This window comes from Oreochromis niloticus, linkage group LG11 (genome assembly GCF_001858045.2).
Source record: "Oreochromis niloticus isolate F11D_XX linkage group LG11, O_niloticus_UMD_NMBU, whole genome shotgun sequence".
Taxonomy (NCBI): domain Eukaryota; kingdom Metazoa; phylum Chordata; class Actinopteri; order Cichliformes; family Cichlidae; genus Oreochromis; species Oreochromis niloticus.
Window position 1 is genome coordinate 11,670,358 of NC_031976.2, and position 72,089 is coordinate 11,742,446.

Here is a 72,089-nt window from a genome sequence, read left to right on the forward strand (position 1 = left end):
ATTTATTACTTTTTAGATTAACCATTTTTATATTTTGCTTGTTGCACGTTATTGTATTTTGCACAACTCTGTTGCTTGTGAAGCTTGCACACAAGAATTTCACTCGCATGTACTGTACCAGTGTACCTGCACATGTGACGTGACAATAAAGGTGATTTGATTTGATTTGATTTGATTTGATTTAATACTGTTGTCTTAAAAAAAAGCAAACAGTGATTCACATCAGTGTGCTGTAACCTCATGGGTGATACCTGACTGCTTTACTTTATAGTGCTATTAAAAGCACACAAACTATAGATTTTAAAAAAAAGTCTATTTAACGTGAATTATTATGCTAATTTCTACCTCTGTGAATCATTCAAAGAATAAAAATACTGTTTAAAATAATCCTTAATCTTATTTAATTCATTTAGTGTCTGAAACATATAGCTTTAGCTCCCTTCTATCTCTTTAGGCTAACTTTTTCTGATTGGCTAGCCCCGGCAAGCAAAAGTTATGCACAGCGATTGGGTGTGGCTGTGTTTTTCCTCAGAGCCCAAGCTCTCTGTCTGAGATGGTCATAATGAGGATATCGGCTCACTTTGACACTGCACAGAACCTAAAGTAGAAAAAAAAACTGTCTGGAACTGAGTGTGTGAAGCCTGAGTATGAATATGATCGCAGAAAACCTTAAGCATAATAGGGTACCCTTTAATGGCAAACAGGAAGAGAGTTATTTTTAGTGTGTTACAGTTCGCTGAGCTGTCTCTGCAAAGCATGTGTGCTCGTGGTTATTGTAAATCGAGCTGAAGTGTGTATCAGACTCCAACCCAAAAAACGAATAGTTTGTTTTTATTGGACATAGAAGATAAAGGCTTGCTGGATTAGATACTCCCCACAGTGCTCTTTGTGCTAAGAAGTTCTTCTTGTTTTACAAATACTACCAAGTGTGCAAATACCAGGTCTTGTGTACTCTGCTCTGGTTTGCTTTCACAGTTTGCAGTATCACTTCAGACTGTCATATTGGTTGTGGGAGGGATTTACAGTACATTGCAATCAGTACAAACGGTCAAAGTGACGACACGGATGGCTTTCTTTTCTGTTTTTTCTTTTTTGAAAGATCTGTTTTCCATTCCAACTGTGGGCTATCCCAATGTGAGTCACCTACTGTAAACAGCTTAACTGTATGCATGCCATTCTTGGCCGTGGTTTTGTTGCAATAACACTGTCTTTCTCTTGTCTATAGAATAATAACAATGATAAATCAATTTTTGGAATAAGAAGAACTAATCCTTCTTCCACCATGTTCTCCTCATCATTCTTTCCCTGGATGTGGTCTCGTCTTTCCTGCTGATGGCTGTGATGGAAGAGCTTCTCTCCATTGATGCTTATTTTTAAATGTGGCTGCATCGTCATCTTTATGAGAATCTGTCAACTCCTTTTTCTTGTTTGCTCTTGCAAAGCAGCATCCCTTCCCCTCCTGTCAGCACTACACCCAGGAGATATTCAACCCTGATAAGTGAAGGGAAAGGTTTTTCAAAAAGCTGTCTTAACCCTCTTCAGCCAGTCATGTGACATTTTTCCTCAACTTCTCTCTTTGTCTTCCTCTTCCTCTTTCCTCCCTGTGAAGACGGTTGAATTGAGACTGTGTGTGTCCAACTGAGTAATGGTATCAGATCTCTGTTATCTGACAACATGATTTGAGTCTGTATGAACACAAAGGACTGGTTGCTATGTGTCACTGAAAGGCGCTCGTATTGTAGGAAGTACGTCAGAGAAGGATACAGTGAAGAGAGATGAAAGGCCAGAAGAGATTCTCTCCTTTATTCGCGTTCGTTTTATGCAAGTCCTGATCTGTTCATCGTCAACAAATCGTGCCACTGAAAGCACGAGGACTTAAAAATGCTGTAGCGATACAACCACCTCTGTAGGACAGGGTTCTGTAAATTCAGTACTCGTAATAATATAAAACTGAACCGAGCAGGCAGAATGCTAAATCAAAGTCCCTGCATCTACAAAGGTGGTTTCATTTGTTAGTCAAATGAGATCCTGCTTGGAGCTGCTGTGTTTCAAAAAACACCAACCGTAACAGTGTGTGTGGATACTAAAGATACTGCATTTAGAGCACAGAAAAGGCAGTTTTGAGTACTCTCTGGCGGGCATTTATGTCTTTCACACCATGGAGTGTGAGTGATTGCAACAAAGTTACAGCCATGAAACTTTACAGGTGTGTCCTTGAGATCAGGCAGAGTTTGAAGATGGGTGTGGTCTGAAATGCCACCCGGGTGTAAGATTCTCTAGTTCTCCTTTTTCATACATTTGTAAGATATAAGCAGTCATATTTTACCATCAAACTACTAAATCTCTACAAAAGCAGTGTCTTTACAGGGTTAGTCCTTTAAATTTCATTCCTCAACACTCTTTTGCAGATGCAGTGTCAGACTTGCAAAAAAGGTGCACACTACTACCTGAGACTAGAAAACTGTGGTGAGGTTCCCTGGGTGTTATTCACGCTTTCCTCATTGGTTACTGCATAAATATTAAAAACTATCATTTAAATCTTGAAAGTTTTGTGAATCACTTTAAGTTGTTATTGAATAGATGTTCTTTTTCTTTTTATCTAGTCTGTATTTAGGAGGAATCACACCTTTTGATTGCATCTCTAGTCAAGCACAGGATTACAGGGTATTGATTGATCCCATGATCAAACAGTGGCTGACAGGAAGTCCTGAATCCTGGACTGACCTTCATTTACAGCGCCACACAAACATTTTGTTCATAGTGACATTTCCACTGAGACACGCATACACACACGAAATCCTGCTTTAATCCCAAAAAGCAGTTTTTGACTTATGAGGTAATGTTTTGGTTAGCCTACACTGGCACCATGTGCTTCATATGTAAATATAGCAACATACGCTTAAGGACATTTTTGTTTGCGCCTAATATTTGACATTGGTGATATCTGAAACCTAGGGAAGATGATGCTGGGGAAAAATGAAAGGTTTCACATAATCTCATTTGCAGGAAAAAGAGTTAGGGGTACGCAAGAGGGAATTAAAGACGCATCTGAGACTTGACTGAACCTGTTAGGTAAGCTTCTGACCAGTTAAACACAGCTTAAGAATTAGCATTACCCTTTGTATTCAACAGTGCTTGATCCCTTTGTGCGTTTATGTTGTTGTGTAATAACACGATTATGTGGGCTTTTTGGTTTTTAGTCAAAACCAATGGCTGCCTGATTTCTGTCACCATCACGTCATTATTATTTATTCAGGGATTTTACATGTTGGCCTGCAGTCCTGAGAGATGTTATGGGACCAGCTTTTGCACATTTATGTCTGGTTCAGGACACCTCACCCATTCGCCACTGAGACTCTGACATGTTCGTCAGCATAGCCAAAAAAGGGGTTTTGAAATATGTCTTAGAGCTGATTTAAGTTCAGCTCAATTCGTCCCTTGAGTCAAAAAACACTGACAGGAAGTAGTTTATGGTGGATACAGCATTTCCTGCGTTTACGCTCTAATTCATGATCACAGCTTGTTTTGTACTCTCTCCTGCTACTAGACTGATGACCGCCAAATGTCTGTCAGGATATCTTTGTATATTCCATTATCCAGGACACACACATGCTGCACATAGCAAAACACTGAAAACTGCACAGCTCCAAGTCTAAGTGCTTTACGTGGTCTGCTGCTAAAAGTAAGGAAATCCCCTCTAGCTAGGACAAAAGTGAGCACTCAGCTGCTAAAAAGTACTGCAACAGCATGTATTGTGAATCGATGTATTGACTGTGGTGTGCTTAACAGCAGACATGCTAATGGTATTGCTAATAGGTTGCGTTGTGTATCCCAATTCTAACTCTGACAGTACTTGCAAACTGCAGTATTAAATCTCAGTCAGTTAGCTGATATTTAACAAATAGTGGTAGGTTGTTAGCACTGCTTTTTTTTCCCAAGTAGTCGAACATTAAAGGAGGCTTGTTCTCAGTTGGATGTCAGGAAAGAGCTTACTCACCTTGGACCACTGTGAGGTTACACCACATGTGCCAGAAAACAATAAACATATTGTGGTGTCTCCTGTGAGAGTTCCCATGCATTAGAAGTCACATGTGTGAAGTGTAATGTTATCGGGATTCACTCGAATCGACACATTTCTGTTGTTCTCATGGCGCGTGGTATGCGTGGTTTTGCTGTTGTTGCCTATTATCTAAGAGTTGTTAAGGTCAAGTTGGAACAAAGAAAGGGTTGGGCCACTGAGCTGGCCTTGACTCAGTCTTCAAGGAAGACGTTTTTAACATTACTAAAAGGTTTGGGTGGTGCAGCTCTGGTTTCTTAAAGCAGCTGTTGAATATTTGTGGTCTGTGTTGTAATGTCCATGTTGTTGCGTTTTCAAGCCCCGTCAGTGGTAACTGATTAACAGACTGCACTGACAAATCAGCTGTTTGTCTTTTTCCAGACCGTCAGGACTAAGATCGAATAGTTCTTATCTCTGCGTAAATTGACAAAATCTTTTTGGGGTGTCACAAGTTTTATCTAAACAGTTAAGTGCTAACTCAAGTCCTAGGGATCCACACATAAAGCCTTCCAGACAGCTGATGTAAATGATTTAAAATTTCCACTTAACACATCTGTAATCAAAGTAAACCCATCTTTACACTTGCTGTTATTAACCAAATACAATCAGCGATGAAGATGTGTGTTTGGATGTATTTATCACAGTCATCTTATATGTGATACAGTGGAACAATTCTTGTACTTTTGCCTCTTAAAAGCAATGAATGCACTGACCAGCTCAGTCACACTAAAACACAGTGGAAGATAAGGATAGGAGGAAGAAAAGTCAATGCAGCGTGAAGTCATGTTATTTTGCAATGTGATATTGCATCCATACAGGGACACCAAATATCAGTATTTTATTAAAGAAATTAAAATACCAGCAATAAAAGGGCTTATCTAATGCACTACCATCCTGAGATAATGTTAGTTGAGCAAACTTATTAAATGACCTCAACTGAAAAACAATCCAAAACTGGACACTTAGCTTGACAAAGCTACCTGCTAATTCGGAGTAAGCTAATGGTTTAGTCACATGAGTAAAGGTAGGACAGCAACCACCTTGGATATACTAAAATAAATAAATAAATTCATCCATCCATCCATTCGCTTCCGCTTATCCTTTTCAGGGTCGCGGGGGGCGCTGGAGCCTATCCCAGCTGTCATAGGGCGAGAGGCGGGGTACACCCTGGACAGGTCGCCAGTCTGTCGCAGGGCCAACACACAGGGACAGACAACCATTCACACGCACATTCACACCTAGTGACAATTTCGATTACAATTTCCAATTACTCTCAGAGATTCTCAAAGGTTTGCACATAATTTAATCTAATTTAGAACGTTCCCATTTATAATGCTGCCATAAACATGTTTGCAGCAGTCTGAATCGGTCTCAACACTTTGAGTGGACTCGACTCAACTGACTGCCAGCTGGTTATTTTCCTATAGAACAGGAATTGCTGAGCACAAACTTAAATATTAAATGTGAATTTCTGTCTATGTAGTCCTGACTATTTATCACAACTAACTGGTGTGTTATGAGAAACCGATTGCATGTAACTCCCAACTTGATCCCATTCAATTGCCGAAGATGGCAGACTGACTCGCACTTATGACAGGTTTTAATGACAGCATTGTTATGGATATTATATGGATATTATATATAATATTATGCATTATGAATCCTGTCCAGGTATTTGTAGTTTTTTGTACCTCCTTAAACTACTGTCTACTACAACTAGAGAACATGCTTAAAGCATTAAAACATGTCAACGCCCTTGTTATCCACCCATATTAGTGTGTCCATTTACTTTTAAGCATCTGAAAATGGGGACTACATATAAAAATGACTGTTACTCTGAAACAGTTAATGCAATCATTTCTTAAACCCCGTGAATTAAAGCTGAAAGTCTGCCTTTCAATTTCATGTTTGTTTGATTGATTTAAGGTCCTATGCAGGGATGTAAAGACACAAAGCTACAAAAGCGATGTCGTCCAAAAACTTTTTGACCTTAATGTATCATTGCTGCAAAACCTGTGACATAAAGAAAACAATGAAGTTGGTGGAAACCACACCTTGTCCTTGAGCCCTGGCTCCACAGCACGATGTTATGTTGTTCCCACCATGGGGATTTTTGTGGCCATAACATAGTTGATCCTTTTATTGCTGACCCAGTTATTACTGAAACTTGACTTCAAAGTACAGTACTGCTTGGTCAGCATTACACTTGTATAGCAATGACACATCCTTCATTCAGGTTGCTAAACGTGACACGGTTCAATTACCCCAAAGGAAAACACTTGAATGAAACTGTTTAATAACAGCGTTGCTTTGTTTTTCTGCTTTTGTTGACTGATATCTGCAAATAGAATGACATTTATAGAATGACAGGTGTTTATTTTTTTGTGCTGCATCAGTGTTGATCTGGTTAGTGGTTCTAGGACAGTGTGACGAGGCATTAAAAGGGAAAAAAAAATGTTTTGAGTGCTTAGTAAGAACAGAAAAGTGCCATTTAAGTATTAGTCCAGCACATAAAACCGAAACAAGAGGAATAAATAGCATCAAAAGCAAAACAAAGATGATAAAAATATTAATATTGGCATCTCCTAGTATTGGTATTAGAATCAGCTGCTAATAATAAACATGCATGATATATTCTGCAGTGTTTGTATAGATTTATAACAATTTTAATTTCTTTAGAAGTTGTGATAACTAAATTAAGACTTTTTTAATTCAAACATTAATTAAAAACATTTAGGTTTTGACTTTCAGGACAAACTGTGGCTTGGCGTATGTTTTGCAGAGACTGTTGTCATTAGCAACAATATTTAGGCCTTTTATGATGTCCGTTTGCTCTTAAATAATGGAAACTCTGTGACCTAAATTCTGCTTCCCACAATGAGATCTTACTCAGTACGTCTTAGAGGAGGCCCTGGTGGAAAAAAAAGACAGATGGTGAGAAGGAGAAGGAGGAGTGTGGGTAAATACAGGGGAGGGAAAGGGAGTTTTAATGTTGTAGAAGGCAGAAAGTGGAGAAGCAGAAGATGTGGTGCAATAAAACCACACCTACATGTTTTTTCTTAATTAATGATGATCAGGAGTGAGTGTGTTTGAATGGCTCGCCATAAAGAGAAACGTAGATGAGTTCCTGTTGATTTGGCAGCCTGGAGAATGATGTGATTTGTGTCCGCCTTTTAGCTCGTTTCCCAGGTTTCCTTTTATCATAGATGCTGTGGCTGAGTTGTTGTAGTTTAATTAAACAGTGACTTAATTGTAGTTATCCACTGTGTCACATTGGCTCCAGTTTTCCAATACTGCATTGTTTTGAGGTGATGCTCTGGATGGCGCTGACAGTATATTGAGAGGGTTTTCTATATTTCATCTAATCCATGCATTTATTTATCTACCCACGAGTCACAACCTGCCTGTTAAAGTAAAAATAAAAACCTAATTATAACCTCCTCGGACATAATATTAGTTACATGCCAGTTTAACTGGTTTACATTAGGTCATAGCGGTATACCTGACCGACTGATAAGACAGGTTAAAGTCATGTCTATGGCACTGTCTACACTCGAGTATGTGCACTGCTTCTTAGCCAATCATCCATCGTGCAGAGAAGTGTGATACTACTGCTTGCCCTTATGTGAGTGAGAAAAAGAGAGAATCTAAATGTGTTTTCACACGGCAAAGTAAATAATATTTATAAACGCACAGTTTTAACTTGAGCCTGTGAGATGTTGTGCTTTGTTTTACATCATTTTGCTTTTTACACACTGCGATTTTAACATAAGCGTTGCTTAATGTAATTCTTCGTCTTGTCTTTCAGACATTGTCTCTCCACGCCTACAGGAGTCTGGTTTGGCAGCTGCCCCCTCTGTGCCTTGCTGGTGAGACAACCTGACCATTTCCATCCTCCCCTGTCAAATAAATGCGCTCAGGACAACTCTAATTCAGTTTCTGCTTTGGCGGGTCCAAGTTTGGTCCATGGCCGGTCCTGTTTTTAATCGGTAATCACTCAGCGCCAAGCTGGACCCGAGGGCTCAGACTCCCCCCACCTGTTCCTGCTCCTCCGCCCCGCCCCCTAAACAGCCTTCCGAACACATACACGCATCCCAGCTCCGTAGCCAAGCGCTCCGATTGGCCTGTGAGGAGGAGGAAGAGGAGGAATATGTCAGTGAGGCTGCACTTCAGAAGTTCACGGCCACCTACACAGATGCTGAGACCATTACTGGTAATTGCTGCATGCATATGTTATAACTGTCGGCAGACAAAACTTACTGGAACCCATTTGGCGCTGTTGTATCAGCACTGTGTGCAGACATGCGTATAATTCATCTGTCAAAAATGATCTCCTTTGGTCCTTTACAAGTCCATTTGGCTGCATTAATGTATTATAGAACTTACACAGTACAGCACAGTTTAACCCAATTAAAAGTTTACAGTAATGCCAGCCCCCAGTCTCTAATGGTTTTGGAGTAAAGTGTTAGGAACACTGCAGGCTGATGGAGGTGGTTTGGATGAGAGTGAGGCCTTTGGAGCTGTGAGAAACTGTCCCTTTTCTGTGACCCTTCTCTAATGTAACATCCTGTCAGTGAAGCAGCTCCAGGGGACTTCAGCTGTGTGTGAGCCAGCACGTGAAAGAGAGAAGACCTCTCAGTGGACTGTTTCTGTCAGTTCTTTCACGCGTTTCCCCTCCTCTTTTTTTCCCCATCACCCCGTTAACCCTCCTCCTCAATGCAGGATGACACTAGTGTCCAATATGTAGCTGTGCGCTGGCCCTTCTCCTTTCTCTTTACAGTCTGGGCAGAATACCCACCAGACACTTTTAATTGAGTTGGTATTACATACAAAATTAATGAGTATTGATTTTTTTTCTTTCCTTCTTTTTGCTATGCTAATCATGCAGCAGTCTAGATTAGAGGAGGTTGGGATTCTGAGGATCATTAAGGGAGGGAGAGGGAGCTGAGTAGATCCTGGCTAAAAAGCTACTTCAGCACTTCATAAATGTTGCCAAGCACTTATACAGCACCATACTGTGTAACGTTCATACTCACCGGAGCAACAGGAAAAGACCCTCCCAAAGACATTCTTTTTCCACCCTTGGGCATGATCTCAGTTCCTTGTATTATTTTGAACAGCAAGGTCTCTCTTTTTTTTTATGTTACCAAAAGAGTCATGTAGGAAAGTCATACTCAGTCATCTATCATATGTAGATTTAGTTACACTTTTAGAGTTAAATCAACTGCAGAGTAAGCCAGAGCACCTCTGCTCGTTCAGCATGACCAAATCGAAGGTTTGCGCTTATGGCTTATTGGTGACCAGGTACACACATCTACTGTAGCTGGTGCAGTGCAGGGTTTCCCCATATATAGAGTTTACTTGGCCAGGCCACCAAAGTAATTTAACACCCACTAAATATAAGTGGAGATTCATATTATCCATCCTAGAGAACAGGGCCATTCTTGGTCTACAGCAGGGATGATAGTTTTTGTTCCTTTAGAGATCCACTACAAACTGAATGAACCGAATGGAAAGTTATGAATTTGATGATATTGGTGTTTAGTGTACTCTGCCCAACAATCATGTTTTTAAGAGAGCTGAGCAAATCCCATGAAAATCATTCAATCATTTTGAAAGTGAAACATAAATGTTGCGAAATCTAAACTTTCATGAAAAACAGGCCAAAGTGCTTAAAGTAGAATTAAAGGAAAGAACTGCATGTCTGAAAAGTTATATTTACTGTTAGAGCCTGACCGATATCAATGGGGGCCGATATCAGCCATTTATTGATATATCAGTATCAGCATTTACAATGACCTGTAAATTAAAATGGTAAATGGCCTGTATTTGTATAGCACTTTATTAGTCCCTAAGGACCCCAAAGCGCTTTACACATCCAGTCATCCACCCATTCACACACACATTCACACACTGGTGATGGCAAGCTACATTGTAGCCTGACAGAGGCGAGGCTGCCGGACACTGGCGCCATCGGGCCCTCTGACCACCACCAGTAGCCAACGGGTGAAGTGTCTTGCCCAAGGACACAACGACCGAGACTGTCCAAACCGGGACTCGAACCGGCAACCTTCCGATTACAAGGCGAACTCCCAACTCTTGAGCCACGAAAAAAAAAGAGACAGGAGAAACACCCTTTAACCATGTTATGAGTGTTATGTAGGGCATGAAAGCACAAACGAGTAATCCCCGACTTGTTGTAAAATTAAAGAAAGATTAATTTTAAACTGCACTGTAATGCGATCTTAATGAGGACTAATAAATTACTTTACATAATAAAAGTGAGGGATTATTTTTATGCTTTGTGTGTCTAAAATATCTGCCGATATATCAGATGTTTAAATCACCAATTCCCCTATCGGTGGTTCTCTGAAATAGATTTTTAGAAGACTGAAACCCTATAGTGCTGTGTACATTCATATGACAGCTTATTCCCTAAAAATCAGTTGCCGACTCTTATAGGTAGTCTGTTAAAGCCCTAAAAAAATCTATAAATCTATATTATTATTGCTCTTTATTATCTTAACTTTATTTTCCTTTAGCTGTTGGCTTTAATGCATATTAATGCATTTTTTTCTTTTTTCTTTGGGTTTTTACGTATATGTAAAAAAAAAGAAAAAGTTCTTGATTTCAGGCTGACAGGCTCATTCTTTAACAGGTCACTTGTATTTACAAAGTCAAATGTGGAAATCAAAGCTGTGGTAGGATCTACAGCAGCCCAGTTTTAACTGTTCAAGGTCAGCTGAGGTATTCAGGTCAGTGCTGCCATCTGCTGGTTTGTGTTCAAATTTGCAGTTGTTTTGTTTGTGTCCTCATGTTTCCCTCTCTCAGCCTTCACTGTCTGTCATTCTGCTTCTCCAACTCTCTTTTTGAATCTCTCACAGAGAGAGGGAGAGCTGGTGTGGGAGTGGGTACGGGCGAACAAATGAACACAATGAGCTGAATAGAGCAGCTCATTGCCATGCGGCAGTTTCTGGGTGTGAGATTAATTCTCCGTGGTTACCAGTCTCCGATGATGTAAAGAGTTGAGTAACAGTGAAATTATGGGATGTCTGGTGTGGAGAGGACGATTGGGAGCAAACAGACGCATAGAAAAGAGGCAGAGGACGGATAACTTTGGTAAGCGGCTGGCAAAGTTATGGCAAGTGGACAAACAGAGTTGAATCTCATCTGATGGGTGTGCTCCTCTGGCTCTCATCCAATCACGGCATGCAGAAACATCCACTGTGCTGCTATTTTTCTTTTTCTTTTTTTAAAGGAGTGTTGGGTTCTGCTTGCATTATCACAAAGACAAGTTTGAACCTGTGCTGACCCACGAGAGTCTCAGTAAAGCGCTCAAAACACTCTGTGTGTTGAGATTAGCCTCTGTGAGCTAGTCAGTCTGACCAGTGCAGTCACTGTTTGAGGAAGTGTAGTCACTGAGTGGAAAATTTTGGCGGCGGGGGGGGGACTGTTGCACACATAAACTGAGGGTTGCTATGGCTACAATGTTTTTGTACATAAAAAAAGTATGAATAATCCAACAAGAACAACTGGGAGTAAGAACAGTGGCTGACTGCACACTTTACAGAACAAACTGAAGTACATTAGTTTGGATTTTATCAATTCTGTGGACCTGAAAAATATTTAACAGTGGGTTGAATCTAAATTTAACATTCATAAAATATGCACTGTGAGTTTGTGCCAGATGTAGACAGATGATCTCATCTGTCTACATCTGGCACATGGAACACAAACACAAAGAAGTGATTTCAGATGTTTACATACTGTATCTGATGTTCTGTTAAGTTGATGCCTCCTTACTATTCTGGCTGATTCCAGCTCTTGCGTCAGTGTCATGCTACACAGCAGGGCTTTAAAAAAAGGACTTAATCAGCTGCTCTGGCAGCTCTAATATTTAACTAGAGATGATTTTAAGGGTTAGGGTTAAGCGTTTACATATTTGATGTCTTTTAATGTCTAAAGAAAAGTATTCCTTCGCCCTTCATTTCTGGTCTGTTAAAGCTGTCCTTTAAGCTGCGTCCACACTGGAAATGATTGGCTCGTCGTGAATTGCTTTGCAGCTGACGGCTGGACGCTTGTGAATGTTCCAGACTCCTGTTGCCTGCATCTGTATTTGTATAGATATACAAGTTGAGAAAAAATCTCCAGCTACTCACAGCTACTTTGTCTCATCAGCGGATATTTTGCCCATAGTCGCTTTAAGTCACTGAATGTGATTGACTCTCTCTGGTCTGTGGTTGCCATGTCGCTTGCGGTGTGATGCAGCGTTGCCGTGTTATTCCACAGGATGTCCAACTAATCAAAATCGCCAGCTCACATTTGTATCCAAGTAAACTGATTTTTATTATGTGAATTCTTACTTTTAAGCGCACTATTACTAAGAACAGATTGGTGTAACTTCAACATTCATGGATGTTACTTAGACACACGTCACCGGCACTCCCCGACAGCTGCTTCCTCCAAAAGCTGGAGAGTTCACAAACGGCTTCAGAAACCAAGAGACTAAAACGCTGATCCCAATCTAATGCACCACCTTCAGCATGCCCCGGAACAAGCCCCTTTGATAGAGACCACCATCTTTCATCCCACAGGACCCAAATGATCCAGTGCCAGACACCACAGCAGAACCACAGATCTCCTGCAAACACGAGTGGGCTCTACACAGTGTTAGGAAGTTGGTTTTGCTCTGTGATATGAGTTATCAGAAGTGTATTAGGCAACCACAGAAACTATATACACATGGAAAAATATCTCTTTGTACTAACTGCACAAACCAAAAGAGAAGCATTGTTGTGTGGAAGTTTGCATGGTTTTTGTCCTGGAAGAGTGGGAATCACTTAACCAAATATTTGTGATTTATAATCTGATAATTCCGCAGTTAAATCCTTCTTTGATGGAAATTGTAATGATTTATTGGGAAATCCAACAACCAATCCCATGTTACGTTTGTCATTCAAGATGTTTACTGTCAACCTGTCATGTAGGACTTGAGGGATTTTATTTTATTGGTAATAAGCTTTTTATTTACAAAAAAATAACACCTCGGCAAACACAGTAGACTCAGATTCACAGTGACATTTGAAAACCCTGGTTCGCCACCCACGTGTAGATGTGTGAGCTGCCGGTGACATTTGATAACACTGACGTACCACTGCGCTTTATTTCACGAGTGCCCCCTCTGTGACCGGCAGCTGCTTGTGCTGCAATCTAAATCTGGATAACCCTCTGCTGCAACTCCACGGAGCAGCACTACAACTTAAATGGAGGCAATTTTCTAAGTGTTGGTGGATTATAGTTTGCATCAAACCAGCCACCAACTTCTGTACTTCCTTTTACTTGAAATTACCTCATTTCTAAAATGAAACATCTCAATGATCGGTTACTTTGTGCACCACCCTAATCGCTCACATTACCGTGAAGTTTGGTAACTAGTGATTCTAAACTGATTAACGCAGCTATTAGTCTGCTTCTAAGACTATTACACATCAGCTTAGGATCACATGTAATCATATCGAGCTTCGTTTGGGGCCAAAAGCTGGGATCTGTGGGATTACAGGGAAAAATCTTGAGTGGTGTTTTGGCAGGTTTTCTGCTGGAGCTTTGCTCCTGTCGCACAGACTGTGATTACTGCTGTAACGAGGAGAAACCTTTTCCGCTGATCTGTTTCTCTGGTAGTTTAACACTTGCTCTCTAATATAGCAAAATCTCCTTTACGTTGAGTTTTTTATCTTTTGGCTCAAGCTGTGTTTTCACCCACACCTCGAAGCACACACACACTCACACTTTTAAAATCTTTGATCCATCTGTCTCTCGCACATTTGAAAGGCCCGATCTCTCGATATTAGTGTTTTAGTAATGGAGCTTGAGCAGTAAGCAGTAAGCAGTAAAGACAGTAAAGTGCACTGAACAGCATCAGACCTGGTGTGGCCACAGTTGGTTTATACAGGATTAGGGGAAAATAGTGTGTGTGTGTCTTTCAGCTTGTATGCAGGGCCCAGCTGGTTTGTTGGCTGCCACAGTGTGGAAAAGTGAGAGAGTGGGGCGGTCCATGTGGTCTCTCGTCATTGGCATGTCAAGCATGATGGGACCAGTTTGGTTGGCTCCGGCCGCTCCTCCCTCCCTCTTTTTTTTTTTCCCTCCCTCTCTTTCGGTCTCCTGCACTCTGTACTGTCCTCTAAAACTTTTAGTACTCTGCTCTTCCCATTTCCCACCCTCCCGGCACACTCTCTCTCTTTCTGTGTTATTTCCCGCGACCTTGCCCTCTCCCGGATCGCTGGAAAATGTAATTGGAGGGCAAGAAGGGGGGCAGTGGTTGTCGTGCTCAGGCACCATGAGTGAGTATGCTGTGTGGAGAATGGTTTTCTAGCAGTTTCAGCTCATCTCTAGTGACAGTTATGAGCAGTCTGACTAACATCTGGACAGAGCGCTCGCTGTATCTTCCGGCTGTCCCTTTTGTTATCTGTTTGTCGGGGACTGTTGCTTTCTTGTCTTTTTAACCTTGTATATTGAAAGGGGCGTTAAAGAGCTGGCTTTGCAAAGGAAATGTTTTTTATGTTTGAATTGTTTCAATCTGTGAAAAATCAAAAGTGTCACATGTCATAATGTGGGTTCAGTTTTATAGTAAAAGATAAGATTTTCAGGTTTAAACAGCTAAAAGCCTGTTAGTGCGTTTTAGAAAGTTAGTAGGTTTTAGAAAGAAGAAAAAAACCCTGGCTTTTCAAGTATTGACCTCAGGGGGCATAAGTGCATTGTTTTGGTCAACAGGAGGCAGCCATGTTGCATTTCAGATCTATGCTTTCTAGTTAAAGATTTGAAAAGTCATGTGTGGGAGGTTGAACGGTCTGACACAAACACTTTGTGACTGCTAACATTTCAGCTGATCCTAGTCAGTCAGTAGCTTTTCTTTAATGTGATAAAACCCTCTCTGTGTCTTCGTAGCCCGCTCGCTGTGTTAGGCGGTGTGTTTATTGCTCAGATGGACTGTGTGACAGGCCTATTTTTACACTTGAACTTGAACTTTCTTGTTGTGGTGTCCTCGCAGCTTGTGTGCTCTGTGCCTCCTCTGTATTTACTTTAAAAGGTTTTACTATCCACTCTCTTATGACGAGATAGTGGGATACAAAAAAATACATATTTTAAAAAATGGTCCATAGTAAATGTAAAGTTCTGTTGTGTGATATTCTTTCTGTCACATGAAAAAATAAAATATTTTTATATGTATAATTGTTGCATTTCCCAAGAGGTTCAGGGGATCTGCTTTCAGTGGCTCACTTATTCTAAGAGGGAGCTCCACTTGTTTCAGTTTTTACACTGGACGCCCTTTCTGATGCAACCGAAAGGGATTTTGTCTCCTCCCAGGATCAAACCTGGATCTTTCTCTTGTTAGGCGAATGTGTAAACCACCACACCGTGGAGACACAAAGCAGTCTGAGCCTAAATGCTCAGTAGTATCAAATCACAGACAGGTGGTACCTACAGCTGCAGAGAGAGCAGGAGCACTGAGGCAAAATCACAACAAGCCCAGATAGGGCTGTGACATTTATACATTTTCTGATATGTTAATACGTATCAATGCCCCCCCTCCACACACACTTATTTCATCCTGCTTTTCTTTTTGCCTTTAAATTAGGCTAAAAGCCTTGTTGGGTGACATTTGCAGTGTTACCATCCTTAAACATCTCCCATTTAAAGAGTTCACTGTTCATATTTCATATCAGAATCCAAATATTGCAGTACATTTAGGTATATTGAAGTATTATTCATGCTCATATGTTGTCAGATTGTGCTCCGCAGGAAAGCTTTTAATATATAGATTGTTACAAAACTTCAGTGTCAATATAATGGCACAGTTTATTTGCTGCTATACTTTGGCTACTTTGGTTTTACACAGAGATGTGCTAATCAATCATAATCTTACACAAACCAGAGGCGGCACAAAGTGGCAAAATCCAGAAAATTGTGAAACGTCACTTGTTCTGATGGAATTGGATATTCAGCACTTACATCTGTGTTGAAATTTCTCTGGCTGTGCTTGCTAAATGTTTGCCCAGCCTCTGCTGTGAGTGTGCGTTCCCCTTTTCAGCACAGTCAGTCATTCAGTCTGCATTAGAAAAACTGTAAGACCGCATTGTTGGGGAGACAGACAGACAGACGGGCAGATAGAGCGACAGAACAAAGAAACAAAGAACTTTATTTTTACTGTATGTTAATTCCCATGTTTTGTCTCATTCTGTCGGTCCAAGAGCTTCTCTGTTCTATATTTGTGGAGGAGGGAAAAAGAAAAAAGACCAAACCTGATTTGAGTGTGTAAGCAGAGAGAATGTGTTCTCTAATAGAGCCAAAAATGGATGACGCTTTTAATAGCACACTAAAGCGATGTGTGAACAGAGAGGCGCATAGCTGAAAGCTTAGGTAAGGTTATTTAAGTTTGCACAGCAGAGTACAATTGTGAATCAGTGGTTCACAGAGGAAGGCTGCTGTTGATTTTGTGAAGGAAAAAAAAGAGTGCACAACTGAGTGGCTCGGTGGTTAGGGCGCATGTGCCTCGAGCATTCAGTCCCCTCTTAAATCCCAGCTGACCGGAACTTTTCTGGCGTGTAATGTCATCCATCCATCTCCCTTTACTATCTCTTATCACTGCAGCTGTCATACAAGGGCTGAAAACACCCAGTAATCATTATTTAAATGATAAAGAAAGAGACCATACAGAGAGCAAACCTAATTTGGGCTATAACAATGTAAAAGATATATACATTTCACATCTTTTGTTCTTCTTTTTCACAGCAAATAACAGGAAACAATTAAGACGTTTGATGTCAGGTTACTAGGGAAGCCCTGCAGCTAGTCGACACCTACTTACATCTGTTTATTTATTATGTCTGAGCAGGTTAATCAAGTATCAGCTGGCTGCACAGAGACTGGAGGCCTGATTTTGTTTTATCTTGTTTGGTATGCATGCCATCATTATCTCTGTCGGGGTAATAATGGGCTTTATTATGGCCAAGGAATTTATTTATTGTCATAGATAAGGATGTGGCACAACACTGGATTCAAACTTACTTTAAACTGTTTGGCAAGCCCGTATTTTATAAAAATGATTAGAAATGTTTGACATCTAGCTCATTTCAAGCCATTACAATCGCAAAGCTACGGTTAATTAGGGATACCAACTCAACTTTTAGCTGGTCTCCTTTTTGTTTGTTTTTTTCAAATCCTGCAATTAAAACCTAACCAGTTCCTCAGTGGGCCACTAGAGGGCCTCATACACCCTCCAGTTCAGTAGACTGCATGAGTGTACTAAATGAAATATGTTGTCCTGATTACTAAATTGAATAACCCAGAAGTTCTGGTGTTTCCTGTGTCCACTAACTTTATGAAGAATGTGAAAATAAATGTTTCCAAAGAAAGCAGCAGTTATTCTTCACTTTGTCTTCTCTCCATGTGCAGATGTGTGTAACAATACTGATTTGCCGGAGCTCGAGATTATCAGCTTATTGGAAGAACAACTGCCGGTGTACAAGCTGAGGGCTGACACCATCTTCGGTTATGACCAAGATGATTGGCTGCACACTCCCCTCTTGGGCCCTGACGCTGCCGTTGACCTGACTACTGAACAGATTGAGGAGACCCTCAAATACTTCTGTAAGTTCGTTATGCTGCGTTTTCAAAATATAATAACACGTGTGTCCTGTTGTTGGAGAGTGACAGTGAGAGAGCTGAGTGTTATGGCAACGTTAATGTTGTGGAAATGAGAGAGGGCGTTGACTCCATTGATGTCTCCGTTAGTGTGGGCGAACCAAGTGACCGTGGTTGCCAAAACAAATTTAATAACTGTTATCTATCTCACTCTGGTTAATGTTTTGCTTTTTCGTGCACTCAGTGCGCATGTTGTGTTTTTTTTTTATGCCGACGTCAGCACTTGTCTTTATCAAACTGTGGCTTTTGATTGCCATCTGTGCCAGCTAGAGCACATACAGACCCACATGCACACAATTTGAATTAAACAAACACGCACAGGCTCGTGATAACATGTGCAAACACTGCACATAGCAAACCAAGGGAGTGTAGAGTGTTTTGTTTTTTTTCAAAATTAATTATTAATATCTAACTCATGTCTACTTGGAATAGTGACTCAGGGTAAAAACATGTTCTAAAAATAAACCAAGCATCTTATAAATAGGCTTAATCAAGAGCTGCAAATACACCCCGGTGCCCCATTGCCTGCACCTTCAATTTGGTATTGACATTCCTTACAGAGAACCAGGCTATCAGGTGATAACGAGGGGGCAGAAGAGCCATTATTAGAAATCATGAAAATTGTTTTTTGCTGTGCAGTCAATACCATCACTGTGCTTTGTCATCATCTGTATCTCCACTTAGATTTTTACTAGCTATCCCCATCTGCTTCAAGCAGATGGCTCGGTATCGGCACCCTAAGGAGGAGTGATACATGAGCCAAGATGTTTAATGGTAAAACTCAACTGATCTTGAGTGTCTGATTGTACAGACCGTCACAAAGTGCCAACTTGTTACCATTTTTAAGCATTTATATAATGAAAAGTCCAACCCAACTTGCATCTTGATCAGGAGCGCTGTGGGGGAGGGGGATATCCTACATGCTGTTGCATCATCCGAGTAAGCGTTGATTTGATCTGCTGCCTGAGAAGGATGAGTGTGAGGAGGTTGTGACATGAGGCAGCTGACTGATCGAAGGCAAATCCATGGTGTGATGACATAAAATGCACATGTAACAAAGACTGTGGACTGTCTGATTGGTAGATTTGTCTCACAGCCTCAGCTGGTGATAGATATTTGTCAACAGAGTAACAGATAACATGTAGGAGATGTCATTTTTAAAAAGACTGAGTTTTTCATTAGAATAGCTGTGTGTTCGGGATTGCGTTGTTTCTTATTATTTTATCTTTTGGTTCAACTGCATACCTGAAATCAAATAGCAGCACACAGACACGTATAAATGCAATGATAATACATGCATTAATGTGCAGGCTCACTTGGCAAGCAGCTCTAAATGATCCTGTAATGGGGTCTTATGCAACCTTACTGCATTACATGAGTAAGCAGTTATATGACTCTACTGGCACATTAGCATAAAACCATGCATGCCACTTAGTTAGCAGCAGTTGCTTTTTTTCACACTGTGTAAGAAACACTGACTGTTTTTAGCAAGCAGCAGGTTAACACTATGTTGTTAGCCTTGTCTTAGCACATCCTGTGAGCATGTAGCTACTTTACGCTGTAGTTTCATAATGTGCTTCTCCCTGGTTCCTCTCACGTGCTTTCTGCCTCCCATGCGTTCGCTTCATCACTCCCTATATGACAAATCCCAGAATCCCCATTTTGGTTCATTCATTGCGAGTTAGCCACGTCACCCCTGCCAACGCTACACTGCCTTCTCTGCATCTACATGCTGCTCAGCCGTAGGCCTTGGAGTCTGAGGCTGTTTCCATAACAACCACGCAGAAGGACAAAGTAGAGGAGAGGAGGGAGGGTGAAATGCTGACATGTGAATGGTGGGCGGGAAGAAGCTGGTGATATTCCCCCCCTCATTGGCTACAGACACCTTCTTAGCCCACCCATCCCACTGTGTCGTCATTCTCATCATTTCTGCTGCAAAACCCGTGACTGCTGCTGCTGCTGCCTCGCTCTCTGTATCTCTGTGTTTATTGAGTCATTGCTGGAGATGCGGTTGTCCATGTGTTGAGCTAAAGAATGTTACAAAAGGGAAGGAAAAGGTCATTTTGCGACCTTAAGAAGAGAACGTGGCCAGAGTAACAGCTGACAGCAGCCGAAGGTGGCCTGACATGAAGCTATAAGTGGATGGACCTGATTATTTGCTCTGATTTGTTTCGGAGTGACTTCGGAAATCTGACGACAGAAAATAAGGAAGACGAGGGACTGATTTGGCAGAAGATGGAAAATTTGCTGAAAATGGTAAAGACTACCTGACGGACTAAAATACAAATAAGTGACTCTGTATTTTTTCCAGCTGACAGCTGGTGACGCAAATAATGGTTCTGACTGATGACATCCAAAAATGGCACCAGCAGTGCATTAAATTAAGCATAACACAGCAACGGGCTGGTGTTACTGAGTGTGGAACAGAAAAGAAATCTGATCATGAGCACCAGATTCTTACCTAAAGTAACCGTGTCCATTCTGGTATCTGCTAAGCATGCTGAGAAAGAAGAATTGAGATGCTGACCTATTGACCGCCAGACTGTACTGGAAACCAGTTAAAGTGACAGATGCTTGTTTCTGACCATGCTGGGATGCTACAGTTAAGTATGCTGGGACATTGGCACATCTGTCTGTCAGAGCAGTGAGGATGAAGAGACGAGGCCAGACCAGAGGCCAGAGGTTTGTTAAGGCAGACTACTACGAGCTGGACTGGTACTATGAAGAGTGCACTGATGGTAAGAGAGCACTAAAGTGTGGATTAACATGTACAACCTGAAAAGCCAGACACTTTCCTGGAGTTGGAAAGAGGCTCATTTACTGTATGTAGCAAGTAAGTAGTTTCTATTGGATTTCAAGTGGAAGACTGCTACTTAGATGGCTGTTGTGGGGATTGTATCCTAGTAAGACATTATTAGTACAGAACAGTTGAGACTGAAAATGGGATAAGAGCAACTACAATGGCACAGAAAGAGAGCTGTTTCCTGCACTTTACATACATCAACATGTCAAATTCTTTGCAATCTATCTAAAAAGAAACCAGTTCAAAGCAGGGGCATGGAGGACTTCCTGGAAAGTTAGCTGGGAATTTTTTGGCTTCAAATTCACACATATTTGAAGTGCTTTGAGGAAGTCGTGCACACTGAATATACATTTACTGTCTTTTAAGTAACTCACTATTGGGATTTGTTTGAATGTATGCTAGTTTCTTTCCTAATTAAATCATGTGAATGTCACCTTGTGGCTTGGCATTCTCAGCAAAACCATGAAGGTAGGTGTTGTGGAAAGGACAGAGAGGAGCAGCATTATAAACAGTAGGTGCTGTAATGGGTGGTGTTTGGCAGCTGAGTCAGTGGCTTCTAATATAGAGCCAAGTAGTAGTTGTGGGTGTTAAGTGTTGGAGGTGTGACTGGACTTTATGGTGGCTCCTGTGTTTCTGGACAACAACTAGAGTTCTTGTTGTGCTAATGCCAGCTCCCTGCTGCTGCTGCAGCGGGTAGCTGCGTTAGCACATAGAGACAAAATGAATAAAGGTTATGTTGTGGAGATGGTGACAAAGTAACAAAATACAATCATCTAAACTCTCAATGACATAACTGCAGTAAATGATCTCCATAACACAGAGCAGGATTTTTTAGAAGCAACCTATAATTGCTTAGAAATAAGGTTTCGAGTTTAGATCTTTGCTGTTATTATCTGTGACCTGTCTTAGCTAAGTTTGCATCCACGTATGTGTTTCTGCTCATATGCACAAAAATGAAAGCTTTTATCTGTAGCTTGTCCAGCAGAGCGGCTCCAACTCAGTCTTTATTGTACATTGAGGTCTCACTGTAGCACATGCAGCAGTGCACTGTGCAGATGGTGCTGTGGAGTCAAGCGGTGTCCTCACTGTAGGTTGCTAACTTGTTTTATTAGAAAATGCTGCTGGAGCGTTAATGAAGAGCTGATATTAGCTGATATCAGCCCCTGTTGGAGACCTAAAAAACAAAACAAGCTTAAACTAATGCAACGTTATAAAACGATCCTTTATTTATTGAATTCCAGTGTGTTTATGGTGTTTATGGTGGCTGAGACAGAGTAGCTTTAGCGTGTGACTTGAAATGATTAAATACCAGATTGAATCTGCAGATTGATCCACACGGTCATGTGACAGGTGTCACTATCAGCAGGGTGCAGTAGTGGCTCGCTTGTTACCTTTTTTTTTTTATGGTTTTAAAAAAATTTTTTTAGCTCCTACTCTTTCTTCACAATCATGTCCGTCTTTCTACTCTCTTGCCTTAGTCTTTTTTGCTCCCTAATTATGATGCACCTGCTTATGGTCCCTTTATTTAAAGTGATTTCATGCTATACATATAGTTCTCACTATAGTAATTGCTTTGCTTTTGGTTGTACACATGCACATTGTGCACTTGTTGTATTTTGACATCATTAAACTGCACACTTAATATGGATGTTGGAGGAGAAATGAGTTCATTGTCCTATATTATCCATTCTTACATAACAGTTTGAGACAGATTCCCAGTTCGAGCTGCACAACGTAAATGTTATTCACATGTGGCCGCCTGGTATAGCTTTTGTTTCCAGTCTTTTTTAAGAACTGATATTGCCTGCTAGACACTGATGGTAGGTTTACTGTGTTAAAATGTTTAAATGCTGGATGAGAAGGGACACACGGCTTCTTTGATAAAGCTTTTCATGGAGTGTCGAGGCAGAAATAGATATGCAGCTGGTTTTATGTTGGGGAGGGATGAGGAAGTAGGTTGGCTTATATTTAGCCCAATGATTTGCATGCTCCTCCAAGCCAGTCTTGTTGATAGCAACCTGCCAAATACTTTTTGGCACTTCCAGAGGCCTTCAAACAAATGGTTTAATGGACAGAGGACAACCAGGACAGCTGGGCTCAGACTGGGGCTGGGGCTAAATAAAAGGGCTCTGTTTTTCCATTGGGAATCTAAGAAATGGTTCTCACAATATTTGAATTTCAAGCTCTATTGAATACCGTTTTAGATTTTTGTTTTGGGCGGGGTGACAAAAAGAAGCAATGCAAACTATAATGTTAATGTTTGTTTAATACCTCAGTGTCATTCAAATTGGAACTTTGAGAAATTGCAGGTCCATAAAGTGATATTACTACTTCAGAGGGCCTGTGTGCCTGCTACAGATGACAGAAAAAGATGAAGTCAATCCTATCTTGAAGTGATAACGTGATAAACCCTGCTTACGGTCCAAACTACTGCGTTTATTAAGGCTGTTGAGTTTTCAGCGTGTTTTAATGTTCTGTATCTTGTTCTATTTCATCTGAACAAGCCCTTAAAAAAAAAAAAAAACAGTCAGTGATCACTGTCGGCCTCTTTCAATTTTTATTACCACTATTCATTTTAAAGCTCAGTTTTTAAAACCTTACGATGTAACTACAGCCCAGCCCATGCAGCAGTATATTAATGACTAACCTCGTATTGTGGATGGATTATCTCAGTTGTTCTCCTGACTGAAGTTTGGTCCGTTTACAGCATCCTGCCTTGCAGACACCTTCATCCCTAACCATCGAGAACCCTCCATTAACTTTTATCGAGTGGAAAAAAGTTAGCGCTCATCCTCAGTATGTTTATATTATGCTAACATGCTAACATAGCTGTGTAGCTAGCCACCACCTAGCAGATCATTATATACCAGCTAGCCCAACTTCAGTAACCCTACAAAAGTCACTACTGTTTAGTTTTCTGTCTTCATTTATGTTGGAAGTGATAGCAGAGCTGTACGTTTTAATTTTTTCAGAAATCCCTCAGTCAGAACATGCTATATCATCTTTAGATGGAAATCTGTTACGACTGGTAGAGCAGCCACACAGATCATTTTATTAAAGATGAAAGAATTTAGACAGTTTTTAACTCTCAGTGATGCCACAGTGTTTGTTTGACTTTGGGACCTGAAGCGGGGGTTTGGACCCGGAAACGTCTAATGACATCAGACTTAAAGACCGGATATGTAAGTACCTTAAACCTGCATTATGTCTCAAGGCCACCAGGTGGCGATAGCTGTGGTTGCAAAAAGACTTCTTGTCCTATAGAAGTCTATGTGAAAACAGTGCTCAGTTTTGACCTGTACACACTTTTCTGCTGAGTTCATGAGCTCAGTCAGTCGTTTTTGGTCATATTGAATAAAAAATGAAGTCTAATTTGTAAATGTTGGTGATACAAAGTTTCAAACTGGAGGATTATCCGTGGTACGAAATGGTCAAGCCCACCCATTGTCATATCACAGTAGCTACATCCATGTACCTTGTCTACGGTCCCTAGCTGACGTTTGCTTATTGATGATTATCAACTTCTCGGGAAGCTTTTTCTTAACTTAATTTGATATAAAATGTACATTTGATGCACCATTTAAGTGGATTAACAACAAAAGTCAACATTTAACAAAAAAAAAAAGTTTTTTGGTTTTTGAATAAAAGACTCAGAGCTTATTGCAAAACAATATGTTATGTTTCCATGAGAGCTAAAGTGTGAGAACTATTGGAGCATTAAGCGTCATCATGACCATAAAACAATGGGGGAGGTAAACGCTGCCTGGAAACACTGAGTGGTGTTTGTCCAGAGCTCTTTTGTTGCCTGCTGTGAAGCATCCATAGGAACATTGAGCGGAGTTACTCAGGCATGCGGGATGGTATTGAGCTGTCATCAGTATTCTAGACCAATTACTATAATTATAACAGTTGAATGCCAACTAATGAGCAGAAGCCGGAGCTTCTTTGATGTGTCATTTTTGAAGATTGGCCCCTCATAACAGCTCAGCTCAGACAGTCATGTGGCACTGACATAGATCATATATATTAGTCTTTTTTTAACATGCAATGAATATTATGGTATGTTATGGTAATATCTTCTTTCAAATGTTTAAAAATTCCTCTCTGTTCATGTTTTTTACCTCACCTCTTCCACCTGAACTATTTAAATGCTGCGATAAAGCTTGTAAGTTTACCTTTAAGATGAAGTCACTAATTGACTGGTTAATTTATGGTGTAATATAGAACGATTATTAGTCTTTATTAAACTCTTGAAATGTTGTGAAACTTTGCTGGAATTTTTTTGTTTTGATTTTTAACAGCTTGTTTCATGTCAGTGGTTGGCTTGTTGCTCAGGAACGTGAGGCATGAGATTTGATGCCAAACTGAAACTCTGTCTGTCCACTCTTTGCAAACTCTTTTGTCGTTGTGTCTTAGTCATCCACTTCCTGTATGTCCCCATTCAATGAAAAGAAATATTTTTGCTTTTGCATCACACACTGGGCTAACAAACCAGGAGGAGACACAGATGCCTTTGGGGTTGCATCAGGAAGGGCATCTGGTGTATAAAATCTGCCAAATCAAACATGAGAAGCTACCCGCTGTAGCGACCCCTGGGGAACAACCCAAAGTAGCTTTGTTATGTCTCACCTTGTAAATGCAGTTTATGCAAGATTAGGGTTCTGTAGGGTCAGTTTGTATGGCTGTACAAGTATGTCTCATGTACTGTCTCAGAAACAAGTTTATTCTTCAGTCTTTCTTCTGATTGACTTAATGGAAAATCTCTAAGCAGCTCAGCTCAAAGTGCCCTTGCTTATCTCTTGACTCTCTTGATAACACTGTCTGCACGTTAACTATAGTATGCAAAAACATTCACCTGTGAAGGTGTGTGTTTGTGTGTCTGGCCCAGCCCTGGAAACGGGTTGTGTGTTATTTTATGCCCTGCCCTATTGTCACCATAGAGCTGAGCAGGACTGTACCAAGTTACTTTCAGGGTAGGGGGGGGCGATTGTAAAGTGACTGGTGTTTGTTGAGAATTGTTCAAGGAGAATTCTCTTTTGGTTGCTTCTGTTGTTGTTGGTCTGAACCACAGCAACCACACATTAGTAAACCACTGGATGGATAACACAGATGAGAATTAAAGGCATAAATATTATGCATTTTCAATGCCCTCATCTGCTTGATTAAATCTGTTTTAACTTATTTTTTGTTAAATTGTTTGTTACATTGTTGACCTGAGTGAGTGTGCCAGTTTACCCCATGTTTGTGGTAGAGTGGAGAAGGCCATTCACTGACTGGCCACAGAGAAAAAGGGGAGGAGTTTAGTTGTCTCACTGAGCTGCCATAGAAATGACACACACACTTAGAAATTCAATTACAAGCAGGTCCACGCACACAGGCTTTACCAGACATGTACCATGGAGTGCACAGAGAGGCACATGACATTTAGGGAGAAACTCAAAGTCAGTTGGCTTTGGAACACACACAGCATTGTTTGCACACTTTCACACATACACACACATAGACTAGGAGACTGATTCACAGATTCAAACACACACAGGTAGAAACCATGGCGTTGTATCTGGTTAGCTGAAGCATCAGGGGAGAGGATGGCACTCTTCTTGTATGGCGATGAGGAGAATCTGGATTTGCCGAACGAGGATAAAGAATATGTTTGTTTGCCGAAACATGACAGCACAGAGCAGGAAGAAGAAGAGGAGGAGGAGGAATATACCAGTTTTCCCAGTCATGAAAGATCCAAAGTGGAGGAAGGGGATGAAGAAATGGATGAAGAGCAGCAAGTTCTGTGTGAAGGTAGCAGTGAGATGTGTCTGGGACTAAATCTCTTGATGTTACTTTTGTTAATCCTTATCACTCAGTGCAGTAAGACACCTGTTTATACAATTTGGAACTATATAAAAATAACAGACGACATTTAACCTTTCTGTAGGCTATCATATCTCCTGTGGCTGTGGTTTCATCCAGCGGGTACTCTCCCTGATGTTGATGATTTGTGTGTTTGGTTTCAACACAGCACGGATCACCTACCTGCTGGGCTGACAAGTACAAATATGGGCTTGGCTTTTCATCTCAGCTGTGACTTTTGTTTTTGATATGAAGGGCCAGCAGGCTGCATTTTGAACTGCAAACGCACTTGGTCTGTGTTTAATCCTTTTAGGGTTTGTTTCAGGGATCCTTAAAAAGAGATGAGGGAGAATGATGTGCATCATGAGGGATGTGCACATGCACTCTAATGGCAATTTGTTAGGCAAGGAAAAAAGTCTCTTTGCATTAATGTTTGATAATGTGTGAAGTGTTTGGTGAGCGCGTGTAAGTCAGCTGCTGTTGCATGGATATGTTTTGCAGTGGCTGTTAAGATAAATACGTGCTGCTCCAGCTAAAGACGTGGTATTTCATGGTCTACACAGGCTGTGCTTGGGGTATTAATGTGAATAACAGGGCTTCCTTTCTGTTTTCTTTTCTTTTCTATGAACCTGTGTGCTACAATTAAGGTTATTATAATGTCTGTAACTCCAGACTTCAAGTGCACCCACTACTTCTGCTGCAACACACACAAAACAGAAGGCCACGAGGGTGTGCTCACGTGGAGGTTTGATTACATTATGGCTCTAAATCCAGAGTCGGCAAATCAGATATCTGTGTTTAAGGTGATTGTCTTTAGTCCTACCTATCTCCGAAACCCACATAGTTTTCACAGCTGCTGAATAGGACCACTTGTCTGATGTCCCCTTTCCTTTGTCATTGTCTTGGAGCAAAATAAATAGAAAGAGATGGTGTGTGCATGTCTTAAGTTACCCAGACTTTGGATAATATATCAAGAAAACATCCTGCTCACCTTGCAGAATTAGGTTACACTTCCTCTTTGATAATCCAGGTTGCAGTCACCTTCTCTAACCTGTGTTGTTTGTCTTTAATGCCTGTTTCTCACCAGAATGGCTTAATAAAGTCAGTCTGTAATAGACAGACTTTCTGTAGTCAGATCAGCTTTTGTTAGTCAAACTATCCTCACTTTTTTCAGCTTAGCCGTTTGACCTGGGTGGAGTGTTACCATGGAACCAAGTCAGCATGGAGAGTTTAATAGATGGCAGGTAACAGGCTGCACTCTCACTATCAGCAGCAGAGTCCTCTAATAGGCCAGATATCAAGTAAATAAATGTGTGTCTGTGTCTGTGCAGGCATGCACGTACACAAGTTTCCTCATACCAAATCATTCCAGTAAGTTTGTGGTTCAGCGTGGATGTTTCTCTTTGTGTGTGTGTGTGTGTGTGTGTGTGTGTGTGTGTGTGTGTGTGTGTGTGTGTGTGTGTGTGTGTGTGAGAGAGACACTTGTGTCTGACAGATAGTTAGCCTTTTGTGATCAAACTCTTTGAAGTGGGATTTTTTTTTTTTTTTAGTATTACTATCAAGGTAGCTTGAATATTGGCATGCCAGTACACTAGTGCCATCCATCCATCCTCCACTTATCCAAGTAAGCTCACAGCAGGCAAAGCAGGATATTCCACGTCCTTCTCCCTTCACTTTCCAGTTCCTCTAGGGATCCCAAGACCCCTCTCAATAGAGATGAGATGCATAATCTCTCCAGCAGGTTCTGAGTCTACACCGATTTTGCATTATTCCACTTGTGCATGCCTGGAAAACCTCCAAAATGAGGCATCCAGAAGGAAGCATAACCACATTCCTGAACCTTCTCAACCAGCTCGTTTTCACACAAAAAAAGCCAGTTGAGGTTTCAGACCATATCTGTGGCAAATACTAAAATAACTATAAAACTAGTTGTTGTATTATGCTGAAACGTGGCCCAAGCATTTAGGATCATGAGAGAATGACACTTGACTAACTTTAGAGATCCCTTGTCGAATTAACTTCTAATAAACTTGTAGTGCTAGCAGACAAATGTGGGTTTGGTAATAGTCCTAACGTTATATGTGCTGAACTTGAGCATCTTATCATTATCTCTGTAAAAATGAAACAAAAGGACACAAACAACAAAAACAGTCAAAATAAATAAATAAAAAATAATAAAAATAAGATGCAGGGTTTAGGTGAAGACCTGATTTGAAATCGCCCTTGAAACTTTTGGCAAAAAGTAAACGGCAAACAAGCCAAGGTGCCTTTAATTAATCAGATAAAATACCTTTATAGTGCTTCAATGTTTCCTGCCTTTGTTAGCTTACTTAGTTAAGGATTTAATCCATTATTAACTTTTATTCCCATCAATGATCATCTTCCCTGTTTCCAGAGGTCTGCACCACACAAGGACATGAAAATCTGTTGTTTACATTGGCCAGCTCTCTTTTGCATTCTGCCAGAACTTCACACAGTTTAGCATGTTGATGAAATTACTTTCCTCCTTCTATACCAAAAGTAAATACCTTTTTTTTTCTTTTTTTAAAAACATATTAACGATTTATTGTTGGTGACAAATAACATAATTTATCTTAGTGAGCTTACCGCAAATCTATCAGTTACAATTTATGGGATTACAACTAAAATAAGCTGGATCTATTACAAAGGAGATGATCTTAAAATGGAGTTGGTACCTTTTTAGAAATGTGTGTAACTTGTGGAGCTTGATGGCTGCATACTACTATGATTTGCATTTGTATAGCTCACAACATTTACATTTTAAAGGCTCCCCTGGGCCTGAGCTGGGGTGCGGGGGTGAACTGCCAGTCCTTTCAGGCTGAAACTTGGTGTGAAAGCAGTCTTCCCTGCCTCTGAGTTTCTGCCGTTAATGTGCATTTCCACAGGAATTTATAGCAATGCTCACTTATGAAAGTCTCACTTTTCATGCAGTGGAAACTGTTTAAAAAATATCTGCACTCACAAGTGAAGATATTTTAAAAAAAAGGTTGCTTTAATTTTTTTTTTTTTTTTATAAATTTGAATGAAACAAGGTAGTATCAAGGAACAGCCCTAGCTAGTTTTGTTGTTTTATGTACGTTATCGGTCTATGAATCATGTTTCCAAATTAAACTATGAAGTCATACATATGTAAACTCCTCTGTTTGAGGACTAAGGGAGTTAATAATAAGCAGCAGGGCTGAGGCGTGGCCCTTCACTCTGACCTCTGTGTCAGTATTCAATAACTTATCTTTTCTGAGTCATTTGCTAGGAACAAAAACCCTGAGCTATGCGGGCGGTCATTGTTGGCGTATTTATGCTTTCATGACTTTAGTGCCGTCAAGTCCAGTCTGCACTTTGTGCTGCACGGGGCTGTAAAACCTGGCACATGCATGTAGATAAATAAAGCTAATGCACTCCACACCCACAGCCCACACCTGTTAGAACTATGAGCTGTATATGGGGGAGCAAAAAAAAAAGCCTTTTCTTCCAACACATTATTATACAAATGTCTTAATGCATGCTCAATCATCCAGGTAAGTAAATCCCAAAACTGGACATGTTTATAAGTATTTACTTGGTACCTGATATAAAACAAACGGGTCATGTTTGTCAGGTACAAAAATAGAAACTAACTCCTTAAAGCATCTGACCTCACATTTTATCAAAAATGGTAATAATATATTATTTATTTGTATTATATTAAATGGCGGTAACTGTATGTATGACAGAAAATGGGAAATCTTTAAAGAGGCAATAAATTGCCCCAAAAATTGCCCATAGTGCAGTTTTGTTTTGTTTTTTGGCTTGAGTGATATGAAAGCATACATGAAATCAACCTAGATTATGATTTAATAACATGATTTATATTATCGAGTCCCAAAAAAAAACCTGTTAAAGCTTCTTCTGGAAATGTTGTGGTGAGCCTTCAACACTCAGTTTCTTTCCCTGTTTCTGTGTCTGCAGTGTTGTGTGCTGACAGAGTGGGCCAGATGACGAAGACCTACAGCGACATTGACGCTGTCACTCGACTGCTGGAAGAGGTAAAATTCGATAAAGTAGAATAACCAGAAGCCCAGGACACTGTCAGAGGGTCTGTAAGGCCATTCGGTCACACGGTGTTATGTCATAGTCAAAACGCGGGCGGATTTATCAGGGTTGCGACAAAGAAAGCAGCTTCATAAAAGTTGTTTCCATCAGCTGATATTCAAATGTAACTTTATCCTCCTCAGCTGACTGCGCTGACCAACACAATGTAAAGCAGGGAGGAAAACAGGGTGACGTCACTGTTAAAGTATGAACCTGAGCAACCGGACAGCATTGTGAAAACATGGCTTAGACAAACAGCACCATCACCAAACACATGACTTCCATTACTGCGAACACAGTTAATGTCAGATCTGTATATTTCTGATCGTGTCAGTTATTTTTATTTCTTATAGCACACGAAACTATTGCAGTATTTGCTTTGCTAGTGGCGTTTAATAGTACAATAAATAGTCCGGTTGATGTAGTAATAAAAACAGGAGTGGCTAGTTAACAATAAGCTTTTAACTATTGCCTCATGTTGACTGACGGGAGTTTTCCACTGCGCACTGTGGCTGGTGTACAAAGGTTTCCTTTTGAGGCTCATATTTAGTGATTAGTGGATATTGTGTTGCTTTTGCCGCACTCTTTTGTTTTGTCCTTTTCTTCACTGATGTATTTGAATTTACCCAACATTTAAAGCTGATTTGAGCAATTCTGATACACGCTAAGAAAGGTTGTCTGGTGTAAAAACTCTGTGTTAAATCAAATATACAGATACTTCAAACCCATTTTTCTAATAAAGGAGCAGCTGAAGGAAGCATCTATATATTAAACTAGGCTAATGGTTGAGGGGTTTAGTTTACGTAGACCTGAAGCAGGGGAAAATTACTAACATTGGTCTTTGCAAATGTTTAAACTATTGAAATTCATTTTGCTAAACGCAGCTTTGTCTCTGCAGAAAGAGCGTGACTTGGAGTTAGCGGCTCGCATTGGACAGTCACTGCTGAAGAAAAACAAAGCCCTCAGTGAGAGGAATGAACTGCTGGAGGAGCAAGTGGAGCACATACGAGAGGAGGTAAACAACGAATATGTGTGCTCATAGGTGTTACAGTATTTGGTGGTGGGAACTGTGTAATAATGCATGTCTGTGATGAGCTGAACGTCTTGCATGCCCCCCCTATCTTCTTCTGACGTTAATCGTCTCCTTATAGGTGTCTCAGCTGCGCCATGACCTGTCCATGAAAGATGAGCTGTTACAGTTCTACACCAATGCAGCCGAAGAAAGCGAAGGCGAGTCGATTACCTCTACACCGTAAGTCTCCTTTTATTACCTCCTTTCCTTGCTGCTCAGTATATTTCCTCATTGTTCCTTCTTGGTCAAATGAATATCACATTTTATCTTAAAAGTTCTGTGGGTTTTAACAGCTTTTCTTAATAAAAATATATAAAGTCTGTTGAATGACTTAAACTAACAAGCGTAACTCTTTCCTGTATGTTCACAGTGTCCGTCCCAGTGAACCAAGTGTGTCATCGCCAAACTTTTTCCCCCTGGAGTCGTTGCAGAAGAAACTCAAGGATTTGGAGGAAGAAAACAAATCATTGCGATCTGAGGTATTTTTATTTTATTTTGCCTGATAGTCTAACATGCATGCACTTTTCTTCTTCTTTTGACTGCTCTGTATGTCCTCCTTCACTATATCCATGAATTTCCACTGTCGTCTTCCTCTTTTCCTCCTGCCTGACGGCTCCGTCTTCAGCATCCTTTGTCCAGTATATCCACTGTCCCTCCTCTGCTCATGTCCAGCCTTGCCTCTTTAACTTTGTCTCCAAAATATTCAACTTGAGCTGAGCTGTCACTCTGAAGTACTCTGTGAATGACTCAGACCCACACGGCATTCGGTAACTGTTTAGTCACTTTTATTTATATGTCACACACCCAATGTGTTTAGTTCGGCACTGCTAGTTCAGCCATGGTCAGCTTTCCAGCTGGCTCCACGCTCCCACTGCCGATCCCCGGCATCACTAAAAGGGAAAAAGAGTTCATCAGCCTAATTCCCTTCACCTGGACCTCAGCCTCCCTGACACTGCCCCTCGAGCCCGCTGAGCCAAAAACCACACCCCTGCCGCATACTCATTTCTGACTTTGTCCATTCTGGTCACTTCCATTGAAAATCTTCAAAGTGGCCTCCAGTCTTTTTGTCAGTGTCTCCAAACCATACATCATAGCAGGTCTCACTGCCATCTTATAGATTCCCTTTCAAAAACATTCATATAAGAAAGTCTTATATGAATTATAAGCATGGTCTTATCTTTGCTGGGATGTGAAGTTATTTATTAGGATAATAATGTTGTTTCCTGTTGTTATTTTCATTTTTCCTCCAGGCGAGTCATTTGGAGACAGAAACGATCTCCTATGAGGAAAAAGAGCAGCAACTTGTCAATGACTGTGTCAAAGAACTACGTGAGTGGCTTTTTTTGTTTGTTTGTTTCCCCTCACACACAATCACAGTCACTCTTTAGAAGCAGTGTGGCCATAAGCTGTATTTTGCTGAACACCTGTTCTCATTCCCAGGCGGTGCCAACCTGCAGATTTCCTCTCTGGCTGAAGAGCTGGCCAGGAAGACTGAGGACGCCTCCAGACAGCAGGAGGAGATCACACACCTCCTCTCCCAGATAGTCGACCTCCAGAAGAAGGCCAAGCTTGTACGGAAGTCCCGATCTCTGTCTTAGATTACGTTAAACGCTAAAAATACTTTGAATGCAGTCCGTTTCACACCTGTTGTCCTCTTTTGTCTGCCGTGTTGTCAGTATGCTTTGGAAAATGAGGAGCTGACTCAGCACTTGGGTGCAGCCAAAGACGCCCAGCGACAACTTACTGCTGAGGTAGGGCAATCCAGGGCCTGGTCACCATGGCAACAGCACTGTGTTTTCTGCATTGCCAGCTGCTGCCAGATGAGGAAAATTTGTACAGATATATATATATATTCCTGCCATCATTTTTGTATTTTTTGTTAGATTTTATGATAATAAAGTAATCCTCTTACACATGCTTCCATCAACACATGTTATTGGTCCAGGAGAGATCCTGCTTAATGCTTCTCCTGTCTTCACATATTATTATATCACCAAATTTAGCACCTACAGTATATTGTCCTTTTTAAAAACATATTTTATACCATAATAAAACAGTATGCAAAGCTCGGTCTCTCCGAGAAGCAAATTTGATCAAAATGAGTCCTTTCACTGTATATATATATTTAACTGAGAGATAAACAGGAAACAAATGACCTCCAGGCTGGAGGTGAAACATTCTGCTCGCATGCGTTTCATTTTCTTCTCTGTAAAACTCTTCTTCCTTTCTTCATTTTTAGTTGCAGGAGTTGCAAGACAAGTATGCAGAGTGTATGGAGATGCTCCATGAAGCTCAGGAGGAACTGAAGAACCTGAGAAATAAAACTCTCCCGCTCAGCACGCCGAGGCGTTTCCATTCCCTGGGCCTGTTCCCGATGGTGAGTGATGAAGTTACATTTTTAAGGGTTGTTACAATGCAAATGAAATGTACATAGTTAGATGAGAGACTCTGTCTGCATCACAACATCTTCATTTCCCAAGTAGCAATTTGTTTCTTCTCCAGGACTCACTGGCAGCAGAAATAGAGGGCACCATGAGGAAGGAACTCCAAATGGATGATCCAGACGTAGAAGAGCAGAGGTACATATCCTTTTTTTTTTTCTTCCACAGTATGATCTGATTCAGATGTTAATCATTTGTAATAATCTAAAAGTCATCCATCAACTCCATGTTTGTGTGTCTGCAGACTGCATCCGAAGCGAGTTTTCCAAACGGTGAAAAACCTCAATCTGATGCGTCAGCAGCGTTCTTCTCTAGCCCCCTCTCCTCTCAACATCCCAGGCTCCAATCAGACTTCATGCTTCACCTCAGGGCGTTCCAGCAGGGTGGGCACGCCACGCTCCAACTCCATTTATGGTAGCGAAACAGGAAGTGGGATCATCCTAGACAACAGGACTAGCAGTATCCTGGAGACGCCTGATGACGGGTATGGACATCGCTCCCGCTACGGACCGTAGATTTTAATGATGAAGCATAATGACCTGATGAAATGTATTTAATTTAGAAGCACCCCAGTTAGGTCATTAACACAGTGTTCATTTGCAGCTGTTTTGAAATTTGATTAAGGTTCTCATTTCAAAGTTTGGCAAACAGCTTCTAGTTCCAGTTTCACAAATAATTTCCTGTGTTTCTTTGTCATATCTGAAAGTAAGTTGAAAATCTTAAAGTTTCTTCTGTGATTCAAACGTTTGGATTCTTTTTCTAAATGACTTGTAAGCATTTTATACACTTAAGAGTGAAATAACACAATTATTTAAGGTTTCTTCTTATTTTTTTCTCTTTTGTTAGTGAATGAAATTAAACTATCTTTTTATTCTATCTAAAAATAGAGATTAACTTTGCAAAATAACTGTACCGCTGTCTGTCTCCCTCTTCAGGTCAGAGGACTCCAACAAGCGCCCCCCTGGTACCCCTGGGACTCCGGGCAGCAGGGACTTGGAGGCAGCATTGCGCCGCCTGTCGCTCCGCCGGGACAACTACCTCTCAGAAAAACGATTCTTCGAGGAGGAGAGGGAGCGAAAGCTGGCTTACCTGGCCAAAGAGGAGGAAAAAGGAGGCCCAGGAACCCCAACGGAAAGCTTGTTCTCGCTTTCCTCGCATACCTCAGTTGGAAGCATCTGGTCGGGGTACTCATTCACACCCAGGTCCTACCTGCCGGAGAAGCTGCAGATTGTAAAGCCACTAGAAGGTGATTATTCCTCTCAGAGTCACAAGTCCTCTAATCTTCCACATGACGAAAAAGAAAATCAGAATTTCGGCAGTGAAAAAACCTTTCGCAATGAAAATGAGATTTTGAAGGAAAAACACAATGAAAATCAGAACCAGGTGCAAAATTCCAGCCTCACTCCTCCCAGGATACACAGCCAGGGCTGTGAAAGTCAAGCAACTCAGAATGAGAATCAATACCTGATTTTTCACAAATGCAATCAGTCCAAGATCTTTCTGAGCGCCTCACCAGATCCTAACAAGCTGCGAAGGAGCTCCAGTTTGATGGAGCTGAGCAGTCTCTCAAGCTCACAGCCGCACCTGGCTGTAGCCACAGGTCTGCTGGAGAGGTTGGTGCAACAGGATGGTAGTTTAAATCTCCAGCACTCCTTTTATTTTAGACATACGCAGTTGCGCTGCTGCTTTGAAATATAGGTTAGCCTGCTGTGTGTGGAGCAGTGCGGCTGGTTTGAAGGCTGCAGTTTAAAGATGAGAATATTTCAGTGAACACGTTCTGCACACAGTACCTTATACAAAGTAGATTTAATGATTTCTTTTCCTAATATTTAACACAAGTGTTGTACTCGGACATCGGAGCGTGTATCAAACTATAAAGTTGTGCACAGCCATAATGCGTTAAAAAGCCTACCTAGCACATAACAACATATGCTCACTGACACATTTGCAGTGCGTGATTTCCTGTATGGTATTTGAAATGCACTTTCTGTATTTTTGAACACATGCTGAACATGTTTCTGATGCCTTGTTCTAATAGAGGAGCTTTATTTATTATTTATTATTTATTGAATTCTTAGTGTTGGAATGTCGATACAGAGCAGTTATCGCTATATTTATAATAACAGCAAATATTTCTAATGTGGAGGAACTCAGAAACCTGTTTCTGTTGACGTGTACTTCAATCATCCATCCACTCTCAGTATTGTCCAGTGGAACTGAAGGCTTCCTTACATCTTGTACGGTGGCACCACCTAGTGTCCAAACTTGAAGTTGCAACCATTTACGTCATAGGACTAAAATGTGTTCTCAAAGCACATGAACTTATGAAAATGTAAAAAACAAAAAGACATGGAAATGTTTCATTTCAAGTCTAACAGTGGTGCAGAAATAAGAAGTAATGTAGAAACAATCTCAGGTGATTATTTCTTAAATGTTCATCTGTCTTCATGGGTTCTTCATACATTTCTGAGCCTTTCATCACTGTCATGATGCTGTATGTACTGTCCACCTCTTCCACTCTTCATTTGTTGGCCTTTCAGTTCACTTTGGTCTTTGCACTTTACTCTTGTTCTATTCTCCTTGTTTGCTTTCTTTGATGATTTCTTAAATAAAGTCTTCATCATTTTCCACTTTCCTTTTCTCTCATTTCTTCTGCGTTTGTTCTTTTGCACTGGCATCTCTCAAAATGCATCTCTAGTAGAAAACCATTTTTCTAGACTTGAAATTCAAGCAGTTCGGTGTGCGAAGACACTTTGGTGTGACAGTGTTATAATCTAAGAATGTGCATTTGCCTGCTTGTCCTGTCTGTGTGAGGTGTGAGTATATGTTGACATGCATTGTCTGTGTCCACGTCTCTACTTTGGAGCTTAGCCTAGTGTATACGTGTGTATATATAATGTACTAACAATAATTTTCTAGTTTTCAAGCACATTTCAACACATAAACAACACTTCCTGAACATAAGTGATGTCTTCATGTTCACCTGCAGTAAGACGCTTTTAGAGTTTAAACAGATGTAGTTTGTTTAACCTGTGATCACTGAAATCTTGATAAGCACAGCAGTACCGTGTTGTGTGCAGTGCGTGTTTAAAGGAGGTCATGAACTTGTTACAAATAGCTGAAGCTGCTGTTGATTTTTGTGTAACTTAAGGATGTGTTTTTTCCTAGGCTCTGCTACGCTCCACGCATGGCAGCAGCTGGCTCAGCCTCACATGGGCGCTCTGCTGGATCACCGGCCCGGTGTGGTCACGAAGGGCTTCCGCACTTTAGCGCACGAGCAGGAACAGGAACAGGAACAGGAGGACAACTGGCAGCTGGACCAACCAGAGGAGGATGAAGTATCATGTGACTCATTTAGAGGTGTGCTAGGGGAGAGCCCTGCTCCCACGGATCTGCCTCGCTCTACCTCCACTCCCGCAGTGTGCCGCAACAAAAACGGCAACACTGAAGAAATCAGCCAGTCAAACGCACTGAATGGAACGATCTGCGGGGCGGCAGAAGCAGTTCAAGGAAATGGACATGTTGCAAACATGCCCTTTCCTCTCTCCAACATGTCCCCTTCCTCTCCGCTCCCTTCTTCTTCCGAGATCAACGGGCACGTGGACCCCAAAGAGCGCCAAACCTTACAGCCAAACACTGTGGACCGCATGCCTGGTGAGGGAGCCTCTTAGCTGGGGTTACAGCACTGCATCAAACCACAACACCTTCATGTTTGCCCCGGAGCATGGGGATAAAGGGGACGAGGGTGAACAGGAGGGGTGGCGGGTTTAGGGGCAGGAGAAAGGATTCATTGGACATGTGACATCCCATCCTGCATGATCACGCTCATGTGTACACACCTGCACACCCACCCACCCCAGGAGCTGTCCCCGTGTATGCAGCCAGCGAACGGCAACGAGACAGAGTACATGTTTTTATTTTTGTTCTTTCATTTCCGTCATTTTCCATCTGTAGCCTTTCTTCTCAGTTCACACTTTCTTTTGCTGCCACTTTTTTTTACCTTTATTTCAGCCAATCACGCTTACACTCAAACTTTTTCATCTTTTGCAAAGTCTTTAGTATCTTTAGGTATACATTTTAGACACTATTTAGGAGCTGGAGGGTTTAATATTTCATGCTAAGCTGTACTGTTATGTAGCACACAAGGACACAGATACAGAAAGAAATTTGGCTGAGCTCGAGCTAATGCTGAAGTACGTGCAGGTCAAGTACTGTTGGGGCAGCTGTTCGAGTCACACGAACTCGTGACACTTGCGGCTGGCTAATATTGGAGCCGACTGAGCTGCTTTGGTGTGGATGACTGCCGTGCCATTGATATTCCTCTTGTCCCAGAGATGCAAATCTTGTGGGAGTGGGCGGCTTTAACTTTGCTGCCATAAGCCAAAAATGAACATTAGAGTTTCAAATGCAAAGCTTTATTTATTATTAAGTCAACATGGTGCCATTTAAAATGGAGAAGAGGCACAGACTAGGATAAAGCTTTGTGTACCCAGTACAGTGAAATTAGGAGCGCTGACCACTGCATGAAGACACAGAGAAACATTAAATAAAACAAATTAATGCAAGAAATTCAAGTTAAACATTGTAGTGCTATAACTGTAATTAATATGAATGTAAAAGCAGAACACAACTCTAGAGGTATAAATCTCTTTATTAACACTAAAAAGTTTAAAGTGTTGCAGGGAAGACAGCCCCGTGTGGCCTTGGTTGTAACTTTAATACCACTGCAATGAAAAATCTGCCTCACAAATTAACTCTTCTACCTCATTTAAGTGTTTCATAATTCATAAAAGATCAAAGTGGAACAAACTTATCTTTATGCTTTAGGTATACAAAGTGAATATTCAGTCACATCAGATGAGTGTGTAACAGATTCAGCTGCTGTTTCTTGTTGTCGAGACTCACTCGTAGCAACCAAAGCTATTAGCTGGGATAGACTTTGAGTTTCTCTAACAAAAAGAAGTATACTGGGGGGGCTAATGTTAGCTGGGGCTTTCGCTCGGGTCCTCTACTATGCCCACGGTCTATTTTCTCCACATTGTTGTGAACATTGTTTTTGCCTAGTTGTGTTTGGTCTATTTTGTGTCAGCACTAAAAGCCTTCCCCTCTCTTCTTTTTTTCCTTCCCTTCCTTTCTCCTCCAGTTCTTTTCCCAGGGAAGTGTATGTCCCACACTAGCTCCACATACACCTTCACCACCTGCAGGATTCTCCACCCCTCTGATCAGCTGACCACTGCATCCCCCAGGTAAAGAATAAATAAATAAACACATCAACATTTAAATACTTAATTGCTAAACCTTTGTCTTTAGCCTGATTTGTGTAACGATAAACAACAGCTGGCAGTCAGACATATTGTTTTATATCTGTACCAAATGGCAGACCTGAAGTAGTAAGTTATTGAACCAGCCAGGTTTTCTCTGATTTTCATCAAGAGTAGGTTTCCAGTCAGGGCTTCTATTTTGCCGTAGACCTGGCGCATAATGCTCAATGTCCCTGCTGTCTTGATTGGCTTAACAGGTCATGTGACGAGGAAGAAGAACTGGAGTTGTATCACATGGCTGTTATGGCCGAAGTAGAGCAGACCCATTGAGTACACCTACTAGTGTGCACATGGGTGAGGAAATGCATGGTAGTGCATTTCTAAAGACTTGCTGGTGTGTGAAGCAGAATAACTTTGGGGAATTTGCACTGTCTCTCTTTTGTCTGGTCAAACTCATTGGGCAGCGACTTGTGGGCAGCTGCGTGAGGCAAATTTCACAAGCACTAAACTTTGAAAAAGCTCTGCAAATACAAACATGTCATTTTTAAAAGCTGTGTCCTCTAGTTAGTCACTGGACAGTGTGCTTCTTATTTGCCTCATAAGTTTCCCTCTTAAGAAGCCGCGATGTAACTAACAAACCTGACATCCAGGAATCCAATCACTGATCCAATCTGATAAAATCTAACTGTGTGATACTCGGTGGAAATAAACTAAGCAAAGAGGTCCATTTTTTTTCGACTGAACAAAGTGTTCTGAGAATTGGCTGAAAGGACATCATTCACTTTTAATGCTTAAGGTCAGCTTTCATCTTGGAGTCAGTTAGTTTACAGTCTCAGTTTTTCTGGCACTTTTCCCATCAGATAAATGTCATGTGACGGTGTCTGCAGAGGACTGTACGCCCTGCAGAGCGGTTAAGGCCTACAAATTGGACTGCTGTGCTTAATGTTCCTTCACCATGTATACGGGGCTTGATTAACTAACTTACTGTGTGATTAAATTGCCTAATGTGTGAACAATGTCTCAATCAGACTTGATGTTTCTGAGTTATAAGAGTACAAATCACTGTGCAGACTTGAGCCTAAACTTGTATGCACTGCTCAGTCTTCCAGAACAGGATAAGATTTAATAGTCATATTAAAGTCTGGTGGTGTCTGTATAATTTTGGGTGTGCTTACTTTGTAACTCATCATTTTTCTTTTGCTATGTCCTTCCATTCCTCTCCAGCCCAGCCATGGCTGCGTGTCAGAGCAGTACCTGCCCGGGCACGCCTTCCCTTACTGCCTCCCCTGTACCCTTCTCAGCCCCACCCACGCCTTCCTACACACCCTGCTGCACACCTCGCCGCCTTTCCCTCTCCCTCTCCCTCGCCGAGTCCTCCACCAACCTTAGGGACTCCACTAAAACCACCAGCACCTCTCTAGGCCTGGTGCGCCTCCTGCTGGAGAATGGAATTTCTGCCTCAGTGTACAACCCACGCAGCTGGGACCGAGGGCTGGATGCTTCGGCAGTGTTGGGAGGGGTGCAAGCGCAGAGGTGCACAGAGAGACCGGAGCAGAGTGGAGTCAAGCGGCTGGGAAAACGTCCAGACACCCTCCTCCTCCTCCAGCCATCCAGCCCACCCAGCTCACCTCACTGTAAATCAGCTTCCTCGACGGCTACGGGTCCCATGTTTCAGTTCAGCCCTTCTGATGATGACCCGCCGTACTACGATACCTTCCTCGCGTCTAAGCCGGCTCGTACCATTTTGAGGGAAGTGCTGGGGGAGGCAGAAAGGGAGAAGGAGGGCCTGGTGGACGATGACAACCAAACAGAGATGATGAATCTGCGGCTTGTGGACAAACTGAAGAGTTTTCGCACCCTTTCCCCGCATTCTGCTTCAGCTTCATCTGGAAGTACTCTGTTAGGCCCCTTTGGTTCTGCTGGACTGGGGAACAGCACGCTGGGTGGGGGGCTTCCAGGACTGAGGAGGAATCGAAGCTATCCCGCCATGGTGGGGGCCAGCATGGTGATGAAAGACCCAGGAGGCCCCCCCAGCACAGAGATACTCATACCGCATACGATGCAAACCTCACATACACAACAACTCGCAGCGCACACACAGGAAACGGGCAAAGTGCAAACAAAAAAGAACACACTGGTCACAAAGGGCGTGCACGTACCACAGACTCTAAATGCACTGGAAATGGTCACACCGCAGACAATAATACAGAGACACACCAGGCCAAACGGCGAGGTGGGGGATTCGACAAGACACGACAAACACAGCAATGAAGAAACCGGGACATAACGGAAGCATTCAGCGTATTACATCGTATTACAACACAGTCTCGCATATTTTACAGAGCAGTACAGTACTTATGACACGACCACACGTGCACACCCACACACTCATTTACAAAACCAAACAGCATAAGCAACTACACTGCTGTCATCTCTCCAGGAAGAAAAAGCTTAAAAAAACAGACGAGCGACAGAGTCCACCTACAATTATTCATCTTTCTAAACAGTCATGATAAGTGAGGCGGGATGGAGAAAGTGGCTAAGAACTGTTACACTGTGTTATACTCATATTCTGTCAGGCCAGACTAATGATGTTGCCTTCTTGTCTGTTGTAACTGTCCAGTATATTGGACATACAGTATACTGTGTCATATAGTATAATATTAAAGGCCCAATCTGGTGCACGTGTCCCCCACGTTACCTGTTTTTGCAGAAAAATGTAACAAATTCTTTTTTTTTTTTCCTTGATTTGTGCAGAAACTGGGGTTCTACACTATACTGTTGGACTACACAGTCGGTGCATTCACACCACCAGATGTAATCTTTACTTTTAAGATTACATCTGCTGTATGGCCATCTGTAATGTGTATGTCCTGTGTAAACCTGCTGATACTACAAACAAGATACTCCTCCAGTTTTTGGCTTTGCTTTCTAACTTTTAAATTCAATGTTTGTGCAGCCAAGGAGTGTTTGTTGTGTCCAGTGTTGCCAAAGACGGTCAGCCAAAGCTAAACTAGAATATCTTCATTGTAGGAACTGGAAGAAAAAGGTTTCGAATTACTGTGATTTCTGCAGAGATGACTCATTAAATGTGATCTGCTCTGTATTTAAGTCGCAGTTGGAGACAAACGCAATCTGACTAAACTAACCTACAAACAGTGATCCTATTAATGTCTTTATTAAAACCTTTCAGATCGTGCTTGTCTCTAATTGTGACAGATGTAGTTCAGACTGCATTTTATGAATGCTACCCCTGCATTATGTGTGTTGCAATGCAGTGGAGTTAGCTGAAAGCTATGCTACGTAGCAGTGGCCATGGCTGTAGAGATCGAGATTATTTTCTGCCAGCAACACCTCCCCTCTGTAATTTATACTTTCAGAGAGAATCCAGATTGGGGCTTCATGTCCTCTTGCTGTGACTGAATTATTATGTGCCTAAAAACAAACATACTGTATGTCTGTGGAATATGGATCTGCGTTTGTTTTAGTTGATTACTTCATATTTTACGTTGCCTTTATTATTATTACACGGTATGCAGTAGAGAGGGTACATAACTGTGCAATTTTTTTGCATCTGAACCTACCTATGCCAATTTAAGGTGTTTGTGGCTCTCTGTTTTTGTCATTTAAAAACATCTGGGGGCATTTGGTGCACACGTGAAGGGGGATACAGACCAGGTCTAGCTACACAGACACCTGCTAAAGCACTGTGACCACAGACCTGCAGAGAGCACGAGTACTCCCTAATTTTGGCTCACCTCTGTTTTTGTATTTGTCAAGTCAGCTGGAGGACGACAAATAAATCTTGGGTGATTTGACTGAGATTTCGATGCATGACGTGGTCGATAACATTTTAAGTCCTGCAAAATCCAGATGGAAGCTGCCACATTGCAAAAACCTCTGCAACATGCTAACCGCTGCGCTTTCACCGTAAACCAAAGTTATATGCTGGTGAATACTGGGAGGGACCATTGTCATGCAGGCTTGAAGTTAGTTTCCTTTATTTCTTTCTTTTTGCATGTGCCCCTTGTGTGCATACAGATGTGCTCCATAGCGGAATAATTTGCATACATACTGACACCTTTGTTATTTATTCTGTCAAGCATGCATGGGAGTAAAAAAGGATTAAAGCAATAGACTTGATTTCTGAATGTAACTGTAAAAAAAAAAGAGATTTTTAAGAAATGGAGTGACTTGAAATATTCACGCTGGTTTTAACAGCCTGTTGTTTCGGCTGCAACAGTTTTCTGCTGATGGTTTGGTGTCACTGAATCGGGTCCAGTTGCTGCCGTTTGAACTCACAATTTGATGCTCGCTTATGAAGCGGGGAACATTTTTAAGCACATCAACAGTCATATTTTCACCCATCCGATTTGTCAAACAGCCTTTCTTTTGTTCATTCACTCTGACATTTTGTTGTGCACATTGCTTCCATTAGAGTTCGAGTTTGGGCATTGCACCTGGACCAGTGAGTGTTTAGTGGGATGAATGGATGCTGACCTGCTGTGGTTCTTGATGATTAAATGACTAAACAAGCAAAGGTTTTTTTGGTGGGGGGAAAAAACAGATACTTAGCAATCATTGAAGTACGTGGATTGTAAAAAAGTAAGCACATCTGTAATGACAGCTGTTTAAATGAAGGAATTTTGAGGATTTTATTTATTTTGAAATCTCACAAAAGCATTTTGAATCCTTTCATTCATTATATTAATCAGTTAAATGCTAAACATTTTATTTTTGGCACTTATAGTAAAATCTTAAAAACATTTCCATTTCTAACAGCGGGTAAAATCCCCACAGTACACTGATACTGCTCAATGCTTCATGGCAGAATTAGGTGTTGGTCAAAATCAGACCATTTTCAGTATTTAAAAAACAAATGATAAGACTGAAGAAACAAGGAGATGGTGTATGAGTGTTTGTGTGTGTGTATGCTTTGTTTTGTGTGTGTGTGTGTGTGTCAATTCATCTGAATGTAATTTATGACAAACAGTAATCTGCTGTAGGGCCATATATTTGTGTACAGTATGTTGATTTAAGTTCCGTTTGCGTTAACCTCATGAAAGGGAACTATTATTGCATTGTAAATGTATGCAACACAGATAATCATGCTAACTTGAAAAAAATGAAGAGGCATTTGAGTTGTTTATTTTTGGGTAAAGAGAGGAAAACTGATGAGTTCTATTCTACAGAACTGACTGTACTGTCAAATAAATTAATAAATAAATAAAGACTTTGTTTTGCTTCATTCCATTAAAAGTACACTTTTTTTAATGTGTCGAATCACAGTGAGTCACTTCCAGCTGCTCGACGTTCTAAGGTGAAGAGTAGTGCTGTGTGATCCTGATACCAAGTAAATACAGAGCCAATATTACCGATACTTATACTTATCTTTAAATTAAGGCAGATGGATGCCGTGTAGACGAGAGTAATGTTATGATTTATGGGATCATCATCAATTTGCAAATTCTGAACACATTTTAATGGTTACATTTTACTTAATACAACAAAAAACACCTTTCATATTTTCATATATTGAGTATTAGTGTTTTGGGTTGTTTTTTGTTTTTTTTTGTTTTTTTTTGAGACCTGGACTGTAACTGTGTCTGTCTCTAAAGCACTTTGGGTGAATTTCTGTTGGTTAAATGTGCTATAAGTTATAAATAAAATAGGCGTGACAGTCAACACAGAAAGGTTCAGGCATTTTTCATGGTACATGCTTGAGGTATAGTTTTTCTTTTCCAAAAAAATTTATTTATTAGTTATTTAACACAGTTCAGTGGGCTACATACTGAACTTAGAGGATAGAATAAAGTATTTGATAGGTTTGTAGCTTGAACCTATTCGCTGGAACGTTGAAGGCAATGTAATTACACAGCAAGCAAGACACGAGTAGGCAACATTCTTTATGTTTCACGTGCACGGGAGAGAACTGGACAGGCGCCGTTCCTTCGCTTGACCCCAGTTGCTCTCGTCCGCTCCCCCGTAACACTGCTCTTTTATTGTGGTTACATGAATATGCATAGGGTCATTAACATATGACCTCTTATATAGGTATACATGTGAACAAAGAATACCGTGTGTGTGTGTGTGTGTGTGTGTGTGTATATCTGTGTGTGGGGGTCAAACTGTGACCCCAGGAAGACTCCCCAGAGCCGTCCATCTAAACAAAAGGCACTTAGCCTAAAACAGATATAGATACGTTTATCCTACCATAAAACAATAAGACAAGGTACGACCTCTCCCATGCTCCTAAAATGTGGGTGTGAAAGTCAGAGAGCTCCGGAGTGCACACAATAGTGATGGGTAGATGGGGCCTCGTGAAGCGTTTCAGCACATTCCCCAAACTGTATTGACACTGTGTCGACACAGTTTTGCTGTTTTGCTCCATACTGACACCTGCTGGACCTTAAATATCATTGCAGGCAACGTGATTGAGACTCACAACAGATACTGATTCAATGACCTAGTCATACTTTCCATGGAATCATTTTATATCTTTTATATTGCAAATATTGTAGACATCTTTAAAATATATTGTGAATGACATTAAGTGAAAATTAAAATGAAAGTATTGTGAATGTAATATTACCCATTTGACTCAGTTTATTATAAATTTCTATTCAGAAAAATAGGTTTATCCAATGTTTTTGCATTCAGTCTATTGCCGGGGGTTTTTTGACACCATTTCCCCAGCTTTGGAAAACTCACAGGGACAGATGAAGCTGGGGTACACAAAAACTGTAAAGCCAGGTGGAAAAGGTTCTGATAAGATGTCTTCCTATTCCCCCAGTACGTTAAAGGATCCTCTGATCTTGGAATGTTCCTCTCCGACACTCTCCACAATACTAAGGGGTTGGCAGTCCTTTATAATAAAATTCAGGACTGCCTGGTCCAGAGCAGTCTTCCTAGATGCTTGATTTGAAAATAATAAAACACATATTAATAAAAAAAAATGATGATAAAGCTGTTCAGTGTCTATATAGGCCTACCAGTGTTCATTCTCGGTGAGTTTGTCTCCTCATTTTCATGTTTGGCTCTGTAATGCCTAAACACGGGGGAGGTGCTTTTGTTTGTGTAAGAAAGCAGAACAGATGCGACATTTGACCTGCATAAAATGAAATAAAAATTTACACTTCAAGTCACATTGCTGTTTTTCCTATTCTGATAGATTACACTGAAACAAAGACAGACAAACTATTACCTTATTTGCAGTTAAAAGATCAAAATGATCCCACACAGCAGAAACATTTCTTTTTCTTTCAGGCTCCATTTTATTATAGAGAGATGTGTATTGTATTTTTTTTTTTTAAATCTTTGCGAGAGTAATTTTGTGGGGGGTTTTGGTGGCGACTCATTCCGTTGGCAGATGCGGATGCGGTACCTTTTAAACACAGTTTGGTGCGTTGGCAATGAGCGATACAGCAGCTGTATCGATCACGTGACTTTTTCTTAAAGTGACGCACGCACCGATACAGGCATCGCTAGGTGAGCTTGATACATGCGTCGGTGCGTCAGTGTTGCAGGACCCATCACTAGCACACAAAGCTTGCAGACTATTAAGGATCAAACCTCTACCAATCTACACCTAATTATAAAACTCTAAGAATATATAAGTAGATATTTCTAAGCATAAATGACAATCACAATACAAATCTAACAGTATTGATCTTATTGGGCCATTGATCCAATACAAGCTGGTATTGATATTATAGGTATTTGGATTGATCCGGCCACCTCTAGTGAAAACAATCAGATGAGCCTTAATGAGGAAGCACTTGGTGACAGTGGGAAGGAAAACCTGTCTTTTAACAGGAAGAAACCTTGGGGCTCGGGGAGGGGCAGCCATCGCCGTGACTGGTTGGGGTTGAGGGAAGGGAGGCGAGACAAAGGCACCAGAAATTAATGATAAATAATGACTACATCCAGAGCGGTGTGTAAACACAGTGTAAAAAGAGGTACGTGAAGAAGAAACACAGTGCATCATGGGAATCCCCCAGGAGCCAACGGCTATTAGAATAGAATAGAATAGAATTCAACTTTATTGTCATTGCACATGTCACAGGTACAGGGCAACGAAATGCAGTTTGCATCCATCCAGAAAGTGCTTTAGTCGTGATATAGATATATTACAATATAATTTAGCAATAATAGAGATGTGTAAGTATATTACAGAAATGGGTCTATTATGGTATGTTATAATGTACACAGTGTGAAGTATGTTATGAATATTCTATAACTATAAGTATGTACAGGCTGTAGTGAGTACAAGCTATGTACAGGCTATGAACAGGATATAAATATGAAATAAAAACTATACAGAAATCTGAGATATACAGTTATACAGAATGTGAACTATGTAAGTTATAAACAGTTGTGGGATTAAAAATTATCGTATGTACAGAATGATTATCTACACAGAACTATACAGTAGTGGTAAAGTGCTAGTGGTTGTGGGTGTGTGTATGTTCAGTCCATGAGTTTAACGTGGGTCAGATGTCAGGAGGCAGAGTTCAGGAGTCTGACAGCTGTGGGGAAGAAGCTGTTCCGGTACCTGGTGGTCTTAGTCCGGAGGCTCCTGTAGCGCCTCCCAGAGGGCAGGAGGGTGAAGAGTCTATGTGATGGGTGACTGGGGTCTCTGATGATTTTCCCAGCCCTTTTCAGACACCGCTTCCTGTAGATGTCCTTTATGGCAGGAAGTGGTGCTCCGGCGATGCGCTGGGCAGTTTTCACGACCCTCTGCAACGCCTTCCGGTCCGAGGCAGAGCAGTTCCCGTACCAGACTGTTATACATTTGGTCAGGATGCTCTCGATGGTGCAGCGATAGAAGTTCACCAGGATGTCTGAGGACAGGTGGTTCTTCCTCAGAGTCCTCAAGAAGAAGAGGCGCTGGTGAGCCTTCTTGACCAGCTTGGAGCAGTTGGTCGTCCAGATGAGATCCTCGGAGATGTGGACTCCCAGGAACTTGAAGCTGCTCACACGCTCCACAGCCATCCCCTTAATGTGGATGGGTGGATGTGGGTCAGCATTCCTCCTGTAGTCCACGATGAGCTCCTTAGTCTTCTCGGTGTTAAGCAGCAGGTTGTTTGTGTCGCACCACTCAGCCAGACGATCCACCTCCTCCCTGTAGGCGGTCTCATCGTTGTCACTGATGAGGCCAATCACCGTGGTGTCATCTGCAAACTTAATGATGGTGTTGGAACCATCAGCAGGTCTGCAGTCGTGGGTGAAGAGGGAGTAGAGGAAAGGGCTCATCACACAGCCCTGTGGTACACCGGTGTTCATTGTGATTGTTGATGAGCAGCAGTTATCCAGTCGGACATGTTGAGGGCGGTTGGTCAGGAAGTCCAGTAACCATTTGCAGATGAGGGAACTGATGCCCAGGTCTGTCAGTTTCCTGATGAGTTGTGAGGGGTGGATTGTGTTGAATGCTGAACTGAAGTCTATGAACAGCATTCTGGCGTAGGTGTTGTTGTTGTCCAGGTGTGAGAGGACAGAGTGCAGTGCGATGGAGACTGCATCCTCTGTGCTCCTGTTCTGGCGGTATGCAAATTGGTGGGGGTCCAGGGTGGGGGGGAGACAGGATTTGAAGTGTGCTAAGACCAGCTGTTCTAAGCACTTAGTGATGATGGGGGTGAGGGCTACTGGGCGGTAGTCATTGAGGCTAGATGGGTTGGAGTTTTTGGGTATCGGGACGATGGAGGTGGATTTGAAGCAGGCCGGTACCACAGCGTGGGCCAAGGACAGGTTGAATATGTCTGTGAGCACTCCTGCAAGCTCCCCAGAACATGCTCTGAGAACACGCCCGGGGATACCATCAGGACCTGCAGCCTTGTGGACATTGATCCTGCTCAGCACCGCTCCTACATCGGTGGGGGAGAGAGTCAGAGGTTGGTGGTCTGGCGTCATGTCTGTTTTGGTTGTGGTTGTGGTGTTCCCTCGCTCAAAACGAGCATAAAAGCTGTTGAGCTCGTTGAGGAAGGAGGCATCAGAGGATGCGGGGGAGGGTTTGGTGGTCCTGTAGTCTGTATTGAAGCATAACTAAGGGTGGGTTTAGGGTCACCTGATCCAGCCCTAACTACAAACTTTGTCAAAAAGTAAAGTTTTAAGCCTAATCTGAGAGAGAGGGTGTCTGTCTCCCAAATGCAAACTGGGAGTTGGTTTTACAGAAACCTTTGCCTCCCATTTTACTTTTAAATACCCTAGGAACCATAAGCCAGCAGTCTGGGAGTGAAAAGCTCAGTTCGACACATAACTTTACTTAACTTTAGTATAACTACAAAACAAGTGGGACACAATCTCACCAAAACCCACTAAATTATGCAGAATTATTCACCCCCTGCTTGGACTACAACAGTTTCTGCATCTGCTGCCAGAGCTCAGCAGCTGGTCCAGGCCTCTCTCATGCATCTCTCTCCACACCTAAGTTGCCAAACCCTTCACTCAAAAAACAACAGCTGCACTCCTTTGACTCTGCTGCCTCATTTTCGTCTTTATACAAATGAGCGAGCATATTGCCATGAAACGTGTAACATCTTAGAGATCGTCTAGTCCACACCGTGGAGCCCTTTCATTGTAACTGCTTTTTAATCCATCCACCTGTTTACTAATTTAAATATTACTGTGGGCATCATCTATAATGCATCTGTCTTTGTCCTATATTTAAAGAAAATCCCACACTAATTTCTCCCCATAAATGAACACCAAAGAACAGTAGATGGCACTGAGTTTCTACTGCATCGGTTCCACTTACAATTTTATTCCACAGGGAGGCGCTGTCTCTCAGAGCCCAGAATGGACAGCTGGCATAAACACAAACCACAGCCAACCCAGTAAGCCTTCAGAAAGAAAGTAAACCAGCACTAAAAGATTAAGTGAAGGTCTAGTAAACCCACATGTGCTCCTCTTGGCCTCGATAAAGATCAGCAGATCTCTCCCAGGCTTCTTTCTTTAAGGCTGCTTCAGTGATGCTCAGACACACCAGCATAATAAGTTACACCCTCAGTTATAAACTAATGTTAGCACAGCCAAAGGAACATGTTCTGGTGTCCTGCAGTGAATATGATGATCCAAACTGAGATGGAAAATGTGACTATGTTAACGTAATGATTTCTTAAAGATCATGGTGGAGGGATCTCAGCTGAGACAGAGCAATCCTGCTCTCTGAATGAAAAGAGAGGACAGATGGATGGGGAGCACCGGTTAGTTGTGAGATGGGCTTTAACGCATGGAGAAGCAATGGCCGGTGTGTGTGTGTGTGTGTGTGTGTGCGCGCTCCCACAAAGGATATGAGAGCATTCTGCAGAGCTGAGTCAGCCAGAACATGAACAGATGGAAAAGGAAAGGAAAGAAAAGCTTGTGTAGTGATTATATTTGAGTTTAGATTAACAATAGTTGGTTACAGTTCATCATTTGTGGAGGAAGATCAAAGTTACTGCAAACTTAGTGGAAATGATGGAGAAAGCAAAAAACCTCCTAAAAACCCAGGCTAATTGTAAAGATTCAGGCAGCCCTTCAAACTGACTTGGTGAATCTATCCTGATGTAAAGTAGCTCCACATCTCCAACTCAAGCACAGTGTAATTAACAACAGCTCGGTAAGAACCTCGACTTCAGCGACAGTTCGTGTGATCGTAGCTTCGAGAGGCGAATCCCGATGGGCTGAATACTCCAATCTTTTCCACTGTGACAGAAAGCAGAGTACTCGGGCCACTTCCAAAAACCTCAAACAAACACTACAAAATCAGACAAAGCCTTTTTTTTGTGATTTGTGATGAAAATGATACTGGCCACTTACTTAGCTTCATCTGTTCACCTACCAAATTAAATCTGGAAGAAAATGAATCCAAGAGGTGTTGAGCTATTGACTTTTAGCTCACACTTCCACTGGCCGGGAATTTGTACAAGCATGCACCTTTTCCACAAGTGTAGTCTACGCCCTTAGGGTGCAGAGGCGTTGTTGTAAAAATATATCATGTTAACATAAATGTTTAAAGCACATTCAACATCACATTTGTCACAAAAGGCTTAACTGTAACTATATCATATAGGATATGATGTACAGTACTGGGCAAAGATCTTGTGCCACCATTCATTTTTTATACAGTTTTTATCTAGGAATGTGGGAAATTGTGTTTTTTCTATCCAGATATTGCATGGTGGTTCAAAATCGGACTTTTCTGCTTTCATCATTCCATCAGTTTTGATATGATTCCTAACACCACTGTCTGAAATGCAGCTGAAATCATGACAGTTGTCAGCAAAAATTTCAAATTTCCTTCCAGCCAACCTCCAACTGAGACAGTTTCTGGTGAGGCTTCAGACTCTCAGGTCCTTACCCGCTGTTTTCCTGTTTCTTATAGAAATGAGCTTTTTTTAGGCCTTCCACTTTTTTCTTTTCCTACACTTTACTCGAATTTTCAAGGAAACCAAGCATGCAGCTTGGTATAACCTTGTTGGTATAAAAATACTCTTTTATACTTTTTAAACTTTTATTTTTGGTATCTTTTAATATGTACAAATTAAGAAATTGGAACTAATTATGTATTTTTCTCAAAAGCTGTTAGTAACAAAGTGTCTAAAGATACTTGGTTCTTTGTTAAGTCGTCTGCAGACACAACATTGGTTCATCCCTTGAGTTAGGTGCATTTTAATAATTGATTCATTCATAGGTTACTGTTAAATGACTTAACAAACAAGCAAGCAAAGAAAAAAACAAGCAACTACTGAAAATGATCAGATACAAGGCCTAGACTGAAAATGTGTGAAAAACAATGTCAAAAGAAAAACTTTGAGACACCTTCAGAAAGCCTGCAGAACTATTTGAGCAAAAGTTCCTCATTGAAAGAAACATTGAAAGAAAGTAAGTTGGGCTCCTCAACATAGCATCTTGCTACAAAGCTTAGACAGTAAACTGAGTACCTCAGTCAAAGACCTTCAAACACTCTAAAGAAGACACACATGCAAGTTAATCTCTCCATAGCCTGACTAAATGTTTATCACTGACTTTGGGTACTTTGAGCCAGAATCACAGAATGCAACAGCTGACTCTAAGACACCAGTCAGCCAAGTTTTCCTTTAAAAACTTTCCTCAAGTTCATTTTGTTTCACGTCACATTTTCCACAGTAGTTTCCCCTCATGGCTCATGTTTATTAACCTGAGACAAAACTGGTCCCTCATTCATATTCATATCTGCAGAGTGTGGACACGAATGTTTAATGCTCCTTAAACTAATTTGCTGTTTTTCCCCCTCCAGCAACTATTTGTTGTATGATCTTAGTGTCTTTCCTGTTACGACCAGTGTTGGGTAAGTTACTTTAAATTAGTAACTTAGTTACATTACTAGTTACTTCTCTAAAAAAGTAACTCAGTTACTTCAAGTTACTCGTTACTTTCAAAGTAACTAGTTACTAGGGAAAGTAACTTTGGTTTTACTCAGAATTCTCTTGTTAATGTGTTGCTTCCCTAACTGGATACCCAGCAAGACTGCCAGTCTTCTAGCTTGCTTACTTGCCACAAGTGCACTGTGCCACCTACCAATAGAAAGGAAAAAATAATGTGCACATTTCCACGAGAGAAATCCCACGCCTGGACCGTCGTTGACCGCCGCCATGATTCTAGCCTGCTTTTTACATCCAACACAAAAACTGCAGTCGTGGTGCTTTTGATTGTACTCAGAACTTGGAAATTCTGCCTTCTGAATAGGAAGATGTAGGTAACACCAGACTGCAGATGAGCTGCATACAGGGCTGGACTGGAACAAAAAAAATCGTCCCGGGGAATTTGACTAGAGACCGGCCCACCATTATAGGAAAAATCATAAAGCCTTTGAATGAAAACAAACACTGTTGTGACAGTGATATACACTGTTCTGATGGTATATATGTATCAATCTATCAATCGTTTGTTGTAAGACTCAGATAATTATTTTTTTAAAAGGTAGACATTTTAAATGAGAATAATAAAGAAAAGTATTTCCTTGTGCCCCCCTTTCCCTGTTAATGCCCTACCTGGCCCCCTGGCAACACTTTGCTAGACCCGCCCCTGCACAGTTACCAGCTGTCAGCTACGTAGAAAAGGATGCTGGTGTTATTTGTCTCTCAGAAACAGTTCATAACTTCCCTTCAACTCATTCATGTCACCTAAAAGGTAAACCTGTTTCTCCATCACCTGTTCAGCTCTGATGATTCAGTAAGGACATCTCCTGGTTTCATCTTCATGTTTCCCTCTCACCAGATAACCAAACCGATATCATGACCAGCAGCTTTACAGCTGTGGCTCCAGCAAACATCAGCTGATACTAGAAATTAATATTAAATAAATTCTAACAACAGCTGATCAAGCTTAAACGTGCTGCTGTTGTTTAGCGCGACATCCGCTGGTTTCCTCTTTCTGGCGCAAAGTGGGCGATAAATAAACAAGAGAGAAAAGCCGATCAGCTGATCATTGATCAGTTTCGTGATTGAAGTAGAAACAGGAGAGGAGAGAATGAGAGAAGAAGAGGCAGCTGTGCAGCTTCAGCTTTGTGTCTTTTTCATTGTAGCTGAAGTCCGGGACAAACTGTGTTCCTTTTCACCTCAGTACGAAACGCGAAATATTTTCTCTGAATACGAGACGATTCTGTTTTTTACGGGACGGTTGGCAACTCTAATAATTAACCGTATGAACAAAATAAAGTTCAACATCAGTAACATAGCACCCACCCAGCTGTATAGAAACTCCGTCATGCTAGCTAGCACGCAGTACGAAAAAGTCAGCATACCGAAAATAAACTCCACCTAAACTTGGTTTATATCTGACCCAGATAGACTGCAGGTCATAACTTCTTACCTGAAGTTCAGTTCACCTGACACGCGGACCGGCGGCCGCTTCGGGTCTCTCCTCTTGCCTCCCTTTTCCTTCATCCACCTGCTGGCTTCCACCACTTGCTAATGTTATTGAATCTGTGGAAGCTTCGCGATAGCACCACACGAAGTAACGAGTAACGAGCCTATCTAAATCCCAGTAACGAGTAACGCGTTCCTGGTTTTGGCATAATAACTAGTTACCGTGCTCGTTACCACAATAATAACGTAGTTACTGTAACGCGTTACTTAATAACGCGTTAGTCCCAACACTGGTTACGACTTAGTCTGATCACCACATCTGTACAGGTGCAGGGTTGTATTGTCTGTACTATAACACTATTTTTACACTCCACATATCCCTTGTTCCAGTTTCTTTCACTTTAACACTTTGTGTTTCCTGTTTGAAAGATAAGGCGCTCCAGGCACCTGTCAAGTCACCAGCAGCAGGAGTGTGACCCACTTCCGTCGACTGTGTTTACATGCAGGCACTTACAGGCTGCTAATTGTCTGGTGCTTTTCCTCTCTCTCTCATTAACACAGCGATGAGTTGGAAGCAAGAACTGCAATCAAGCATTTGTGATAACTGGCAACAAGTCTTTCACATTTACTGGGAAGATACACAAATATTTGTGTATAAATGTGTTTGTCTTAAAGTCCCAGACTGAAGCTGAGAAAAGTATAACAGCAACTTGACAGAAACAGTGTGGCAAGTTTTTAAAGTTGATTTACGGTTAGTCACCACTTTGACTAACTCACTTCAAACCCTTTCTTTTAGCCATTCAGAGGTGGACCTGCTGTGTGTTTTGGGTTATTGTGCTCCTGCCAATAACCCAAGTGTGCTTTAGCTTTAAGGTGTGAAGTGATGGCTGGAAATTGTCCTTCATGGTCCCATTAGTTATGACATGTTGTTGACAAATGAACCAAACATGCATCTCTTTGGACTGACAGTGAACCTGTATCAATCTGTGAAAAACTCCACACAAAATGACTCCTGCTGACCAGATCTTCTTCTTCCTGTGAGTTTACAGTGTTAACTACTGCATCAGTGTGCCACCTATATATATATACACATATATATATATATATATATATATATATATATATATATATATATATATATTAAAAGAAAAATATTGCATGTCAAGACTGTACATAAGTTATTGTTTAGTAGTGTCACAGCTTTTGTGGAGAAGCATCAGTTTTAGTCTGTGTGTGGATGGTTCTGATGGTAGGAGCTATGGATGGGAACTGATACTTATAGTAACTTTCAATACCAAAATTCTGCTACTTGCTTGTTTACAGTAGGTACTGTAGGCAGCATATGAACACTAGGTACATATGCTACATATGTTAGTAATATAAAAAGTTTCATATTAGGATACCAATCATTACTCAAAATTACCATTAGATTAGATAATAGTTTGGAACAGCACTGAGACAAACAAACAGTGTCAGAGTGATAAGGTTAATGTGGGTCCTGTCCATCTGTAATGTTATTAGGAAGTGTTAAATTAGCAGAATACCAGATTTTTGTGTGTTTGAATGTGTTATGTTTCTCTTAAAGTGCTGGATTGAAGCTGAGAAGGCTCTAAGCCGACCTTACCAATTCCATAAGATCGGTAATGAAATGTGGCACCAAGTTTAAAAAAGCACAGGACATAAACGGGTCACTGCTGCGACAGCAGTCGTGGGGAGAGGTGAGAGAAAGGACCCTAGTGCAGACACTGACGAAGGACTTATTGCTAGTGAATCTTTATTTACAGTGAGGAAGCGAGAGACAAACAAAAGCAGAACATAGCAATGACTAGACTAAAGCAAAAACCTAAACTGGGAGAAAATAAAAGGATTCAAAGGAACAAAAACCTGAGACGGAGAACAAGGAACATGGAGCCTGGAGCACAAATGACACACAGGGGATAACAAGCAGAAGAAAAGCAGAAGGACCAGCAACAAACAGAAGAAAACACAGGGCTTAAATACACAGGCAGTAACGAGGGAGTGAGAAACAGGGGGAAACACAGCTGGGACTAATCAGACGTAATGAGACAAAGGAAGCAAAGCAGAACACATTGACAAATAATACAGACTGTCAAAGTAAAACAGGAAGCATAGCACAGAGACATGGACTTGACACTGAGACATAGAGACAAGGACTGTGGGACACGGAACATAACCAGAACCTAAAGACTAGAAATCTGGAGATACTAAAGAACTTAATTTTTTAAATAAAAGCCTCTTAAATTTGTCATTTTTCCCACTGTGGTGTTGAAAAGTATTTTCCTGCATTATCAGTAGTCTGGAATGTTTCATGATAACCCCGGTCAAGGTTATGTAGAGTCTTTGTAATAGTAGCTCTATGCTAACAATACATTGAACCTTTAAAAATAGATTATATGAATTCCCTGTGTACATCATAGACACACAAAGAGACACAGATGCATTCTGTCATAAGAGGAGGAGGTTAAGCTATTGTCTGTGTGGATGTATTTTGGGGTTTTAAAAGAAAGCACCTGACACATGCTGAGACATTAGCTTTATTAATTTGTCTGGTTTTGGTTGATAAGGTTATGTATGGAATAACTGCTATTTTAATAATCATAACAATCATACTGCTGTATCTTTTTAGAGTATTTCCATGCTGTTATGTAATCACTGTAATATTTGTATTGTTTGAGAGAATGTGACCACAAAATATCTTCCCTCCGTTTGTTCACCAGCAGCATCCTTCATGTGATTAGCAGCAGATCCAGGGGCAACAACAAAATGAGGGTTAATGTCTTCCTCTTCTGTGTGAGGCGGGTCTTCTTCCTTGCCTGCACCAGTTATTACAGTTTCATTGTGACATTTTTAACTTTAACAACATTTAAATCATATTATTAAAATTTGCCAGACAGCAAATTGAATCAGCTCAAATGAAATAGAATTGCATTTCTCTCAGTCTGCTTGGGAAACAAACATTAGCTGACATTTACTCCTGACACCCTTTGAATGCTTGCACAACAAAAATGATTTCACGAAGACCGAATCACAATTAAATAGCGACACAACATCTAAACAAAAGCACGATAGAGTGCCACCGTCCGTGTCATGCTGAAGCCTCTATTCCTGGATGTAATCGGCCTACATTTCTCAGCATTGATTAAAAAAAGGCTAAATCTTTAAGCATCATTTGCACAAATCTGGATTCAAACCTACAAAGTCAGAAAGCAAGGGAATAAAGTGGAAATTTACACAAATCTCCAATGTTAAACTTTTATTTACTCAATCTGAAACTATTTTAGTGATTTAAGTCTTGTCATCGCCACCTACATATGCTGGACCCTGTTTTGCTGCCAAAACAACCCTGACCCTTTGAGGCATGGACTCTACTAGACTCCTGGCACCAGGATTTTAGTGAGGGATTCTTTAAGTCTTGCAAGTTGCGACTTGGGGCCTCCATGGATTGGAATTGTTTGTCCAGCACATCCGTCAGATGATCGATTGGATTGAAATTTGGGGAATTTGGAGGCCATGTCAACACCTCAAACTCTCTGTTGTGCTCCTCAAACAAATACTGATCAATTTCTACTTTGTGTCAGGGCACATTATCCTACTGAAAGAGGCCATGGACATTACAGATACCGTAAGGGTGTGCATGGTCTGCAACAATCAAATGTGCATTTCACATGTTAAAAGTAACATCCACGTGAATTACAGGACCCAAGGTTTTCCAGCTGAACATTGCCTACAGCATCACACTGCCTCTGCCAGCATACTTTCTTCTCATAGTGCCTGGTGTTGATTCCTAGGTAAGCAACATACAGCAGCTGAGCAGCTGCTGGTGTAATGTGTGGGTGTCCCAGTACTTTTGTCCAAACAGAGTATGCTTATGTGTCCATAATGCATTACAGAGCCAATTGACACAATTTCAGTAACTTATTCATCACACTGTTTTGGAGACTTTACAGATTAAATAAAAATAATGGCTAGTTATCAGTTATTAATATTTAGATTTATGTATGTTTAAGTAATGTCCCTAAACATCTAAAATATCTAACAGTTACAAAGAGAGAACAGTAAGCAAAATTTTGTTTATTTTGACTCATTTTGATAATTGCAAGAGATGTGTCAGAAAAAAACCTCTTTTAATGTTGATTCAGTGGCAAACAAATGCTCATAAAGATTGCCCATAACTATTTATGTTCAACAAATATTACTCATTATCTGTGACCTTTAATGAATTGCGCAAGAAGGTCAGACATGTGTCTTTATCACAGCACTGATTCTTTGCTTTACTTGTTAACTGATGTTATATTTCCCTTGAGTCATGATTACCCATGGCTTGTTTGGCATCTGTCATTTACATGCACTCACATATGCAAACTTTCAGTAATTCAATTGCAAGAAACGGAAAGATGATTCATGCTGATGTACAGCGAGGATGTAAGTTGATTTCAAAACCACGAGTTTACTTTGGGCCACCAGGATGTAACTGGTTTATGTTTGAAAACTTGATGAGGTTTTTAATCTAGGAATGTGACAGTGGTGACATTTCCAGTGCAAAGCTATATTTAGCAGACCCTGCTCGTATCACCTGCGTCATCAGAAGGATGTAGAACAAGATGACATGACATGAAAAAGGAGATGGCACTGTTATTTATTTGTGTGCATCTCTGTGCGTGAGTGAAGAGGATTATGTTTGTCAGAATGATTTAGACGTTTATTACATACAGTACTACTTAAAGTGGGATACAGATGAAAGGTTGGAAAATGAAATTCAGTTTTGGTCTGTTAATGCAAGAAGCTTTTTGCCCGTTCCTAAAAAAAGAAATATGCATTGTTTGGAGGAAGCACGCAAAAATAAGATATTGCATCTTGAGTGAACCTGACAGAACAGTTATGAGAAAGGCATCAGTACCAGCATTATATAAACATAACTGTGTTTGCAGCAATATGCAAGCAGTCACATTTAGAGTAAGTGAAACACATTAACTTGTCTTTTCTTTCCCTTTTACACTTGAACACTTGTTAATCATTGCAACGTAGTTTTATGGGTTTGTGTGCTTTGCATTGTTTCAAGTACACATGAAGACATAAACTTTTAATATTAAATAGTCTCAGAAGGAGGTTTTTTCCCCTTTGGTAAATACCATCAGCATTTGTCTCTATGGCTCTCATGCAAATGTCCCACAATAACCCAGCCAAGCTCACACATTAGCGTCTGCTGTTACAGTATGATGACAAGACTGCCAGGTCACAGTGATGTCCCTTGGCAGCAGCTACACAAGTCTGATATGACAAAAGGAAAATAAACACTATATGCTGCACACAAGTCTGCAGGACTGACTCAAATCGGAGTAAAACAAGTTTCATGCCTTTGAAAATAAACCTCAGGAAGCTGTAACTGCTACTGTGAAACTGTTACGTTACCATATTTTTGTTACAGTTTCTTGCTGTATTTTTTAAAGATTACTTTATGTTACTGTGTGCAAAATAAAGTAGTGGGAACTTACAGGATCAGATATAAAAATGACCATATTCTCCCATAAGATTGTACATCATCATTTGTTTTTCTGTTTTCACAAAGAATGAGACATTACAAAATTTAATGAATTTATATGGAAATTTGTTAAAGTCTGGATATTGATCATTTAAATGAGGGGTGTCAAACATAAGGCTGGGGGGCCAGAATTGACCCAGCAAAGACTCCAATCCACCCCACTGGATCGCTTTATGAAGGAGGGCGTAAATTTTAGCCTTTTAACTGTATTATAACTGTAACAGAAACATAATGAAATGACAGAAAACGTTTTCAGCAAGAAAAAAAACTGTTGGGAATTTAAAAAAATCTTCCTTTTTATAATTACAGACAATCTGGCCTTTGAGCTACAGGCAGCATTTCTGCAATATTTCTTTCAACTTAAGCCCAATGAGTAATTCTGACAGATTTCTTTCACTTACTACAGCAGCATTTCTTTATCATGTAGAAAAACTGAGATGTATGACTGAAATTGATCTTCTATTCCTTATATTAAGATATCTCAATGTAACTACTACATTTGTAGTTGAGCTTCTTTAGACTGACAGGAAAAGGAGTTTCACTGGGTGCGCCTTGAGCCAACCATTGTGATTTGACGCTATTTAAATAAAACTAACCTGAGAGATCAAAGTTGGCTGCATGTTGCACAAAACATAAACTCAAAGGTATCCAGTAGTTACTTGATATAGGCAAACCTGGTAGTTTCTGAGCTTTCACAAGCTGTCATTGTTTCCCAGTGCATAATGTTTTCACATTGATCAAAACTGTGTACATCACAAATGGACTTAACAAGAGCTTAATGGTATTTTTTGATCCTTTTATCAGCACCGACATGCAACAAACAGCAAAGTGTGAAATAACTCAAACACAAGTTTTATATTTTAGATCCTTAAAAATAGCCACCCTATTCTTTGATTACTGCTCTGCACACTCTTGGCATTCTCTCGATGAGCTTCACAAGGTAGTCACCTGAAATGGTTTTCCAACAGTCTTGAAGGAGTTCCCAGAGATGCTGAGCACTTGTTGGCCCTTTTGCCTTCACTCTGCGGTCCAGCTCATCCCAAATCATCTTGATAGGATTTAGGTCAGGTGATTGTGGAGGCCAGGCCAACTTGCGCAGCGCTCCATCACTTTCCTTCTTGGTCAAATAGTCCTTACAAGCCTGGAGGTGTGTTTGGGCTCATTGTCTTGTTGAAAAATAAATGATGTTCCAACTAAATGGAAACTGGATGGGATAGCATGATGCTGTGGTAGCCATGCCGGTTCAGTGTGCCTTCAATTCTGAATACATCTCCAACAGTGTCACCAGCAAAGCACCTCCACACCATCAAACCTCGTCCTCCATGCTTCACAGTGGGAACCATGCATGTAAAGACCATGCATTCATCTTTTCTGCATTGTACAAAGACACAGTGGATGGAACCAAAGATCTCAAATTTGGACTCATCAGACCAAAGCACAGATTTCCACTGGTCCATTCCTTGCGTTTCTTAGTAGTTTCTTAGCAGCTATTTGACCATAAAGGCCTAATTCACACTATCTCCTCTGAACAGTTGATGTGGAGATGTTTCTGCTACTGGAACTCTGTGTTGCATTTGTCTGGGCTCTACTCTGAGGTATGTTGTTAACTTGTGATTTCTGAGGCTGGTAAATGTATCCTCAGCAGCAGAGGTGACTCTTGGTCTTCCTTTCCTGGGGCCGTCCTCATGTGAGCCAGTTTCGTAGTAGTGCTTGATGGTTTTTGCGACTGCACTTGGGGACACATTCAGAGTTTTAGCAATTTTCCGGACTGACTGACCTTCAGTTCTTAAAGTAATGATGGACTGTCGTTTCTCTTTACTTAGCTGATTGGTTCTTGCCATAATATGAATTCTAACAGTTGTCCATTAGGACTGTCAGCTGTGTACCAATCTGACGTCTGCACAACACGACTGATGGTCCCAACCCCATTAAGAAGGCAAGAAATTCCACAAATGAACCCTGACTAGGCACACCTGTAAAGTGAAAACCATCTCAGGTAACAACATCATGAAGCTCACTGAGAGAAGGCCAAGGGTTTGCAGCGCTGTCTACAAAGCAAAAGGTGACATATTTAGAGTTATTTATCATTTTTTTCTTTACTATATAATTCCATATATCATGCTTCATATATTTGTATGTATCTACAATGTAGAAAGTAGTAAAAATAAAGAAAAAACATTAAATGAGAAGGTGTGTCCAACCTTTTGACTGGCAGTGCATATTTATTATGATTTATCAGAAATCACTCTTAATGGAAAATGTATTTTCAGCTTGCTGACTAAAGTAAACATAATTACCACACTACTACATGTGCTTTCCTTTTACCTCGCAGTGAGGCCAGAATAGTGCCTAATATAACGAATCAACAATGACAAAGTGATAGTTTTATTATTATTCTACCGACTCACACAGATTTTCATATCAACCATCTGTATGTCACATTTATGAATGAAGCCTGTTGGCTTTCTTATCTGTTCACCTTTATGGCCAGCTGGATATCAAAAGGGCCCGGCTGATTTGTGTACTTTACACACACTGGGGCCACATCTTACTCATTTGAACTGATGTTTTATGATTCCCACCTCCTGCAGTTGCTGACTAATGTCTTTATGGCCACTTTCAATAGCCAACACACAAAAAAACAAAAGGAAAGCCCGATGGAAGGAAGACGAGATTGTGTGCCTAAAATACACAAACACCCCTAATCTCTTTTCGATAGAGTGCTACTTTTTAATTTTACAAATATTGAATAATGCTGCTTTTAACATTGCACTGCTTTTAATGAGCTAATAGCAAACTCCCCAGGGAAAAAACCCCACAAAAAATTCTTTGTAATCCAAATGCAACCTTTCCATTCATTTTAATAAGAGTCATTTGACATCTATTATATTGTTACATCGGAAACACACTATTCTGCATTTTGTGATACGAGGATTAGTTGTTGTTTTTTTCTTTGAATTTGACAATAGCTCCAAGACCTATACATCTATATTAATTCTTGGGGTCTGCAGCCCTTGTTGTGGTATTTGCCTGATGCATTGTGGCATTGTGATTTGCATTTTCAGGACACTGGAATCTAATTTAAAGTGACATATTGAATAAAAAACATCCAAAGAGTAACTACTGAGCAACAATTTAAGGCCTCCCACTAAGAGAAATACCTCATCCTCTTTTAAAGAGACTGTTCAAATAATATGTGTGTATCCAACCATTAAAAAAAAAAAGTGTCCACTTTCATTTAGTCAGAAAACCTCAAAACTACAAGAATGAAGAACAAACTCTTGTTTAAACGTGTGTCCTGGTCACAGCACACATGACATCATCTGCTACGCAATTCATAAGGACCAAACGTCAGCATACTCACGCAGGCATCTTAAAAGGATACATTCGTATACACACGGATATGCAAATTCATACATTTATAAAATAACACACTCATGGAAAAGAAAGTGATTCACAACAAATACAAACTTCTGTGTGCCTGTGCTGCTTTCCTCTTCAGTACGACCACTTGACTTTGAGTTCATGACAGTGGTTAGTATGCAAAGGCACGCCGTTTTGCTAATCAGGACTGCTCGGATCATGAGTGGACTCTTCATCTCCATCTGTCAGTGTAAAACAGGGTGGGTCAAAAACCACAGCCTGCATTAGGCTCTCCCATTATGTCTCTGCCACACTGCACGGCTTCACTTTGTATGTCCCGGAGTGTGTCATTGTTTCTTTCTGTGCACTGGTGAGCAGAATTTCTTATATTTCTGCAAATTATGAAGCTGCATAGTTTTCACTCATGGTTTAATCAAATACGATCACTAGTGTTATTCTTGGGGGAGCTGCCCTTAAATCAGAAGTGTCCAAATACTTCACATCAGTGAAGAGTGTTTGAATTTTAATATCATTTGGAAATTAATCTTTAAAAGACACACCACTGAAGCGTCAGACTCTACAGTCAAAACTCAGTATATTATATAAATTACAAGCATGAGTGTATGCAGTGAAGGAAGATGGAGAGAAACTTTTACATCTTTATCTGACATGTGATAGAGAGACCTGTTTTTTGGTAGCAAGTGGATATATATTTATATATTCTTTACACCTAAGATTAAAACAAAACACACTGAACAGTCACCATGATGTGCGTGCAAAAGCCTTTTTTGAAATCTTGACGCCTCATTTAGTCAAAACAAAGTGGATATCTTTGTCAGATATGCAGCTACATGAGCTGAACACTCATGCTGGAGTTGGGTTTTTTCTGCACAATTATCGTTAATCTTCAACATCAATAATGTGATCTACGACTCACCTGTGCCACTAATAACCCTGCCCCATCAAGCGGCTCCCCGATCGATCAGCGGGTTTGTTCTTGTCAGCAGGGCAGTGCTTGTGATTATTAATGGGCTCATAACCATACACATCAAAAGGATCAAAGATTAAAGAAAAAAATCGGTTTAGTGAATGATAGTGTGTTCTCTGCTGCAGGCTCTCAGTTATATTTGCTTACCAGCAGATGAAATATCAATCATTAGAGCCCAACCTGTGCTGGAGCTACTGCTGCAAGACTTTAATTTAACTTAATTTATTCTTGAGATACATAAACCCAGCGTTTCTGCCAGTGTTGCATTTCAATTCAATTTAATTCAATTCAATTCAATTCAATTCAATTTTATTTATATAGTGTTAATTGCAACAAGGTTCTTTATATTTTAAGGTAAAGACCCTGCAAGAAAGAAGAGAAAACCCCCCAACAGACAGATGACACCCAGTATGAGCAAGGACTTGGTGACAATGGGAAGGAAAAACTCCCTTTTAACAGGAAGAAATCTCCAGCAGAACCAGGCTCAGGGAGGGGAAGTTATTTGCTGCAACCAGTTGGCCCTGATAGGACAAATTTCACCTAAGTCACAGGTGTCAAACTTCAGGCCTCAAGTGCCGGTGTCCTGCAGGTTTTAGATGCGTCCTTGATCTGACACAGCTGATTTAAATGGCTAAATTACCTCCTCAACATGTCTTGAAGTTCTCCAGAGGCCTGGTAATGAACTAATCATTTGATTCAGGTGTGTTGACCCAGGGTGATATCTAAAACCTGCAGGACACCGGCCCTCGAGGCCTGGAGTTTGACACCCCTGACCTAAGTTGACTCCCTACTGGGCTTGAGCAGTGGGGTTTTTTTTAATGCAAAGGCTGCAACAGTTAAGTTTGCTAGTGGTTTCAGTGGCATCCGTAGCAGAGACTTCTTAAACCTGAGAGCTCTTCTCAGACCAGACAGGCTGAGCACACACAGACATATTGTTTACATATTTTTGTGGGGACATCTAATTGACATAATGTTTTCCCTAGCCCCTTACCCTAACCCTAACCATCAAAAATGAATGCCTAACTCTAACTCTTAGCCTAAACCTAACCTAATTGTAACCCTGACACTAAAACTGCATTTTGAGTCTCAAAAATCCCTTTAAGCTTGTGGGGACGGGGATTTTGTCCCAATAAGGGCTGTTGGTCCCCACAAGTATAGTAAACTTCCAATTTTTGGTCCCCACAAATATATAAACATGGTACACACACACTTACACATGCACAAACACACACACACTTGATAACAACTGAAAGCGCGTGTCCTCCACAGCAACTCGGGGAAGATTGTGTTCCTAATTTACTGCACAGCCTGTCAGCTGTGAGTCTCAGTGTGTCTGGCAGAGGATGAGGTTGATTAGAAAACTCACGGCAGATGTGCCAATAACTCTACCTGGCTCTGCTTCCTAAAGTACTCTGAAGTCACTTCTGTTCAGTACAGAAGTTTTTAAGTCATAGAAAACATACTGTTTATGCTGGTTTATGCTCGCTGAGGGTTTTGCCTAAATAATGCTTTAACATTTAGATGTCAGTGTTACCCACATCTTCAGATGATGTCAAATTAATGAACTTTGGCTGTTTTGACCAGTTGTTACTTTTAAAGCTGGGTTGTTATTTAGAGAAAACTAAAAACTGCATATTGATTCAACACCCTGAAACTTTTCTCTGTGTGGGACACTGAAACGATTAGGCTGACAGAATTTTAACTTTTCTGACACTGAGAAGTTTGACAACATTTCAAGGACTTCTAGGCAGAGGTGTTATGCTGCACAGATCCCCATGCATCTCATAACTTATAGATAAAGGCCTTAACAGATACCACTCAGTGTTTGCTCTGTGAAGTGACATCTCCTTGTCTTCCTGGAGGTTAGATTTCATACAAGTTATACAAATTCATGATGTTTCTGGAGTTTGACTTTTCTTATGTTTTGATTTTACTTTCTTTATGACATCTCCGTGCCCACAGAGTTTAGTTCATTCCTCCATTTTTGAAAACAAAAAAATATTGATTTTTTTTTTCAATAGACAATTTTTCATTTCCTCCTCATTTTAAAAATGTGGAAGAACACTTGAGGCCACGTCAAAGACACAGCTGAACATGGAGAACAAACCTATACTGGCAGTCATGGTGTCTAAATGTGTCCGAAGCTGCTCGCAAAGGCAGAGGTGTCTGAATGGAGTAAAGCAGAGGCTCCACTCTCAGGTCAAAGATGTAAGTGAAACAAGTTTCTTTTATGTTGGGCTGAAATTGAAATCTGAGCTGAGCTGATAGCAGCCAGTAGAAGAACTGAAACTAAAAATTTATCTTTTCACATCAGATCTTCTTTTTCCGCTGTCACATTTTAAAAACTTTTCAACTTATCTATGCTTAACAAATGTTTGTTCCAATTCATTATTTCTTCTGCCAGTGAGTTTATGAGTTTACCCAAAGAGTTTTGGGTAAACTTCGGTATAATGCAGCAGAATTTAAGGATCAGTGTTTGTCTGCTTTTGGCTTAAATAAGAAAGATGATTTCATTAGACGTGTCCACTGAGGGGAGTGAACACCACTTTTTGGCTGCTTTAACCGGCATCATTTCAGTCTATGTACTTTCGTGTTTGATTTTTGGATGTGCTTTATAGGGCTTTGCTAAGACGGAAGCTATAAATGGATGCACAGATGATTAATATAGTAAAAACATGCACAAATGGGTATACTGATGATGATGACAACTGCCCTAAAGATTAGTTCCACACAGATGGATTAATAGAGTAAATCTATTTAAAGAAACACTGGCAGGACTCTTTACTCACGGGTAATGAGTATTTAGCTTCAGATTTATAACAGCTGAGTAGAAGAAAATAATATTATAAAATATTGCAAAAAAATCCAAAAACATAAATGTTTTAAATTATACATATATGACATAATAATATTATTATACATTACAGAATATTACTATCAGTACTGTGTGAGCCACTCCTATTACAGAGGTTAAGGTTACTTTTGATCTGTGCTGCAGCTCATTTGCGCAAAAATGTTTACAAGTCACAATTTAACTGGAAATGTTTTTCTCTCAGACATTATTTTGACTGATTTCTAAGTGGATGCCCCCTTTCACAATTTCTCTGTGAACACAACACAGGCAGTCGGTTAAGCTGCTAATGGCAAGTCACAATATGTCACTGGATTTAAAACATGTAAAAACCTGATGGAAGACTAATTATTGGCAATTTCCTGGTGGATGACAACTGTTTGGTTTCCTTGAGAAAGAAAAGAACACAAATTGTAAAACTGAGAATCACTAAAGGACGGATTCTCCTATAATTAAAGCACAGTTGTGACAAAAAAAATCAATCACAGCACTAACTAATAAAACTTAAAATATTATTGTCTTTCCCCCCACTTTTTTCCCATTATTTAAGAAAACCTAAAATATTTGCCATATACATACAGCTTACATTTATGTTTTATGTTTTTTGCATTAAAATAATGTTGTTATTAATGATACTTTGCATTGTTCTAATCTTAATAAAATTAGCCTTTTTAATATTGATCATTCCTTTACCTGTGATACTGAAGATTTTTGAGTGTTCAATTTTAGTATTGTAACAGTGGGTTCCACTAAAACGCTGTTTCTTTGGATTTTCTCTGGGAACTCAAACACATCTGATTTTCCTCCATGTCCTCTTCGGGAGCATGATACTCGTGCATGCATACTTCCCTGAATAGCAGCTGAAATGTATTTCAGAGCCTGGAAACTACAATCTTTGTAAATCTGTCACCCTCAGTGTCTTTGTTCTTTAAGATGGTGGCTGAAGTGTGGACCGCACACAAACTCATCAGTGGCACCTATATCCAAATATTCTTTTCTAATCTTACTGTACTGGTGAGAAAAAAAAAAACCCCTAACGGTCTTCATTTGTTAACCTTAACATTAACATTAAAATTCCTGTGGTGCATTTAAGTTGCTATGATACTGACACATCGTTTCATTTTGTGCGTCATGCCAGTAGATTTACTCTGCTAGAGCCATCAGTCAAGTGCTCTGGCGCACAATGAAATTTGCAAAAACTTGGATTGGCACCTTGTTTTGTGGTGACAACATCAGATCAAAAATATTTTTTAAATTCTTTTTTAAGATGTGTTCATTCATGCCTCCCAGATAATTTCCCCTATGACTCTGAACTCTTACTATGAATACAATTTCTTGTATCATATATAATGATTATAACCTGTCACTGTGCTAGCCTTAATGATGTAAAAACACAGATAGGCTTTCTACAAAGGAATGTCATGGCCAGATTAAGAACAAAATACATTATTGTTCATTCTGAGAAAAGACACTAAACTCAAAATACTATTTGAGCACTCGATTTTTGAGAATAAAGTCACAATGTGAAGACTAAAGCTGCCGCTACAAGTCAAAATCTGCCACGGCTACAACCCAATCTACAGAATGCTTTGTGTAGATGAGTTAGTGAAATCGCACTTCAGAATCGGTTTTAGTAGCAAGGAAATGATTTCTCTTTTAGCAGATAAACACAGTCAGGTGATTTGTATAAAGATGTTGAAGAGATGGTGCAGAAAGATGCATTTGGTCAGAAGGAAAAAACACAAAGTTAGAAGAGTTGGCCAGATTTGTGTAAAATGAATGCACAGATGCAAGGATTTTGATGGTAACACCCTCGTGCATCATAAGACAGCTGATCAGGTCGTTTCACTAACTCATCCACACAAGGCTTTTGCAGAGGGTACAGCAGCTGTAGAAGTTGTTGGACTCGAAAGAATAACTGTAATCTCCACATTTCAACTTTATTCTCAAAATAGTATTTAGATTTTAATCTCGAAATTTTGACTGTTTTCAAGATGAACATGTTTTTTTTTTAGCACTCCATTGTACTTTTGTACTTTTGTGATTATTTTTGGTCACTTCTGTTGTGTTCTTGACAGTGAGCCTCCTATTTTCCTCATTACTCACACCCTTCCTGCTGCTCTGTTTGTATCCACTGAATCAGTTGTCAGCTCATCAGTCACGGATTATATCAATGAAAACGGAATCTGACCCAAAATGTTGAAAACCAAAACTGACAACTTTTAGCCCTTCCGGTAGCCCAAGGGTAATTCTCTTACAAACTGCTTAAACAATCACAGAGATTGTTAGTAAGACTGGAAGACAGACAAGGTCAACACACAACACTCCAACAGAATGTGGCAGCACAGCCATTACACCAGAGTGTTTGTCTTATAAATGAGTATCACTGTCAGGGTGTATGTCAGATGAGCATTTCTTTGATCTCGGTGAAACACAAATGACTCTGCAGAGTGACTCAGACCCAATTAAGCTTCTCGCCATCTAACAGTGCCTTTATTCTTCAAGCCTTCCCCAACCAATTGTCTCTCCAATCACGACCTCAGACGTGCGCTTTAACTGCAATCACCCCTCTTTGACCCTCTTTCACAAATGTGTGAGAAAAACAGAGTATTTTGGCTTATTAAAGACTGCATTAGTGGTTTGATTAGGCTTTGGTTAACTGTGGGAATGAGCAGCATATAGAGTTTGAGGCACATACCAGCTGAGTACCTGATGCCCATCCGTGTCTGGAGATTAAGCATTCCCAGTCGTGACACAAATATGTAAATCTGTTTTGATCAGAGAAAAAGCCAGATGCTGTCAATTTAGCCCACAGCGATCAAGAGTCAAAGTCCCAGCTCTTTAATTTTTACTTTTTTTAAGTCTTCTTAATATAAGCTAACGTCAGGAGTCAGCTCCCGAGTGTGTATCAATTATGAAACTATCTGAAACAACAGTTTGCATGATGACAAATGATCCACCGATGACTGCGTTACCTCCGCCCGGCTATGGAGTTATACGAGTAAATCCAAGTAATTAAATAAATTCAGTAATCTAAACACTTTTTTTTTTAAAACAGTGCAAATAAGTTAAATATCTTGAGTTCATCTAACATTTTCTTTCATTTGAGTTAGTTCAACTTATTATTTTCGATCAACTTTGGCCTATGAAATACGTGCTACTTAAAAACAGCATTTATTTTACTTGTTTATTTCAATTATAAGGCATTCATCTTTGGAAGGTGTTGATTCCTGGGGTCCCAAACATAAAAGATATGTCTTTAGTCTCATATAAAAGCTGGATTGATTTAGAGTCTGTTAAAAAGTAAACTGTCCTTGTCTTTTATTAGCTCTTCACAGGTTCCTGCACCTTAACATTCACCGAACACCAGAGTTAGCATCATTTTACAAAAACATACTGTAATAATAATAATGTGCACTTTGGGCGCCCGGGGAGCAGTGTGTAGGGACGGTACCTTGCTCAGGGGTACCTCAGGGTAGCCGTTCAGGGGATTCGAGCCCCCAACCTTCCGATCATGGGGCCACCACTCTACCTACTGAGCTATCCCTTCCCCGTGTAATGTTCACATTACTGTTTAGTTTGCTTAAAAGTTTGCAGTATGTTACTTATAGCAGTATTTTGTTGGAGAAAGTCATCCACATTACTTTACCTTCATATATCTTTACTGTGCATTTACTTAAAGTCTGCACATGCCATCTTTTTGTCACTGCTAGCTTACTCTTCTGGCAATTTTAATAATGTTTATGAGATATTTATTTCATATTTCAACAATCATATGGGGCCATATAATTGTTGGGGTTGTCTCTCTTTTCTCTGTAGTATTTTAGGGTCATAATAAAACAGAGAAAAGTCATTAGCTTAAACTATAAAGTGTGTTGAGGTGACTGTTGTTGTGATTTGATGCTATATAAATAAAATGGAACTGAATTGAATACTTGTCAGTTTCTTTAGCACATGTAATCAGAGTCGCAGAAGAAGAAAAATAATGCAACAAATCAGGAGCTGATTATTTATTTAACTCAGGTTTGTTAAAAGCGTGACCGTATCATATTTCATTTGCACATTTATCTTCTATAACAATCTGAAAAACAGTTAAAAATGTGTAGGAATGCTGTCCTTTATACTTTAACCCATAATACTTGTAGCAAAATTCAATAGATGTACAAATATTGTGTCAAATGTAAAAGATTTTTTAAATTTTTGATCAGAAAAAAACATACCAGTGGTTCAATGAAATGCCAAAGATGTACATAAGACTAATTTATATTCACTCACTATTTAACTCTGAATGGTAACAACTGCCTAACAAAGTATATTTGTTAAATTGCATTTGCCTGCTACTATAATGCCATGCAGGTATGACTATAGTGGCAATTTGGTGCCAATTTGTAGTTGTGTAGTTGTCCCATAATGAATGAGCTTGTTGCAGTTTGTCTTGCATTCATATTTTTTGATCGGCTTCTCTAAATGCATCTGCGCAGAACTTTGTTTTAACTTTGCATCTTTGCAACTTTGCTTTTCTCACTTGGAATTTTAGGGAACGCGGGTCATTTCGGAGTAGAAACAAAAAAGCAATATCAACATTTAGTTCGAGAACCATCATATTCATATTATGCATGGAGCCGTGTCCAATATCCATCTTTTTATCTAACCCTTAGTTAGAATGCAAAAGTTACAAAAAAGGCCAAACGCATATTTGCTTCTATTAAAGCTGATAACCAAGAGTTGTTAAAAATAGATTACTAAATTTAAAATCTACTGCCTAAACTGTTGACTAAATATAGCACTACAGTGATAAAGAAGGGATACCCAGAGATAAAGAGGGTTAAATAGTAAACCACTGACCCTATTACCAAAACCAATACATCATAGGAGAGCGGGCTCATTGAGGAATATTTGCGCTGCTGATCCAGCTGCTCTCTATCAAATTACATAGAGACCAGAGTAACAATAGCCTGTTGATCCACTGATTCACACGCAAGGGTCGTCTGCATTATGAAGACTGATCACTAAACCAACACTGGTGACAGCACTGTTTGATTTTTTGTGTGTGCCCGAACATAAAATAAAAGTATGAAGTGCCTCCTGCCTGCAGTACTTTTACAAACACATCTCACCCCTGTGGATAAGCAAAAGGGAGAGAAACCCTGATTGTGTACACTGTCCTAAGAGTACAGCCAAAGCTACTCAATAACAAGTAATACTCTCCATCAACACTGTACCAGTGTTACATAAGA

General features: G+C 40.5%; 1 protein-coding gene across 8 annotated transcripts; it reads left to right on the plus strand.

Moving 5' to 3' along the window:
• The first annotated feature begins 7,893 nt into the window (after nucleotides 1-7,893).
• trak1a (trafficking protein, kinesin binding 1a) lies at nucleotides 7,894-44,496 on the plus strand. 8 transcript variants are annotated; one of them, XR_003222286.1, is made up of 17 exons: nucleotides 11,031-11,176; nucleotides 17,507-17,701; nucleotides 30,369-30,445; nucleotides 31,390-31,506; nucleotides 31,643-31,743; nucleotides 31,934-32,042; nucleotides 32,814-32,892; nucleotides 33,004-33,134; nucleotides 33,240-33,314; nucleotides 33,803-33,940; nucleotides 34,066-34,142; nucleotides 34,249-34,488; nucleotides 34,940-35,250; nucleotides 37,173-37,658; nucleotides 39,148-39,250; nucleotides 39,523-39,659; nucleotides 40,490-40,623. XR_003222286.1 is itself a non-coding variant. In XM_025911799.1 (17 exons), exons 1-16 carry the CDS (start codon nucleotides 11,101-11,103, stop codon nucleotides 39,593-39,595), a joined length of 2,388 nt encoding a protein of 795 aa, XP_025767584.1. In that variant the 5' UTR covers nucleotides 11,031-11,100; the 3' UTR covers nucleotides 39,596-39,619; nucleotides 40,490-40,622. The 8 variants fall into 8 exon arrangements, 7 of the variants coding, with proteins under 7 accessions (XP_025767583.1, XP_025767582.1, XP_025767584.1 ...); XM_025911799.1 differs by having other exon boundaries at nucleotides 39,523-39,619; nucleotides 40,490-40,622; XM_025911798.1 differs by lacking the exons at nucleotides 11,031-11,176; nucleotides 39,523-39,659 and adding an exon at nucleotides 7,894-7,926 and having other exon boundaries at nucleotides 40,490-44,496.
• Nucleotides 44,497-72,089: the final 27,593 nt, after the last annotated feature.

What these genes read in the sequence shown, in the direction of transcription:
- trak1a (XM_019364559.2), top strand. Translation starts at nt 11,101, where the DNA reads ATGGGATGTCTGGTGTGGAGAGGACGATTGGGAGCAAACAGACGCATA. An exon ending in AGCGACAACTTACTGCTGAG is followed by an intron (nt 33,315 to 33,802) that starts GTAGGGCAATCC and finishes CTTCATTTTTAG; the next exon opens with TTGCAGGAGTTGCAAGACAA. An exon ending in CTGACCACTGCATCCCCCAG is followed by an intron (nt 39,251 to 40,489) that starts GTAAAGAATAAA and finishes ATTCCTCTCCAG; the next exon opens with CCCAGCCATGGCTGCGTGTC.